General features: G+C 51.1%; 1 protein-coding gene across 3 annotated transcripts; it reads left to right on the forward strand.

Annotated features, from left to right (window-relative positions):
- Positions 1 to 689: 689 nt before the first annotated feature.
- Positions 690 to 49,335, forward strand: ST8SIA5 (ST8 alpha-N-acetyl-neuraminide alpha-2,8-sialyltransferase 5). 3 transcript variants are annotated; one of them, XM_066352777.1, is made up of 8 exons: positions 690 to 1,486; positions 11,517 to 11,624; positions 26,005 to 26,097; positions 38,340 to 38,426; positions 41,808 to 41,952; positions 46,020 to 46,132; positions 46,918 to 47,010; positions 48,133 to 49,335. In XM_066352777.1, exons 1-8 carry the CDS (start codon positions 1,356 to 1,358, stop codon positions 48,599 to 48,601), a joined length of 1,239 nt encoding a protein of 412 aa, XP_066208874.1. In that variant the 5' UTR covers positions 690 to 1,355; the 3' UTR covers positions 48,602 to 49,335. The 3 variants fall into 3 exon arrangements, with proteins under 3 accessions (XP_066208874.1, XP_066208876.1, XP_066208875.1); XM_066352778.1 differs by lacking the exon at positions 11,517 to 11,624 and having other exon boundaries at positions 692 to 1,486; XM_066352779.1 differs by lacking the exons at positions 11,517 to 11,624; positions 26,005 to 26,097.
- The last annotated feature ends 4,486 nt before the right edge of the window (positions 49,336 to 53,821 follow it).

The following is a 53,821-nucleotide window of genomic DNA, read 5'->3' on the forward strand; positions in this document are numbered from 1 at the left end:
CTAGAACCTCCCGCAGTGGCTGGAGGGCCCTGGGAAGGGCGCGCTAGAATCATCCAGCTAGGGCTCAGTGGTGAAAGCCCGGCCACGTGACTCCCCAGGCGAGGGGAGACTGCGGTGTCTGGGTGAGCTCGTGCGGGGCAGGGTGGGGAGGAAGGTGTGGGAGGAAAGGGAAGTGCATGTAGGGGGTTAGGATTTCTGAAGAGGCACCACTTGGCACTGCATTTCATGTTTATTTTCCTTGGTGTGCACTCTGGAAGCACACATCTTTCGAGACACAGTTACTTACTAAAGCTTAGGGGGACTGTGGTACTCGAAGGCGGCCAGCTGTCTGACCTAAGATTTACGAGTGGTTCCAGGGATGAGACAAGGTCCCAGTGTCTCGGTGACAACAAGGTCTTTGACGATCAGCCAAGAGCTGCAGCTGGGGAAGAAAAAGAGGCCTGTGGCAGGGGCAGCGAGCCCCTGAATTTCCTTCCCGCAGGAGTTTGGCGCCGTGGGCCATCAGCATGCGGGAGCGGCGCGCGCCGTCCTTGAAGGGGTGCCCGGCTGACCTTGCTCCGCATTCTCGGGAGAAATCTCCCGTAGAGCGCGAGGACACGGCCACCGTGGTGACTCAGTGCCCAGCACGGCGCATGCAAATATTCCCCTCCTGCAAGCCCAGCTCTGCAGCCACGGCTTCCCTTTCCTGCCCCCTTTTTAAATTCCACTATTCAAGCCCAGTGTTTTCCGCTCCACCCCTCCCCCTCTCCACTGCCTGCCAGTCATTAGCTAGACTGTCGGGGTGTTTGTACCCCACCTCCCAGCCACAGAACTGAAGGCCAACCTTCACGTTCCCTCGCTACAAACCCGGGGATCAGACGTGGCCGGCCGAGGCAGGGCACAGTGCAGGGCAACCGCGATCCCGAGTCGGACCAGAAGGGGCGGTGCGCTGCGCGCCGCCTGCTGCCCGCTGCCCGCTGCCCGCTGCCGGGCCCGGCTCCCCATTGGCCGCCACCTACGCGGGAGGGGCCGCCCGGCGCTTAGGACACCTGGCGTTGCCCCTCTGCGGGGAAATCGGCGGATGCCGGGCACTGGCGTCCTGGGGTGAAGGCATTCGGAGGGAGAGCGCCGGGCTGCACCGAGCTCGCCGCAGCCAGCCCTTCGCTGCCCGCCGCCGCCCCGGCGCTGGCGACGCTTGGGTGCCCTCTGTGCCGGCCGCGCCAGCCGGAAACTTTGCCTCAAGAAGTCCCTATCCGCCTGACCGCGCCAAGAGGCACCTAGTTGGTCGTGTGTCTGCTGGGACCCCAGAGCCTCTCGCGTGATTGCGGGGACCCCTGGCGCCTTCCGCGCCCCGCCGCGCACGAGCAGTCGCCAGGATGCGCTACGCGGATCCCTCGGCGAACAGGGATTTGTTGGGGAACCGAACTTTGCTCTTTATCTTCATCTGCGCCTTCGCCTTGGTGACTTTGCTGCAACAGATCTTGTATGGCCGAAACTACATCAAAAGGTGAGCAAGTCCAAGTGCGGGTGGGAGTGCGTGGACCCTGCGGACGAGCCCCATGTGGCGTCTGCAGCATCCGCCCGAGCGTCCCCGGGGTGAGTGACCATGGGGTCTGCACTTAGTCGTAGCACCACTGTGTTAGTTTTGGGTCACGGTGGTGGTCCAAAGTGCATCTCTCCTCCCAGCCAGAAGAGAGCGCCTGCCCAACGCAGGCAGGAGGGGCCCAACAACTTTGTTCTGTTGTTAAAAATTGGGGACAGGTTAGAATCGAGTGGCCAAGCTGACGATATATCATTTGACTGCCGTGAGAGGCCGCAAGGACCACATTGGTGTCCCCCAAATCTACAGTGGCGAGGAGGCTCCCGGGAGTGGGAGGCTCAAAACCAGAGTTGTTGGCCTTGCAAGTCCTGGACTTGTGGGGCCCTTAGGAGAAAAAGCGTATCTCTCCCTCTCCAGTCAGGTGGGAGTGATAGTGGGCGGAGACGATGCGACAGGGATAGTGAATTTATAAACCTCTGGATCTGTGAAACTCTCAACCTGATCCCTTCTGAAACAGCTGGTCCTTTCTCATCCTTCTGCAGGTCAGAGCTGCAGCCAAAGTTAACCCTTCCTTCGTTGGGCCCTGCTCCCACCCCACCCCATCACCCGCAACTCGGTTCAGAGAAACGGCAGTAGTAGGAGGTGGCGCTAGTAAACTTGGGCCCAGTCTCAGTCCCTTCTGCCCGCTTTGCTGGCTGAGGCGAAAACGCTTCGGGTTACTCCAGCTAGTTTCAGGGCCTGCGAAGAGCGCAGCCTTAGGATAGATCCGCATGCGCATCAGAACCTCTTTTGCAAAGAGCCCACCTTTCCTTTCAGCTGGAGGTTTTTTCTTTGCTGCCAGTGTCTCCCTCCTCTCACTTCCTCCTGCCCCCCACCCACCCAGGCTGATAGAAAACCAAATGCTTCTCCAGCTATGTAAACATCTCATCTTTAAACTTCCAAATAATAAAACAGTTGTTCTCTTTCCATCCTTTGGGCTCTACATTAAGTGATTTGTGCCTTCCAGTGTGGACAGTATGTGGGGGTGGGAGAGTGAGCATTGCTACTGGCTCTGGCGCCTACAGTAGGAAAACCATTGGCCATCTCCCTCTCCATGTTCCAGGGCTGGGGAACAGGTACTTCCAGATAGCCACTGCTCCTGACTTTCCCAGACAGTGTTTCTTCCTGGCGGAAGGCAGCTGATGAGCATGGTGCTGGTGGCTCGAATGGACATTTTCAGAGAATCTCTTGGCTTGCTGGAGTCCATTGGGTCCACTTCCTCTTTTGGTTATTGTCCCCTATCTCCCATGTCCCTATGCAAGGACAGCTGGGCTCAAATGGCCTGCTGTAACCCTCCCCTGCTACACTTGTTTTTCATCAACGTGGCTCTGGGTTCCTGCCCCCTCATGGCACCTACCCAGAACTGCAGGGATCATTGCTGCCCTGTCGAAAGCAGGAGAATATCTGTGATCATGGCAAAGGCCAGCTCCACGACCAACTGCTTGCTCCAGAGAGCCCTCCCTGGTCCCGGGTGGATGGGCTAACTGCCCGGAGTTCAACAGGCCTACCAGTTGCTTCCCAACCTCCCTCGCACAGATCCCCTGGACCCCTAAATCTCAGGTGCCACCTTGCCCAGGGATTTGGTTAACCCAAGCAAGCAAGCAAAGCTTGTGTATACCCGACTCTGGAAAGGTGCCAGAGTGATGTGGTCCTGGGATTCAGGGGAATTGCTTTCTGTCCGAGGAAACAAAATGGCCACACATGAGACAGTTATAAAGTAAGTATTAAAATATCAGAGGAGGGAGGCACCACTGGGCTGAAGTAGTTAGAGGAGGCTTCCTGGAGGAGGTGAAGTAAGGATATGATTTGGTTAGGTAGAGGGGAAGGGCACATCCTGAAGGCAGCTGCAAAGGTGCAGAGATGTGGCACCACCTCCTCTCACCTCTCCCATGTCTGACCCTCCCCACAGTCCAGCGTTGGCCTAACCATTGATTTGTTCTTCATGGAGCCACTCTGACCTGAACGAGGTTCTTTTTCTAACTTCCTAAGTTGGATGCTTATGTCTTTAATATTTTCTAATGTAAACTTTTAAGTTTATACAGTTTCCTCTAAGGACTTCTCTAGGTATATTCTTTAAGTTTTGGGATGATGATAACAAACTGAGAATTGTATTGCATAACTATGTGCCAGGTCCTGGTCCAAGTGCTTAGTATATTACCTTACTAAACTCTAACAAGTAATGGATGCTATTACTGTTCTCATTTTATAGATGAGGAAACTAAGATGCAGTGAAGTCAAGTAATTGTTCAAGGTCATATACAAAGTAACTACCGAAAGTACTTTCATTATTGTGAATTCCAAGTATTTTCTAATTTCTTTTTTTTTCCTTTCTCTCTCTGTCTCTTTCTTTCTTTCTTTCTTTCTTTCTTTCTTTCTTTCTTTCTTTCTTTCTTTCTTTCTTTATTTTTGTGATAGAGACAGAGAGAGACAAAGAGAGGGACAGATAGGGACAGACAGACAGGAAGAAAGAGAGATGAGAAGCATCAATTCTTTGTTCTGGCACCTTAGTTGTTCACTGATTCCTTTCTCATATGTGCCTTGACCAGGGGCTACAGCAGAACGAGTGATCCCTTGCTCAAGCCAGCGACCTTGGGCTCAAGCTGGTGAGCCTCGCTCAAACCAGATGAGTCTGCACTCCAGCTGGCGACCTCAGGGTTTTGAACCTGGGTCCTCCATATCCCAGTACGACGCTCTATCCACTGCGCCACCGCCTGGTCAGGCTTTAATTTCTATTATTTATTTTTTCTATTCATAAATTTAGAAACGTTCTATACTTTCCAAATACTTCCTTTTTACTTATCTTTTTGAATTTTGAACTCAAATACATTATGATACATTGTAATAGGACAGCAAGGTATTTATGATGCTTCTTCCTTGGGATCTGTTGCGAATTGCTTTGTGGCCTAGTACATGGTTGATTTTTTAAGTATTAGGTATGTAGTACTCTCTCATGATTGAAGGCAGAATTCTTACATGTCTGTTAATCACGTGGTTTTGTACTTTTCAATCTTCTATCTTATCAATGTTTTGTTGTTCTGCTTTATCTATTAATTTCCAGAAGATGTGTGATGAAATCTTTCTCTTTAATAGTGGATTTGTCAGTTTCTTCTTATCAACTTTACCCTTATGCATATTGAAATGACATTATTAGGTGCATCCTAGTTTAGATATATTGTCCTCCTAATGAACTGAACCTATTACAGTATAGTGACTGTCTTTGTTTCTAGTAATACTTTGAGCTTTAAAGTCCATTTTGTCTAACATAGTGAGACAGCTTCCATTTGGTTACTACTTGCTTGTTACAATCATATAATAGCCATTATACGGGAAGCATAAATTATGGGGATTGGCAGCTGCCCCTGAGGCAGCTGCTGGCTTTAGCACACATCTACTACTTCTTTCCTTGCCACATTATTCATCCATTTAAGAAGGCATTTTATATACATGTCAATCATTGTTTCAGTGTTTTTATGAGTCGGAGATGTTGCAGAGCGGGTTCCCTGGAAAGCAGACTCTAAGCCAGAGATGAGAGGGCATTATGTTTAGTAAGATGTGCTCTTGGGATCAACACATGAGGAAGGGAGAAACAGAGCTTCTGTCCTAGGGAAGGCCCTCGTCCCTGCCCATAGGGATCCCTCAGAGCTAGGTCCTCAGGGGGTGGGGAGGCCGGGCCTCTATACCTCTGTGTTGAGTTTTCGGTCATTGGATGTGGGCCATCTCTGGAAGAGGGCATAACCTTGGCCAAGTTGTCTCTCCTCACATGAGACAATTCCCAGAGGGGCTGGTGAGGTGGGGGCTGCCGCTCTCAGCACCCTTAGCAGGTCAGGAAGAAATCCTGCATTCCTGAGGGGGTGCCTGCCACAAGGGTTATTCTGTCTGCCATATTGCCAGAAATGGAAGTCCTTGAATGTCTCCATCCTCCATCCCCTCCCTTTTCCCCCTCTGCCCCCCCCAAAAGTCCCAGTCCCTTGGATGAGTCTGTACCTGAAGCCCCACTCTTAAAGGAGAGCATTGCTCCCGTCAGCCTGGGATCTCTTAGCCACATCACATCTGTCCTGCACTGTACCCTCACCCAGCCGGTGTCCCCACTGCTGTGCCTTCTGTTGTCTCTCTGCTGGGCCAAATCCCACTCCTCCCTGGGCTCCCAGCCCACTTCCCTGTCTCGGAACTGATAGTGCCGGTGCAGTCTAGACCCGCATGTCCCACCCGGCGCTGCCCTCTCAGTCTGGACCCGCATGTCCCACCCGGCGCTGCCCTCTCAGTCTGGACCCGCATGTCCCACCCGGCGCTGTCCTCTCAGTCTGGACCCGCATGTCCCACCCGGCGCTGTCCTCTCAGTCTGGACCCGCATGTCCCACCCGGCGCTGTCCTCTCAGTCTGGACCCGCATGTCCCACCCGGCGCTGCCCTCTCAGTCTGGACCCACATGTCCCACCCGGCGCTGCCCTCTCAGTCTGGACCCGCATGTCCCACCCGGCGCTGTCCTCTCAGTCTGGACCCGCATGTCCCACCCGGCGCTGCCCTCTCAGTCTGGACCCGCATGTCCCACCCAGCGCTGTCCTCTTGCTTTCTGTGACCACACAGGGACAGGCGCTGAGGCCAAGCCCACTTTGTCCTGCCTCGTGCAGGGAGGACTCCTGAACGCTGTCATCCCCAGCCTGCCTCTCACCTGAGCCTCGAGGGTGTCGATCTGGGCTGTCTGCATGTGGCTGGTGCAGACCTGCAACTTGAGGATAAGAACTGGGTCAAGGAAAAGTACAGGCTGACTTTGAGCTGTATTCGAAGTGTATATTTGAAGTGCTGTCATTGCTGAGCCATCTGTCCCCCCACCCAGGGACAAAGCCTTTGGTTCCACTGACCTGAGAAACAGGCACGGCCCCAGGAGATAGGGACCATGAGACAGAGGATCCACGTAAAGGGTGGGTTTGGAGGGGGAGGGTGCCTAGTGGGGACAGGGTGGTGGTGAGGCACCCTAGAGAGGAGGAAAGCGCTGCACTGACCGTCACCTGGAGTGTGTCCTGTGCTGGCTGAACATCTACATTTTGCTGGTCAGAGCAAGTTTCTACTGAGTACCTGCTGCAGGGCTGGGACGAGGGTGAGAAGAAGGTGCTAAAGGGGCAGAATTTAAGGAGGTCCTCTCTTGGGTGTCAACCCTGTATTTCACGGGTCTGAGAGGGGGGCTGCCCTCAGTGGTGTGCCCAAGGCGCCTTGCTCGTCACTGCAGCCCTGGCCCTGGCCTGCTGCACACTCCGCCTGCACTGGGTGGTAGACCCGAGCTGCCCGTCCCTTCCCCAGATGCCCCCAGGGCCACGGCAATGCCCTCTCACTCAGCCCCTTTGCCCATCTCTCTCTAGTCTTTTTCTTTTTGACATTTGTACTTTCTGGAAATTTTTACCTCTTAGAGGGTCTAGCTTCTCCTCTTTGACTTATCCAGGCCCATTCACTTCTCATCTAATAAACTCTCATCCAAAAATTCTCCGGTTTAGCTCTTAACCCTGCATAGGGATCCTTCCACAACATACACACATCGAGGTGATGGGCTCACCAAATATTAATGATTAACATTCACTAAGGGTTCATGAGCCAGGTTCTGACCTAAGCAGATAATCCTGAATGAGGATCATTTCATTCAAGCCTCACAATAGTCCTGTTGAACAGATATAATCATCCTTATTTAATACTTACTCAGAGAGGGTGAGTAACTTGTATAAGGTCACACAGCTTGTAAGATGATTGTAAGAGATGTTTTATTTCCTTCTGAATTCCCAGGACCTAGCACGGTACCTGACATTAATTGTTGAATGAATGGATGCATTCAAAGGGAGCCCCAAAGCTTTTTTCTAACCATTAGGGACCATCCCTTAAATACCCATTCAGCTTTGTGTTGTGGGAGAGAGGATGTTGTGAAAGAATTATTAGGTATGATTCATGTCCTTAGAAACTTCCGAACACTGAAAGAGACAAACAGGAAAAATATGTAAGGTTGTATAAAATGCATTCACGATTGTGTGGCATAGAGGACAGATCTTGTCGGTTTCAGAGGAGACGGTGCCCAGAGTGCAGTCAGGGGCCTGAGCGCAGAGGAGAGCTGAAGGCTACCGTGCTCCTCCTGGAAATCGGGCTTGGCCAAATATTTAACAAGGGAGCTGGGAGGGGCCTGATGTTGTTGGATGACGTAGGGTGCCCACTTGAGTGGCTCTGTCCCCGAGGGGAGGTTGGGCAGGCAGTGGAGGTCTGGAACGTCAGGCCAGGGAATAGGACTGTTTGGAAGTTGGCCTGGGTGGCAGGCTTCTCTGTGGTGCAGAGGCTGGAGGTGACGAGGGGGTCCCATAGCTGTGCCTGGAGCTCGTCCAGTTTCTCTCTCTGGGTCCCTTCCATGGCTGGGCGCCCCGTGTTCACCTGCCCTGCCCTGCCGTGACATTGCCAGCACTTGGACTTCCCCGGTTCTGGCCCAGCCACTTCCTAGCCAGAGGCCTCTGCTCCATCTGCTCACCAGCATCCTGGGTCCGGGGCCTGGGGCCTCTCACGAGGCCAGCCCTCTGCTGCCCGCAGATCCCCTATCCACCCCAGAGCCTGGTTGCTCTGCCAGTCTCCTCCGTTCCCCTGGGGCGGGTGGCGAGCACGGAGGACCAGCCTGAGGAGTGCCCCCCACCCACTCCTCCCTCAGGACTCTCCCACCTGCAGCAGCCTTTCTGTTGCCCCAAATGAGGGGCCCCAGAGGCAAGCCCCAGGGATGAACTTACCTCCCTTTCCCTCTGAGCTGCTTCTGGGGGGAATGTTAGCATCTGCTGCTTCACAGGGAAGTAATGTGAGTCACTGGTGATTCAGGAGTGAGGACAGGCAAGGGGGACATGAAACTGATAATTATGCCCATTAGTCGGCTGAAAAGGCTTCCCAGCTGACAGGCACTTCCGCTTTGATCTGGGGGGAAGGTCTCAGCACCTCCTCTGAGAGTCTCTCTGACCCCCTGCCCAGCTCCTGATGTGGATCTGGGGAGGGCAGAAGACTGGGAGGTGTGGGAGAGCAATCTGGCGCCCCAGGAAGGGCACCACACTCTCAGGCTCCCAGGTGCCCCAGCTGAGTTCTTTGCTCCTCAGAAGATGGGGCCCCCTCCATCTTGGATGGCTTTGAGGGGCCACAGGAAGGTGGCACTGCTTCTCTGAACTGAGGCTATATCACCTGCCAGCTGTCTGTCCCTGAGCCACAGCCGCATGGACCACCTTGCCAGCCCCAGAATAAGTGGGCGCCCTGTCACCCCAGGGCCATCACGGGTGCTAGTCCTCTTCCTGGCATTCTTTACCAGGATTTGTCTGCTCCCTCCTCACTCACTTCGTGTCCTGCTCCGTGTCACCCTCTCGGGAAGAAGACTGCCCTGAGGGGAATAGCACCCTCACCCACCCCAAACTCCCACCCCCCTGCCTCCCTTTCCTTTTCTCGGCATCATTCTTCATCATCTGACCCCCCACGGGTTGCGTTGGCTGCTGGGCTACTGCTGGTGCATCTGTCCCCCTCTGGTAGAAATTCAATGTCACGGGGGCGAGGCTTTTGTTGATTTGTTCCCTGTGGAATCTCAGCACCCGGCCTGGCACAGCTGTGCAATAAGTGTAGACTAATACAATAAACTAAACATGTGATATATATACATATATACTAGAATAAAAATAGCACGAATAGATAAAGGAAAACTATCTTCAGTCAGCTGTGAGGTACGATGCAAGAGATTTGCTCATTAATAATAGAAAACTGTTTATGCATTTTATTTCACAAGCTTGGTGTGAAAGAAATGGCTCATTGCCTCCTTTTCTTTTGATTAAGACAAAAACTAAACCTTACCCACTAGCTGGTGGGGAATTCAGTCTATCTTTAGTGAGGGGCCTTCCCTCCCAGGGTCATATGAAGGCCGTGGAGGCTCTTGTGGAACAAAGATTGGATGGGGGGGGGGGTCCTGGGGCCATCCTAGCCTTAGCCAATCTGCTCACTGCTTTCTGGAGGCTTCTAGATCCCTTTTAGAGCCCTGGTCCGGCCTCCTGAGGTCCCTAAGCATCAATCTCTCTGGGTCCTGCTGTCCATTTAAAGGGAGGCCCAGGGAAGGAACCCCACCATAGCAGAGGGGCTTCCTGGGCCCAAGTACTTTTCTGCTCAGCTGTGGTCTCCCCACATCCACCCAGCCCTCCTGGGCCTGAAGGCCCCCCCTGCGTCCCTCTGCAATGGCCAAACACAACTTTGTTCCCCCCCCCCACACACACACATACCCTATGTGGCCCTAAAGTAAGGGAGGGAAAAAAAGCCAAACTACCCTCTTAGAAATGGAGGAGAGAAAATACAAATGAATAATGCAATAGATTATCCTCCCAGGAAAGTTAAGTACTGATGTTTTGTGAATGATTTTCTTCTTTTTTATTTATTTTTCTCAAATAGAGCCAACTCAAGGTTATTCTTATAATAATAGCAGCTCAGGCATTTGCATTTCTTTTATGTGCTTTGTGGAGTGGGAGGGAGAAGGGTGGTTACAGGCAGAGCCCTTGAAGTCACTCACCTGGGCTTCCTCTGTGGGTGCCTTTTGCAACGGTGAGTGTATCTGTCGTGCAGGAGACAGAAGGCTGCGGTTGGGTCGCTGACCCCCTCAAGCTGGAAGACCCCAGGGTATGCTGTGGGCAGCTGACTCCCGTGACAGGAGCCAGGACTTTGGTAGCCAAAGAATGGAACTGGGAGTGGGGACTTCTGGGTTCCAGGCCTCGAGCAGCCTGAGAGGCCACTTCCCACTGTCTGCCTCAGTTTCCTTAGCTGTGACGGAGAGGCCCACTCTGTCTCCCTCTTCAGACTACGGCCAGGATCAAGCAAGATGATATAAGAAGGGGCAACAGTGGGTTCCCAAGCTGCAAGAAGTGTTTAGTCTGCATTGTGTTTCAAGTTTGAATTAACGATCAGCATTTAAAATTTGGGATATCAAAAGCCTGGATTTCTAGCCTCTCTTGGAAAACTGAGCAAAGTGGCATTTTGTTGTAGGGGCCTGCCTTCCCGTGTGACAACAGTGGCTGGAGCTCAGGGCACCTACACTGGCAGGGAGGCATGCAGGCAGAACACACACCCTCATTCTTCCACTTCGCTCCTTCTCTGTCTGGCCCCAGAGGCTGGCCGACCCTCTCCCTGGCGGAAGTGAAGTGGTGCTTTGTGGGAACATGAGGTATTAATGTATGGTTGGATTTTTATTGGATGTTTTAGCCAGGGTGTGTGACAATCTAAATGGTCCATGGAGAGCAAAGATGATGAGTTATTAAGGGAAAGTGAGGGCATTTTGGGACCATCCCTAACTTCCTGAGTTGTGCACAGTAAATAGATTTATTTGCTTCTTAAGGACAGTCAAGATTTCGCTCTAGTCTAAAGCAGTTACTCACCTGCTTTTCATCTTCCCAAATGTTGTCACCAGCCCCCTTCTATCTCTCCAAGCTACATGCCCTTATTTATTCCTTTGCTGTCATCTCAGCCAGGTTTGGGGAGGGAGCAGAGCTTACCATGTGCTTTGAGTCCACTGTCTTGAACCAGAAGTGGCCTTCTGCGATGGGAAACTGGATTTCATTAAAAGCTTTGCAGTCTGTCCGGCAGCCTCTGGGGCCAGTGCTGGCAAGCGAGAGCCCTTCTGGTGTAAGTCTCTAAAGGTGGGAACTGAGAGACACAACGTGTGCGAGTTAGGCGAGCACTGTGACCTTGATCTGGCTAAGCCTCAGTTTCCCTGTGTGCACAGTGTGTAACCTCGGCTCTGCCAGGAAAGGTGCAGTGAGGGGATAGATGTAGCTGAGCCGAGAATCCTGTAAACGTTTATTACCATCATCCTCATGGTTGGGCATCACCCTCGTCTCCACGAAGTGTGTCACTTGGCACAGGACAGTATGTGGCTCTCTGGTAGACAGGCTTAACTCAGCACGTGAACGTGAGTACCGACTGCCTCGTTCTCTTGCCAGAGGCCTCCAGTTTGGTTGGCAGAGTGGCGACCAGCTGGCCAATTGGACGGGGCTCTTTAATATCACGGACATCCCAGAGTCACCCAGCGGCAGTGACTCCAGCTCCAGGTACAGACCCGGGCACATAACCAGGGGGGGGGAAGCCTTTCCTGGGGTGACCCTGCAGCCCCCACCCCATGGCCCATCCTCATAGCTGCCCTTAGGGAAGAAGACAGCTCAGCTCACTCATTTTGGGATCCTGACTTGTCTCCTTTGACATGAGGGGTGAGGGCTAGGACCCAATTACGACAAAGTAGGGACTCACTGTCTCCCCTCTGTTGGGAGGTGGGCTGAGGGGTCTCAAGTCTCCATTTGAGGTATGGCATCAGCTCCATACCTGCTGCAGGATTTTGGATATCAGCCTGCAAGGTGTATAGGTGTGTGTTGGGGGGTGGCAGCAGGGGTGGGTGGCAGCCCTGGGTTCCCAGCTCCTCTGAAATCCCACTGCAAAGGCGGCTCCTACTTTGCCCACCTCTGAGGCCGACTTGGGTTGGGGAAGAACTGTTTTGTCAAGATGGCCCTGAGATTTGACATTCATAACGTCATGTGGTTATTTCTTCTTGATCTGTTGTAGTGTTTGAGCTAAAATCAGCGATTAAGGGCACTCTGCCCACTCAGCAGTGGGAGACCCGTAATTATTTGTTGACTGAACGAAAATGGAATATTCTCAGGCGGGATGTTCTCGGGCGGGATGCACTCTTTGCAGGGAAGCATTGTGAGGAGTTTTTCCGGGCAAGGCAGGTTGCTCTCTCTGTTGGAGCAGGTGTGGCCAGAACCCGCCAGCTAAGGGCTTCCAGGGGCTGATTAATTGGTTTTGCTTCCTCATTTTTGCATTTCGAAGAACAGACTAATTCTCAATCTGTTTCCCCGGGAAAGGAGTCTAAGTGTTTGTTGCTGTTTATACTGACACCAAAACATTCAGCTGACCCTGCAGAGAAGTAGTATGGTTTTCAGGGACCCCCAATACATGTTATTTTGTTCACTGCTTTGGAAAAGATATGGCTCCCATGTCATAAATCAGCTGGGGAGGTGTCGGCACAGGTGTGTGCTGGAAGCCCTGACCAGCCTCTTGACCCCTGGGATGTCACCCAGGAAGAGTGAGGAGTCCAGAGTTGCCCCTTCCAAATGTTGAGCCTCCAATGTTGGCCTTTCTGCTGTGTGACCCCCTCTGTAGGGGGTGATCTAGATAAGTCAGCAAGCGCCTGTCTCCCCGGGAAGGGCTCTGGGAAGAGCTCAGGTCTTCATAAAGAAAACGCTAATCAGTGAGTAAGACCGGACAGGCTCCTGGAGGACCGTCGGGCAGCCATGCTGGGCAGTGGCCGAGGCCGCTGCACAAGCACCACCTCTAACTTCTCCGACCGCCAGCAGCTTTCCCCCTCCTTCCTCTTTCTGCAGTGTTGTTTCTGATTTCTCTGCCTCTCTCGGCCGTTGATGCCTTTCTTTCTTTCTGCCCCCTTTCCTGGTCCACTTTTTTTCCTCCTTCCTTGTTTCCTGCCTTTCTCCTCCATTTCCTTTCTTTCTACAACCTGTCTCACATCCTTCTCTTTTTTCCTCTTCCTCTCTCAGTGACTGAGCCAGCCTCCCCTTTCCATCTGCAGGGACCCTCAGGGTCAGAGATCATCACTGGGGATCCCACAGGGTCAGAGGTCATCTGCGGGGACTCCTCAGGGTCAGAGATCATCATTGGGGATCCCCAGGGTCAGAGGTCATCTGCGGGGACCCTCAGGGTCAGAGATCATCACTGGGGATCCCACAGAGTCAGAGGTCATCTGTGGGGACCCTCAGGGTCAGAGATCATCATTGGGGATCCCACAGGGTCAGAGGTCATCTGCAGGGACCCTCAGGGTCAGAGATCATCACTGGGGATCCCACAGGGTCAGAGGTCATCTGCAAGGACTCCTCAGGGTCAGAGATCATCATTGGGGATCCCCAGGGTCAGAGGTCATCTGCGGGGACCCTCAGGGTCAGAGATCATCACTGGGGATCCCACAGAGTCAGAGGTCATCTGTGGGGACCCTCAGGGTCAGAGATCATCATTGGGGATCCCCCAGGGTCAGAGGTCATCTGCAGGGACCCTCAGGGTCAGAGATCATCATTGGGGATCCCCCAGGGTCAGAGGTCATCTGCAGGGACCCTCAGGGTCAGAGATCATCATTGGGGATCCCCCAGGGTCAGAGGTCATCTGCAGGGACCCTCAGGGTCAGAGATCATCATTGGGGATCCCACAGGGTCAGAGGTCATCTGCGAGGACTCCTCAGGGTCAGAGATCATCATTGGGGATCCCTCAGGGTCAGAGGTCATCTGCAAGGGTCCCTCAGGGTCAGAGATCGCTGGCAATATCAGTTTGGTTTTGGAATCCAGGCGTCCTTTATTCAATGTTGTCACCAGCTGAGTTGATCTTCTGCAGAGCTGCCATTTGACCAAGGACTTCCTTAGAAATGTGAGGACCACATGTCCCAAGTCTTTTCTGGAACAGTTCCAATTTCAGTTTCCAGTTTTTAGTTGACCCCAACAGTACCCACATCTGTGAAAAACCACAATATGTGGGAAATAATGATGAATGTGATTAGAACTGATCCATATGTCAGGGTTTAAAACATTTTATTTTTACCTCAGAGAAAGAGCAGCTTCCACCTTCTTCAAAATGGGCAGGTCAGCTCCTGGCGGCAGATTTGCAGGGCGTGGGGGAGGACGTAACTGGAACGCCATGGACAGTGCCCTCCAGAGTGAAGTCTGCCATTCCAGTGCGCCCCCTCCATGCCTGGAGTGTGTGATAAGAGGGGTTATACCATTCACCTGCTGAATAATTAACACACGCCAGGTTTTTCTCTGTATAGGTGTGTGGCGTGTTGAAGTGGGGTGCAGCCTGTTATCATTCATTATTAGCAGAGTTCAAGGGAAGTCAGGAGGTACCATACATTTAACCAGAGGACAAAGAGGGGCAAGAAAGCACATGACTCATAACCCGGATAGTCAACCAGGAGCCACAAGGAGACGGAGCGGATCCAAACCGTCTGTTTGGAAAACTCCAAACAGGACCACAAAGAAAGTGCAGGCCAGACAGTGGTGGTGAAGGCTGTGGTCAGGTAATCTCATTGGGGGACATGAGCTGGGGGACGTCCAGGCCGTACTGGAAAGTGAGTGAGTTATAAAATATACATTGAAATGTAGCTTTGTTAATTTCAATTCTAGGTCTGAAAGCGTTGTCCAATAAGCATCTTAGGGGAACTGCTTTAATGAGCAGATAGGAATGATTTTTAATCAGCACATGCTTCTATTTCAGTGGGTGCTTTGAGGAAGCAGGAAGCTCTTTGACAGTTTTCATCTTGTTCAAATTATGTGTTAGTGTTTCCATCTCCCCACCAGACAGCGACTGTGCCTTTCCATTTTTGAGTTTCTAGCACCTGGTATGGCACCTGCCATGCAGTGGGCACTCAATAAATGTTACTTGAATAAAAGAAGGAATTAAGCAGGGACATAGGAAAGGCTATTGGTGCTTGACCAGGTGGTGGTGCAGTGGATAGAGTGTTGACCTGGTACACTGAGGACCCAGGTTCTAAACCCTGAGGTTGCCAGCTTGAGTGCGGGCTCACCAGCTTGAAGGCAGGGTTGCTGGCTTGAGTGTGAGATCATAGACATGACCCCATGGTCGCTGGCTTGAGCCCAAAGGTTGCTGGCTTGAGCCCAAGGTCGCTGGTTTGAGCAAGGGGTCAATGGCTCAGCTGGAGCCCCCAGGTCAAGGCACGTATGAGAAAGCAATCGGTGAACAACTAAAGTGCCGCAACTACAAATTGATGCTTCTCATCCCTCTCTCTTCCTGTCTGTCTGTCTGTCCCTGACACACACACACACACACTCTCTCTCTGTCTCCTCTCTCTCTCAAAACAAAAAAACAAAAAACAAGGAAAAGCTATTGGTCAGAAAGCAGACTTCAATGTCATTGTGCCTGAATTCTCCCTTAGAGGTTTATTCCTTTGGATTAAACCTTCTCCTTGTCCTCTCGTCTCTGTTTTTGAAAATGATACCCCAGTGATGGAATACACTGTGAGGTCATAAAACCATTCACCATTTAGAATGATAGAGAACTTTCTCTTGAGAAGAGCAGGTAGCAGGGTGGTCTGAGAGTTCTCATGGCAGGGTGGGAAAAGGGAGACTGAGGTGGGAGGTTATAGACGAAGGAGAGAGAAGGCATGAAGGCGGACTGTACACTTCTGTAATAACAAACTGAGATACCTCCCATACACTCCCCACAGAGCTTCACCAGTCTGGGAGCAGGGAAGAGGGAACAGGGGGTGGGGAGGGGGATGGTTTGCTGGCCTGGCTGGTCGCCTGCCTGCCCAGTGACTACTGCGAGGGTGGCCAAAGGCAGCAATGCCCTTGGTGGTCTTGATCCTGCAGGGTGGGCAGCATCACACCCCCTGCCTCAGGACATCCCGGGAAAGGATCCCCTGTCACAGGGGCTGAGGTAGCTGAGGCAGGAGTCCCCAGGCAGTGACCCTCAGCCTGGCCCGTAGCCACAGCACAAAGGGCTCCCCTCAGCTTCTGCCATCGGCAACCTGCTCCACATCCGAATCCTAGTCTCCCACCAGTATCCACCTCCCATTCCACCTCCTGCCTGAAGCCTTCCCGGATGGCCCCTTCAACTCTGCGTTCTGTAAGATGTGTCTGCACAAAGGGTTATTCCTGTCATTACACACAGAACACTCTTCAGCCAGGGCACAGAAACCCTCCGTGTTTGCTCAAGTAGTCATCAAATCCCGAGGAGCCTCCCGCCCTGGAGATCTGGGCCAGACCCCTGTGCCCGCAGGATCGTGTGGGCCCTCTAACTTCAGACATGACACACAGATGGCTTAGCTAGCTGGCTGGCCTCATCAGTCCCTCCTCCCGGACTCTGCGCAGCCTTGGCCCCCAGGTTTGGGATAGGATGGCAGAGATGGTATACAGAGACAACTCAAGGGATACTTCTGCATTCTGGAGTGGAGCTGGCCAAGCCGCCCCCCACCCAAGCTGCCTGCTCCTCGGACAGTATTCTTCCTGTGCAGCTGGGCTTCCAGTGGGGTGTAGGCTTCCTAGAAGGAGGGTAGCAGAAACCATAGGAGGAAAAAAACCAATCCTAAACTGAGTGCCGGGCCTGGGCCATAGCCCTCCTCTCTGGGGTGAGGTCTGTGTGTGTCTAGTGCGCACAGCACGATTGTCCTACTTAGAGCAGGAGGGAACCTGGTGGAATTCCGTTCAGCACTTTATCATGCTGGATTGAATTGTTCCCTAATTGTTTCAAGACAGTATATAATCAGGTAATAAATTGTGTGGGCCAGATAGCGAGTGCTCCCGGAGCTCCGTGTAGAAGTCAGAGGCGCTCCTGTGGAGGGTGAGTCTTGGCTTGGCCCTCCGCAGTTGGTGCCCATGGCCACGCGCTGTAGGGAGCTGTGGGCCAGGGGTCTTACTGCATTGCATCCTTAACCTCAGACCTTTGGGGTGGCTACTGTCATTGCCCCCATTTACAGATGGGGAAACTGAGTCACCATCCAGTATGACTCTGGGGTCCTAGCACTAATGGGTCATGCTGGACGAAGGGATTCTTCTGTCCGGGCTGCGGCCAGGCCATCCAGGGCTGGGTTGCGTCTCCTTAGCTTTCCTTCCCCAGCCCTCTCATCCTGTCTAGTCCTGCCCTCTGCCCCTGGCTGTTAAATGGAATGGCCATGTTGATTCAAGTAGATAATTGTGCACATTCCCTTCCCACAATGCACTATTGTCACTAGCGCTCCATGCAAGAGGATCTGTAGGGTCTTTCATCTCCGCTCCCCCTCCCAGTTTTCATCTTCTGTGTGTCAGTCCCAACCCCAGCCCCTGTGCTTAGTATTTCCTGGTTATTACCCCTAAAAATGCTTCCTCCCACCTGCTCCTGGGAAGTCTGCCTTTCAAAGAGGAGCCCTCAGTGGCGAGGTTACCCCCCAGGAAACAATTTTCCATGGTGGCCTTCCAGATGTGGTGACAGCTGTTGGAGGCCAGGCAGCAGTGGTTTTGCACACCTGCATGTGGGTGCAGGCTAGCTTTGCATATGCCTTTCTGGTCAATTTTCAGTTCTGCAGAAAAGGACAAAAATAAATGCATAAATAAAGGGACAGAGTTCTTGGGCTCCATCCAGCTGGGAAGAATTTGAAGGATCAAAGTGTTCTGGGCTGGGTGCTGGAGGAACCAAACAAAGATGGCACAACTCCCGTTCTTCCCAAGCACCTGCCACGGGCCTGTGGGGCCACACGGAGGAGGCCGCCTGCAGACAGGTGCTCTGCCGGTCATGCCGTTCCATGAGCTCCCTTGTCCCCTGAGCACAAGATCCCCCATTGAATCTGGATTGAGTCTCCTGGACAAATAACCACTTTCACGAACCTTTCTGAGCCTCAATTTTCTTATCTCTAAAACCGCCAATTTGTTCAGTCCCTGGTGGGGCCCCTTGAGTGGACCTCTCGGGGAGAGTCTGACCGAGGCTTTGCCCCTGACTCACTGGGTAGGAGGTGCTCCCTTCTCAGGGGCTGCGTTTCCAAATCAGATGATTACAGGTGCCTGTTGGGACCTCACCCCCTCCTCACCCCACATCAGCCCCCTCAATCGCCCGGTTCTCCTTCAGCGGACATCACCTACTCTCCCTCCTCTCCTCCATGGCTCCTGTGCTCCTGGCCTCCTAGAACTAGAACGTGTTTATGAATTTTACTTTTATTTTTCTTTTTTCTCTTCTGAGGTTGGAAACGGGGAGGCAGTCAGACAGACTCCCACATGCGCCTGACCGGGATCCACCCGGCATGCCCACCAGGGGGCGATGCTCTGCCCATCCAGGGCCTCGCTCTGCCGCAATCAGAGCGTTCTAGAGCCTGAGGCAGAGGCCACAGAGCCATCCTCAGCGCCCAGGCAAACTTTGCTCCAATGGAGCCTTGGCTGCAAGAGGGGAAGAGAGAGAGAGACAGAGAGGAAGGAGAGAGGGAGGGGTGGAGAAGCAGATGGGTGCTTCTCCTGTGTGCCCTGGCTGGGAATCGAACCAGGGAATCCCACACGCCAGGCTGACACTCTACCACTGAGCCAACCGGTCAGGGCAAGACAGTGTTTATGAATTTTATACCAGTCACTTAGCAAGGGCAGGAGGCCACAGGACAGAGTGAGAATGGGAAGGAAAAGGGTCTGGGTTGCGCTGGGGGCCCAAGCATCCACCCACTACCCAAGTTAGAGAGTGCTTATAAGGGAAGTGCCTGAGGCTGTCCCAGTTTTCCACTCCGTGTAGCCACGCGTAACCTGCACCCCCTTCATCAATGGCCATGATAGAGGGCGGGAAGGCTGCCAAGGGAAGCCGACCCCTAGGATGTGATGTTCCAGATGGAGACTAATCCAGGGAGAATGAAGGCTGGGCCATGTCCCTGGCCCTGGATGGAGAAGAGGCCTGCTAAGGGAGGTGAAGTGACAAGACTGGGTGACTAGAACTGGGAAGAGGCCACTCGGATGCAGCTCTTGGCTTGGGCGCCTGGGGGTGCAATGGTGAAGTCCCCTAGCAGCAGTAGTGTGATGTGTATGAGGAAGGTTGGCCAGAGCAAGTTTAGACACCTGGAGGCTTCTGGCTGGTGAGCTGAATCTTACAAGGGGAACTCTTCAGGGCTCCCTGGTCTGGCCCCCCAAATAAGGCCTTCAAATATGTGCTCTTGCAGGCATATGCTAGACATGTGACCTGGGCCCCTGCAGAACCACTGGCTGGGGGAAGGAGGAATGTCACATTAGGCTTTGCCCCTGACCCCCAATTCCTAACCCATGCCAGGAATGACACTTCAGTGAGGCTCACACCAGAAGCAGATTGGCACAAGACTACAAAGGGTGGCACTCAGAACATCGGGCTCTTTAGCTTTCAGTTTTGATTTTTGAAGCTCCGGGATTTCTGTGAACGGATGAGGAAACCATGGTTCAGAGAGGGCCATGGTCCAGGCAGGGGTCTGAGATAGGTCTCTCCACCAGCAGGAGGGCCAGTGTCTCCTGCTGGCAGCTGTGACCCTCAGTGGTTAACAGCCGAGCCCCTCTTGCCGCTCTCTGTCCCTGTTTGGGAAGACACTCCAGTGCTCTGAGTTGTCAGGCTGCGATCGTTAGGCTCTGATTTCTGTGTGTTTGCTCTGACAGAATGCGCTGTCTCGAGACAGCAGCTGTTCTGGCTCTAGAAATAGCACTGAGCTTGCTGAGGGGGCTGTGTGCCTTGTGAGAGGGAGGGGGCTGCTCACTGTGAAAACCCCAGTGACTGGCTGTCGCTTGTCAGAGTCAGAACTTGGGTTTTGGGCTCTTGGAGGGCTGAAGTTCCCTTTCTAATGCCACCATTTACTAGCCGAAGGACTGTAGGCAAGTTACTTTACCTCTTGGAGTTGGAGTCTTGGATATAAAATGGGGACATAAATCCTGCCTCATAGGGCAGTTGAGAGGATTAAATGAGACAAAATTAGAGTCTGGCATCAAGCTGCACACACAGCTAGCTGAGCAGGGTGGGCACTGCACAGAAGTACCCAGCGAGGGGCCAGGTGGGGCTGAAATCCAGTGCGCTCTCACTTGACAAGCCGTGTGCCTGGCGCGTGGCTTAATTCATCTGGAGGAAAAGGTGCTTTTTCCTAATTTGTACTGAGGTGTCATACCCACAGGGTTTCCTACTCAGTGTGGAATAAATAAACTACTTTGTAGTTCTTGGAGACTGTGCGTCAGGCTTGACAGGAGCCCAGGGGTTTAGATTGCTGAGCTGGGGCCGCTGTCTGCTCCTGGGGCTGGTGGAGGCCTAACGGGCAGGCGCGTTTTCTCATAACACAGCGACCTCCCTGGGCTTTGTTTCCATGACCACCGTCAGCGTCTGGAGAGGAAGGGCAGTCTTAGACAGAAAGGTGAATGCAGGGGCCTCATCCTGAACCGGCCTGTAGTTGCTGGGGCTCAAAGTACTGAGGCTGCCAAGGAAGACCCCATGGTCCTAGAGAAGCTCTGGAGGGGATCAGGTCAACCTGTCCGTGGGACAGGCTCGTGGGGAAGGGCCGGCAGAATGACAGAGCCAGCCTGTCTGCACACCAGCCCCTGTGCTGAAAGGAGGCCTCCTTAACCGCTAAAACTGGGGCCCACGTCTGGGTGGGAGGGGGGGAAGTTCATCCAGGACCATCCAGACTGCCTCCACCTTGGGCCTTCTCACTCAGTGGAGGCCATCACCTGACGATCGGCAGCCAGGGCTGTCTAGCCTTTCCACCCACCTTGAGGGCACAGAGTCAGGGCAGGGTGCAGGCAGCCTGGCACCAGCATCGGGCTTGGCTGCCGGAAGCCAAGTGGCATCTGAGATGAGTTGGGTTCCTGATCTGACCGCTGGGGACTATTTATATCAGTGAGGTGTCTGAATGTGCTGCCAGGGTCCCCTCCCCTTTGAGCTGCATCTACAGCAGATCATCTTTCCAGAACTGAAAGAAGAGACAGTGACTAACTCACCTTGGGAGGCTAATGGAGTTAAGAAGGTTGGAGAAACTGCTCCTTGCAAACTTGTAGCAGGTTGAGGGGAAGCTAGAACTATTTCGAAGGAGATCTAAGATTTAAACTAAAAGGGCATTTGCTAGGGATTCTCAGTAATAAAAGAGGTGTAACCCATTACAGAAAAATATTTTTAAAATCACTTTAAAACCCACTGTTCATATTTTGTTACAATCCTTTTCTCTTCCCATGCATTCACGTACGTATATATAATTCTTTTTGGAATCACACTTTCCACTTAATATTATCATGTGAGCCTCTTCCTGTGTCATTATAAAAAACAGTGTAAGCCTTATGTTTGATGTCTGCATAAAAGTCTATAGATTTGCTTGGCTTCCTCCAGAATGCGTGCAGCCCTTGGGCATCAGGTCAGAAGCAGCTCTAGAGGTGGTCTAGTGTGGCAGTGCTTCTCGCAACTTGATTCCCTCAAGTCAGTCATCTTTAGAGGCTGATGGGGCAGTACAGCTTCTCTCTGCCCTCCACCCCCCAAGTAAAGCCCAGGTAGGGTGGAGAAGGAAGCAAGGGCTACTAGCTCCATTTTCTGGATGGGAAAACTGAGGCTTTAGACCCAAGCATAGATCAGTTTTGATGACTTTGACTTAGGTACCACCTGGAGTGTTTTCAGGGCACCTGGCCCAGTAGCCCTGAGTGTGAGAGGAGTTGGTGGGAGTGAGGTAGGAGCTCTGAATTGCTTGGTTTGCATGTGAAAGGCATGTTCCCAGGCCCTGGAGTGAGTTAGTCCTTTATTGTCTCAAGGAACCCTACGCTAGCCCCGGGAGGGACAGCCCCTCAAGTGTCAGAGCCTCAGAAACAGAGTTAGCCCAGCGAGCCTGCAGCAGAGATGGGTGACCAAGGACATCCGTCCTCCATGCAGAGCTCATCGTGGGCTTGATTTGCCGGGTGGCAGGAGAGGGGTTTACTGATTGCAGCAGAAGGAGGATCCAGACGGTGGAGAAACTTCCTGAGTTATTCATCCCTGACTCAGCTCCGCCATGAACTGAGGGAGTGTAAGCAAGTGTCTGACTCCCTGGGCACCCACTCTCAGCTCTCGCCCTTTAGTAGCAAGAAAAAGGGGGGTGGAAGGGAATGAACATTTCTGGGGTCCTTCCTGTGTGCCTGGCACTATGCTACTGTTTTCCCTGAAACTGTCATCAGTATTTTATCTTAACCCTGTTACACATGCACTGCATTTTTTTTAATGCCAATTTTACAGATGGGGAAACTATGGCTCAGAAAAGTGACCCAGGGTGGCTAGTGAGGGGCAGAGAAGGGATGTGAACCCAGTTCTGAAAGCATCTCCACTCACCAGCCACTAAGCAATGGCACAAGAGCAGTTGGGATTATTGTACTGCCTCGTTCCTGATATGAGTGATGTGGGGATTCAGGAGAAAGGGGTGCCGAGGGGAGGCTGGTGGAGGTAAGGCAGAGTTGGGGTCATGGAGGGCCTAGCTGATCAAACGGGGGATGCTGATCAGTTTTTAACTTCTTCCTGCTTGTGGACCATTAATGCATAGTATCGACCTGCCTTGGTTAGTGAGTGGGAGATCCTGAGGGGACCTTGGTATCAAACCTACACAGCTGGTTTAGAGGCACATCCAAGATGTATCCACAAGTCTCCCAACTCCCTGAACGCCCTAGGATAGGTCTCCTCCTGGTCTCTGGCATTATTTGAATCTGGAGCTTTTCTGGTCGCAGCTGGAGATCATGGCTTCACATGACTCACTGGATCCAAAGGGCTGGGTGACACGGGCTCTGGTTACGAAGGGATGATCTTTGTGATAAGACACCAGACCTCATTTGCTGTTGTGTGACTGAAAAACGGCAGGAGTTAGAGCCAAGATCATGGACTTTTCTTGTGGCCCCAGGCTGACACCATGTTCTTAGTTACAGGTAACAGAATTTATTTTAACTAATTCGAGCAGAAGGGGATTTGTCAAGGGTACAGCTAGCTCAGAATCACTGGAAAAAGCTGAAGAAAGACACCAGGTAGAGTTTCCAGAAATGCCTCCCCAAATTACATTTGTGAATTGAGGCCACCATGAAAGCTGCCGCCTTCGATATAATCATGAAGGCGTTGCCACCACTACAGTTTCCAAGAGCCATGCCACCTCTACCACATTCTGCACCAGCAAAACAATGCCCTGAGCCTTGTCATATTCTCCAATAACAGTCTCATGCAAGTGCTTCTGATTGCTTGAACCTAAATGTCATTCAGAACCCTTGCTGCAAGGGAGTCTAGGAAATGTAGTTCTTAGCCTTCCTGACTCTGTAGTACTGAAGCTACAGAAATAACAGAGTTCCGTGCTCACAGTTTGGAAGGGGAAACAGATGTAAAAACAGACTGTTTGAATACAATATTATTTGTTCTAATTAAAAGACAGTGTACAGAAGTACCTTAAGAGGTGAAGGTTGAAAAGCCTTCCCAGAAGTGGGAGCATTTGAACTTTGTACTGAAGGATCAATATAAGTTTGCTGGGTAAGAACAACAGAGAAAGTTCAGGAAACAGAGAATAAAGTGAGTGTCATATCCTGGGGACCCCCAATGCCTAATTCTTATTAACTCTGCCTCAATTCTTTTATGACAGGAGAGCAAGGAGCTGACTTATTTTATAAATAGGAGCCAATTTGTTGTATGAAATGTTTAAAAATTTTAAAGTATTGTTTTAAATTACTTAAGTATATAATTATAATACCTTAAGATTAGCTATCAAGTTATATTAAAATTATTAAGAACACACATAAATATATTTAAAGTATGAAATTATACTTAAAAATTATTTAAAACAAGGCCCTGGCCGGTTGGCTCAGCTGTGGAGCGTTGGCCTGGCGTGCGGGGGACCTGGGTTCGATTCCCGGCCAGGGCACATGGGAGAAGCGCCCATTTGCTTCTCCACACCCCCCCCTTCTTCCTCTCTGTCTCTCTCTTCCCCTCCCGCAGCCAAGGCTCCATTGGAGCTAAGATGGCCTGGGCGCTGGGGATGGCTCCTTGGCCTCTGCCCCAGGCACTAGAGTGGCTCTGGTTGCGGCAGAGCGACACCCCGGAGGGGCAGAGCATCGCCCCCTGATGGGCAGAGCTTCGCCCCTGGTGGCGTGTTGGGTGGATCCCGGCCGGGCGCATGCGGGAGTCTGTCTGACTGTCTCTCCCCTTTTCCAGCTTCAGAAAAGTACAAAAAAAAAGTAAAAAAAAAAAAATTATTTAAAACAAATATTTTGTTCTAATATTTTAAAATATTTTAAATTACTTAAATATATAGTTATACTTTAAAATTAACTTAAATTTTATTAAAATTAAAAATAACAAATATTTATAAATAGAATATTTTAATAAGTATTAAATATGAAGTTCATAGTCGTTTAGCATGCAAATATTTATACATGTAGCTGATTTCTTAGGTAAAATGATTTGGTAGTTCTGAAGCAGCCCATACGGAAGTTTGCACATGTAAGTTGGACATGTGAGAACACATGACCTGATGCAGGTTGGGAAAGTTTCTGGGAAGTGCCCGAGGAATGCCTGTATCGTAAATCCTTGCTCATGGATTGCAGGGCCCAGAAGCAGGCCTGGGGCATCTCTCTAGGGCTATGATGAGGTCCCTGACCCCACATTTGGAGTGGCTGGACCCTGCCGACTTCCTGGTTCCATGGTGTCGAGGCTGCCATTGGGTCGGTCCGCCAGCTTCCTCTGCCCAACCTCTTCTGAACACCCTCCAGACAGAGGCCTCCAGGGGAAGGTGCACCTGGCTTCTGCCCTGGGTAGCCCCACCCTGCCTCCTTGGCCGAGAGCAGCAGTTCTACTGCATTTTATCTTTTATCCTTGAGAGAACGTCCCCTCCAGCTCATCACCACCCTCCCCCCCCAGGTCAGGTGGTGCTCTTCCTTCCTGGGTGTGAAAAGGGAGGCCTGAAAGATCTCCTCACCCAGTGGCTGTGCGAGGCCAGAGGCCCCTTTCCAGGGACACCAGCTGTCCTTGTAAGTGAGGGGACAAGAGCAGCCTTGAGTCAACACCCAGGTTCCTGTTGCTACTCTGCCACCTTCTGTCTCCATAACTCCGGGCACGTCAGTCACTCCCAGAGCCTGTTCCGATGCTTAGAACGATCAGTCTTCTTGTAGGCTAGTTGTAAAGATCAAAGTGGATGCCTCCATGTCAAGTGCTGGCCCAGCTCTCAGCCCGGGGCGTGGGCTCGGCCAGCACTGGCTGAAATTGGATTTGTTGCTCTGCAGGAAGCTGAGGTGGCCTGACATGCCGAGACCAGCTGGTCTTGCAGGGGCCTGGATTCCTCTGCAGTGGGATCTAGACCAAGCCCGGCTGTGCCCCACACTGATAGTGGGACCGGGAGCTCCATCTGTTTAGCTTCAGTTTTCCCAGCTGCTGAATGGGGAGAAAGACATGTCAGTGTCACCTTGTCACAGCGTGAGCGTGAGAATCGAGTGAGCTAACGGAAATGGAAATGCTTGTACAGTAGGAAAAGCAGTAGATCTCAGCTCCGCTGGTGGCTGTCATTGTGTAACACTTTCCCAAGAGGACGATAAAGGGGCAAGGAAGGGCAGGGCTGGCTGGAGGCAGCAGCCTCTGCCTCCTTCAGTGACTGATCACAGGAAAGCCAGGGCAGAACGTGCCCAGAGCACCCTCCTCCTCCTCTTCCCCTTTGCAGCCACCAGCCTGGAACCAACCTGCTTCTGCATGGCACGATTTGCTGTAACAGGGCCATGCTCCATAACTGCTTACACTCCCAGGGGCTGGGGTGCTGTGAGCAATCAGCCACCCACTAATCAACCTGGAGACCCCAGTGGCCCTGGAGCCGTCCACCAGCTCAGCTGCTGGGTGGGGCTGGTTTGCTCTATTTATCTGACCAGGCCAGACCCCTCCCCGCCCCCCAACAAGGCCCCCAAGTCAGGCCAGCTTCTCTGCATAGTAACCTCTGTCCCCGTTGGTTCGCAGGTACTTTGAATTTTATGAGGGCCCTTTAGAATATAACTCCACAAGATGTCTGGAGCTGAGGAACGAGATCTTGGAGGTGAAGGTGCTGTCCATGTGAGTGTGGCCGGGGTGGGTGGTGGGGGCATGCTGCATGTGCAGGTGGGGCAACGCCGGGGGCAGGCTGGGGACTTGGGTGGAAAGAAATAGGAACCACAGTGGATCCCGACAGAGCAAGAATGTGGTCTGCTTCCCCGGGCCCTGGCATGTGGAGAGCCCCGGGGCTACACGCGGGGATGATTGTGTTTTATGAAAAAACCCCAAGTTCGCATGGTCACCTCTGGTGACTCTGGCCTTCCAGCCCCCGGCTCAGTTACCAGTCTCCGAGCTTATCATCCCTGGCTCCTCATGTCTAGAAATTGAAGAGGGCTCGAGAGCATCTCACCTGAAATTTAGTCCTTTGTGCTGAGGGTTTAGCATCACCTTCTTGCTAGGATTTTTAAAAAATTTTATATTCATTACATTAAAATTTTTTTATTTAAATGACACAACACTTAAGAAGTACAAAGAAGACATAGAGTGAGAAGTCCCCTGCCCACAGCCCCCCCAGTCCACCTCAGAGGCAACCACTGTGTCCTTCTACATCCTTCCGGACGGTCTGTGTAAAACCTAGCACTTGTTATGCATATTTTTCACTTTTTCCTTCTTGCTTTTCTCCTTCCTTCCTTCCTTCCTTCCTTCCTTCCTTCCTTCCTTCCTTCCTTCCTTCCTTCCTTCCTTCCTTCCTTCCTTCCTTCCTTCCTCCCCCCCTTTTTTTTGTATTTTTCTGAAGTGAGAAGCGGGGAGGCAGAGAGACAGACTCCTGCATGCGCCTAACCAGGATCCACCCAGCATGCCCACTAGGGGGCGATGCTCTGCCCATCCGAGGCGTTGCTCTGTGGCAACCAGAGCCATTCTAGCGCCTGAGGCAGAGGCCATGGAGCCATCCTCAGCGCCTGGGCCAACTTTGTTCTAATGGAGTCTTGGCGGCGGGAGGAGAAGAGAGAGACAGAGAGGAAGGAGAGGGGGAGGGGTGGAGAAACAGATGGGCACTTCTCCTGTGTGCCCTGGCCGAGAATTGAACCCAAGACTTCCACATGCTGGGCTAACTCTCTACTGTTGAGCCAACTGGCCAGGGCCTTACTTTTCTTTTTGTTTTTCACATAAATGTCAAAATAACTGTACTCTCCCCTTCCCACTCAACAATACATCAACCATGACTCTTTTACTACCTGTGTGTGGAAAAGTGCATCGCGTGCTGAACATTGTAGTGTGGGAGCCTCCCCAGCTTTCCTGCCCTCCTGGGGCTGCCGGGAACTCGGTAATCCCATTTAGAGGAGTTTCTGTTGTGTTATACATGGCAGGATGTGTATTTATTCGAGAACAGTTATGTCCGGCTATGGAAGAAATGTGGTTTGTTCTGAGTCAGGCAGTGTTGGGGGCTCCTGGGGACACATGGGCCCATGGCGTGACCTCTGGACTGTTGTCTGTGGCCCACAGGCAGGAGCCATTGCTCCATTAGCCATTTGACATGGCTTCCAGGTAGCGTGGGCCATGGAAAGAATGTGGGCCTTGGGGTTAGGCAGGCCTGGGATCCAAAGCCGATGCTGGGTTTCCCCAGCTCCTCATCTTTATACTCTGAGCCTTCTCTTACCTACAAAAATGGGAACACTTCTTCCTCGCATTTTAGGGTTGTCATAGAGACTAACTGAAATAACACGAGGAAGCCCAGCGGTCACCTCGTAGTAGCACATAGCAGGTGTTCAGTAAGTGTTTGTGTGCCTCTTCCATCCCCTTCCCTTCCCTCCCTTTCTTTCCTCTCTGGAACCACTGTCAGCAGCAGCAATGGCTATTTTGGGTTGCCATTCAGACTCCATTAAGCTTAGTAGCTGCAGGAAATTTCCAGAAGACTGACCGTCCAGCTGGGATTAGCTGCATTGTTCATGGTGTCTGTGCTAACAAAGGGGCTGTATACCCTCTCTGAGGTAAACACACATGGCAGCTCCCCCTCTGAGCATACCCTGTGGTATCTGTCCTCATGGAGCTCACAGCCCAGTGGGGGATGCGGATATTAATAACTGATTACCATAGGGAGACAAGGGGGTGACAGGGAACTTGACCTGGGCTGGGGGGGAGGGGTTGTCAGGCAAGGCTTCTCTGAGGAAGCAATGCTGGTGCTCTGGTCTGAAGGGTGGTAGGAATTAAATAGGCCAGAAGAATTCCTGACCAAGGGAATAGTTTGTGCAAAGGCCCTGTGCCAGGCAGGAGCCTGCTGTGCCCCAGGCTATGCAGGGTCAGGGCAGCTTGAATGCCAGCAGGAGAGGGGGAAACGGAAGCCATGCTGCTAGAGGGCAGGCAGGGGCCGGGCCTTGTGGGGCGGATTTAGGTGTACTCTTTCTGTGAGGGCACTGGGAAGGGTTTGAAGTGAGCGTTGGGGAAGTGCGACATGATCAGTGTCGGATACACTCCCTGGAGAAGCTGGGATTTAGTAGCAAAGGTGGGTGTTCGATCTTCAGTTAGGCACCCAATCTGAAAGCTCATAAGCAGAGAGATTTTATTTTTTCTCAGAATTCAGAGATCGCAGGCCCTTAAATGTTGCATGTGCAGTGCCAGAGCACTGCCACTGAGAATACATCATAGGGTTTTCGAAGATAAATCATTAATTAAATTTTTTAAAAAATTTATTGATTTTAGAGAGAAAGGAAGGGAGGGAGAGAGAGAGTAACAGATTTATTGTTCCACTTGTTTATGCAAGCATTGATTGACTCTTGTGTGTGCCCTGACCTGGTAATCAAACCCACATCCTTGGCATATCGGATGACACTCTAATAAACTGAGCTAACTGACCAGGGTTATAATTTTTAAATTATAAAATGCAGATAGTATCTTATACATGGTTACTTCAAGGTCTGCATAGGAAGACTTGAGAGACCCCATATATTGGGCTTCCTTTTATGTTGCTTCCCATTTCTCTACCTGTATATATATATATTTTTTAATTTTATTTATTTATTTTTAGAGAGGAGAGAGAGACAGAGAGGGAGAGAGAGGAGAGAGAGAGAGAGAGAGAGAGAGAGAGAGAGAAGGGGGGAGGAGCAGGAAGCATCAACTCCCATATGTGCCTTGACCAGGCAAGCCCAGGGTTTCGAACCGGCGACCTCAGCATTTCCAGGTCGACGCTTTATCCACTGCGCCACCACAGGTCAGGCCTCTACCTGTATATTTTTTATATGTTGGCATTATTTCCTATATTGCTTTGGTTGGGCTCCCATCACAAGGTACCACAGACTGGGTGACTTAAACACCAGAACTTTACTTTCTCGTGGTTCTGTAGGCTAGAAATCTGAGATCCGGGTGTCAGCCGTGCTGGTGTTTGCTGAGTATCTTCTTGGCTTTTAGATGGCTGCCTTCCCTTTTGATTTTCACACGGTCACCCCTCTGTGTGACTGTGTCCTAATTTCCTCTTATAAGGACAGCAGTCACAGTGGATAGGGCACACCCTAGTGATGTCATTTTAACTTCACTGCCTCTTTAAAGATCCCATCTCCAAATACAGTCACATTCTGTGATGCCGGGGGTTAGAGCTTCAAAATATGAGCTTTGGGGGAGACACTACTCAGCTTATAATAGTTCTTATCAAACCTTCCATATAAGGTTCAAATTAGAAATTACCGGGGTCCTGTTTCAAGCCTGAATGACAATGCTGTGGGGTGTGGTGGGGGGGTCTAGTATCCCCCCAGGACCTATGCCCACTCTTTGGCCCTTGTCATGACTCATGTTGGTGGTGTTTGGTCTTTTGCATGTTTGACTCTAGTTCTCACCTCTGCTTTTGGGATACCTGCTCTGGTCCCCTGAACTGAGCAACTATCCAAGCTGGTCCTCTGGGCCTTGCACAGACCTGTGTCTCCGTGGAAGTTGCCCTCTTTGTGGTCCCAGACCCTGGGAGTGTGGACACTGGAGGAACTAGGGATCTGAGAGGAGAGGAGGGGCTGGGGCCGTTTATGGGGCACCACCACGGGAGCCTGCAGGACATCGGGGAGCAGTGAGCCCACTGCCTCCTTTCCTGAGTCCTCAAGCTGAGGACTGGCACTCCAGGGCAGAGATCGGACAGCTCAGAGCCCAGCCTCAGACCTGACACCACCTGGGCACCTGTGAGCTTCACTGTGCTCCAGCCCAGAGCCAGGAGCCTTGCTTATGCTGGGGACGGTGAGTCATCGGGAAAAGGTCAAATCCTCATCCATGAATAGAGGGGTTTGGACAGATGCTCTCTGAGGCCCTTTGGGCACACAGATGTCAGCTGGAGTTCTGTCGGAGGAGACAGGGACATGTGTGATTCATCTGGAAATGATTCTCATCTGACATTGCTCCTATCGATGGTAAGAGTCAGTCAGCCAGAAAATTCCCACATGGACAAGGCCTTGTTCCCTGACCATGTAAGATCCATGAGGAATTACGCTATGATGACTCGTTATGAAAATACATTGTCCCTATACTTGTAAAATTTACTGACATTTGAATTTAGTCATTCTAGATCCTCTCTATTTTTAAGTCAGCTGCTGCCTGTACTCACACCTAGGTGGTCCAACCTCACCTGCTGGCTTTTCCTGCCTCCTCTTCCCTATCTTTCCAGGTGTGGAGAGGTCACTGAGACTGGAGAGAGGCTGGGGGCCAGGGCTGGGCAGGGTTCTCCAGGAGTCTCTGAGTCCGGGAGTCCGACCCTGCATGGGCTCAGGACTCGTTTGTTCAGTGAACGAATGGATGGGAAAGTGGATGAGCCCAGGTAGAAACGGAGGAGGCCATGGAGGAAAGGGGGAGAGAAAAGAAGGGTAATGAGATGACCATTATCATCTTATTATTATTACCATTTCTAGCACATAGCTAGAAAAATTATGTAGAACACGAATACTTATTTTTTAAATTTAATTTATTTATTTTAGATTTTATTTACTCATTTTAGAGAGAGGGGATAGGGAGAGAGAGAGAGACAGACAGACAGACAGAGAGAGAGAGACAGAGAGAGGGAGGAGGGGCAGAAAGCATCAACTCCCATATGTGCCTTGACCAGGCAAGCCCGGAGTTTCAAACTGGCAACCTCAGCATTCCAGGGCGACGCTTTACCCACTGCGCCACCACAGGTCAGGCATGAACACCTATAATAAAACCCCACAGCCCCTGCTCCACACCCTCTCCCCCAGCCCTGCTCCTTCCATGTCTTAGCTGTTTCTGCTGGTGAGTACCTCCATGCTTCTCAGTTCATGCTGCCGTTGGCACAGTATTCACTGACGTCCTGCTTCAGCAGGTGAGGAGTCAGCTCCCTTACCTCACACCCAACCCCCTCCCCACTTTTCTGGGTTGAGGACTATTGCTATTTTTAGTTCTTCTATCTATAGATCGCCTAAGTAACCTATTTCTTATTCTACTAAATATTGGCAGTTCTCTCTTGATCCTGTACTCGGTGAGACGAGGCTGTTAACATTACCCCTACTTTTTAGTTCCAGCCTCTGGCTCTAGTCATCCATGAGCTTACCTTTAAAATGTCAACGCTGTTAACATGGACATTCTATTTGTAACTGTAGCAAGCCATTTGGGGGGGTTTTCTCTGTAGTTTGATTCTAAAATTTGAAGATCAGACAATTGTGATTCCATCTCTTTTCTTGTACATTTGCTCCCGTTTTTTTCTGATGCTTCTAGTCATCGTTTCTCCTTGAACTCTTGTCTCTTACTATGCCCTGTGCTGGGCACCCCACCCCGCCTCTCCATCACCCAGGCATTCCCCCAGAGGTTCCTGTCAGCCTCTTGCTCCGACCTGCAGGGGCGGCCCTCCTGATAGGTCATGCATCCTTTTCCCAGGACTTGCGTCTCTGCCTCCCTAGGTCGGATTCACGTTGGCTTAGAACCAACAGCTGCTTCTTTCTTGGTTTACTCCTTCATTTTGTTTCACTCCTTTTCAAGCAAAGTCCCTCAAATGATGGGTGGGTGGTAAACCTTTCAGTCCTTCTGTGTGTAGATGACTTTGATTCCTCCCTTATACTTGATAGTTTGGTGGGGTTGGTATTTTAGGTGAAAGCCATTTCCCCCCAGAACACCGAACACCTTCTGTGTCGTCGTCCATCATCCAGGGTCATATGAGCACGATACTAGTTGTTGCTGTGAAGGTGACCTGTCTTCAGATCATGCCAGTTCTGAAGTGTCCCGATGGTGTGCTCTGGTTGCACGCCCATTAGACCCTCTTAAGCTGGAGCTCGAGTCTGAACTCTTGAACTTTCTCTTAGATTTCTTTATGTTTCCTCCTCTTTATTTCTCTCTGTTTCCTATGTTTTGTACATCTCAGAGTTGTCTACTGCCTTTCTTGGTAGCCCCTCTAGTGCCGTATGTTTTCACCTCAGCTTAGCTGTCTCTTTGCCCTTTGCTTCTACTTTCTGAGAAAATTTCTTGACTTTATCTTCTAGCTCATCTAATAAACTTGTTTCCCAAGAGCTCTTTCTTTGTTCTCAGAGCAGTCTGTTCTTATTTCAAGGATGTCATACTTCTTGAGTATCTCTGGGGACACTAAGTAGAATATTTTTAAGTTCATTTATTCCTCCGGTAGTTCTGTGGTCATTTTTTTTTACTAGTATTTTTATTTTATTTTTTTGTGTGGGCACAAATAGTGATTAATATGAAATGATTTAATTAGATATACAGGCTTATATTTTGAAGAAATTTATGGCAAAAAGCAGTATAAGAAAAATAATGGCAAAAAGTAGAAACAATAATATCCATAATTATAACATACCAAAAAAGTAAAATATTTTCTTTTTTAAAATTTATTTTTCAATTACAGTTGACATATAGTATTGTATTAGTTTTAGGTGTACAACATAGTGATTACACATTTACACACCTTATGAAGCGATCACCCCAATCAGTCTAGTATCCATCTGGCATAATTATGACACCTTCCATAGTTATTTCAGTGTTACTGATGATGTTCCCTAAGCTGTACTTTACATCCCCACGACTATTTTAATAACTAGCAATCTGTACTTCTTAATCCCTTTCACCTTTTCACCCCTTCTCCCAACCCCCTCCCATCTGTGGACCGCCAGTTTGTTCTCTGGATCTATGAGGTTGTTTCTGTATTGTTTGTTCATTTATTTCGGTTTTTTTAGAGTCCACATATAAGTGGAATCAGATGGTGTTTGTCTTTCTCTGTCTGACTTATTTCACTGAGCATAATACCCTCTAGGTCTATCCATGTTGTCACAAAGATTTCATTGTTTTTTATGGCTGAGTAAGATCCCATTGTATACATGCATCATGTCTGCTTATGCATTTGTTTATGGGTAGACACTTAGGTTGCTTCTGTATCTCGGCTATTATAAATAATGCTGCAGTGAACATAGGGCTGTGTATGTCTTTTTTTTTTTTTTTTTTTTTTTCATTTTTCTGAAGCTGGAAACAGGGAGAGACAGTCAGACAGACTCCCGCATGCGCCCGACCGGGATCCACCCGGCACGCCCACCAGGGGCGACGCTCTGCCCACCAGGGGGCGATGCTCTGCCCATCCTGGGCGTCGCCATGTTGCGACCAGAGCCACTCTAGCGCCTGAGGCAGAGGCCACAGAGCCATCCCCAGCGCCCGGGCCATCTTTGCTCCAATGGAGCCTTGGCTGCGGGAGGGGAAGAGAGAGAGAGAGAGGAAAGCGCGGCGGAGGGGTGGAGAAGCAAATGGGTGCTTCTCCTGTGTGCCCTGGCCGGGAATCAAACCCGGGTCCTCTGCACGCTAGGCCGATGCTCTACCGCTGAGCCAACCGACCAGGGCTGTGTATGTCTTTTAATGTTAGTTTTGGATTTCTTCAAAATAAATTCTCTGTGGTCATTTTATCTGATGGTCTGTCTGCTTCAGGTTGACCAGGTGACCCTTTGTTATCTATTTATATTTAAATAATACAAAGCTGACAGGACCTCTGAGTCTGCGAACAGGCTTTGCATTGAGGGTAGGTGTTCAAGATTGCGGCTGGCCCTTTTGCTGTTAGAACATCCAGATCTTTTCACTGAGAATGAAAAAAAAACTTTTTTAAAGCAAGAACTGACAGTCTGATTCAATCCCTTTTCCTCCCTCTGCTGGACGTTATATATTTGTCTGCTGTTGGGGTGAGCTTGATAGTTCTGGATATACAGTGTGTCTGTAAAGTCATGGTGCACTTTTGACCGGTCACAGGAAAGCAACAAAAGACGATAGAAATGTGAAATCTGCACCAAATAAAAGGAAAACTCTCCCAGTTTCATACCTATTCAATGCAGTTCGATGTGGGCTCACGCACAGATTTTTTAGGGCTCCTTAGGTAGCTGTCCCGTATAGCCTCTACAGACTCGTCACTGACTGATGGCCTACCAGAACGGGGTTTCTCCACCAAACTGCCGGTTTCCTTCAACTGCTTATCCCACCAAGTAATGTTATTCCTATGTGGTGGCGCTTCATTAAAAATGTGCCAATATTCACGTTGTACTTGAATTTAGCAAGCCATAGAACACACTGAACTTTCCTCTGTACCATAAATTTAAATAATAAATTTATTCTTTTTTTTTTTTTAAGAATGTTATTCTTTTTTTTTTTATTTTTTTTTATTTTATTTATTTTAGAGGATACAGAGAGAGAGAGAGAGAGAGAGAGAGAGAGAGAGAGAGAAGGGGGGAGGAGCAGGAAGCATCAACTCCCATATGTGCCTTGACCAGGCAAGCCCAGGGTTTTGAACCGGCAACCTCAGCGTTTCCAGGTTGACGCTTTATCAATAAATTTATTCTGACATTAAAAAACATTTTTATGTTATATTTTTTGAGTTATCTCGACTGGCATGACCGTGGACTGCTCCGCTGTATACACGGTGTTACATCATCATCTGCACATGCGCACATGCTGCCACATCATCCTACAGAAAGTGGGAGGGTTTTCCTTTTATTTGGTGCAGATTTCACATTTCTATTGTCTTTTGTTGCTTTCCTGTGACTAGTCAAAGTGCACCATGACTTTACAGACACACTGTAGACTCACAGCTGGTCCCCAGGTCAACACCATGTCCCTTCCCCAACCTCTACCCCCTTTTAACATTTCCTGTGCAAATAAGCTTTGTCTTTGGGCTGTGCTGTTCCTCCTTATATCACCCCTTCTCCTTCTACACACTTGCTGAAACCTCTCTTCCTCTGTGACCCCCTCCACTCCTCTTATTCTATTCATCTGGTGGGCTTATCTCTTTTTTATTCTGGAAGGTTAGTGGTATCTTGGGAGAAAGGAGAGAAGTGCCTGGGACCAGCCCTTCATCTTGAAAGATGATCTGTGCATCTCAAAAGCAGTTTATAAAATATTTTTACAACTATTATCTCATTGGATCTTTCTGACAATCTGTGAGATGGGCGAGGGTGGGGTGGGGAGTCATGTAGTCATGTATCCCTCTTACAGATAATGCAGCTGAGTCCCAGAGGGATTAAATGACTTATCAGAGGTCTCATTGCAAGTTGGAGATGAAGCCAGGATTCAGAGCTGGGTGCTCAGGCCCCAGTCTTGGTCCCGTGTGTGACAAGGGCGTTGGAGGCAGAGAGAATGGCACTTAGACACTGATAATAGTCAAACTGGGGACCTTGTCCTGCAGTGTGGCCACGCTGTTTCTGGGAGGGGTCTGAGGCATTGGGCGCACAGGGGGCTGCTCTGGGGCCGGCGGGGTGCAGGAAGTGCGGGAGGGAAGCAGCGCTTGAGCCAGGGTGCCGCCGTGTAAAGGCACCTCTCCTCTGATGTCATGTGAGCTTGAGAACCGAGAGCAGTGTGGGAAGGCCAGAGGAAGGGCCAGGCTGAGAGGAAGGCCTCCTCACAGCTCTTTATTACTATCCTTAAAATTTGCTTATGGACACCAAGGATGTCCCATAGTTAGGAGGTGTCTGAACTGGGTCTGAGGCCCAGGTCATCCTCTACTTGCCAAGTGACCCTGAACAGCTACAGGACACAGGCCCAGGGGTGGGGACTGTGGTCAGGACAAAGAAGACATGGCTCTGCTTTAAAGAACTTACGATCCATGCAGCATTCCTCAGAGTTTCTGAGGTAGGCTGATGCACTGCTCAGTGGAGAAAGGGTTCTATCATCTAATGCTTTCTGCTGGATTCGGTCAAAGGGAGAGAACCCCACGTGGTTCAGACATTGCCTTTCCAGAGCGCGCCTTAGGATATCACAAGCTGAGATATTTAAGAGCCGATGAGCGCAAAGCCTTGCAGGTGGTTGTTCAGACAAAAAGAAACACATCTCGGGTTACTCATCTCCTCTTTTGTGTCATCTGGAAATTGTGATCTGCCTTTGGGAAGGAGAAGGAGAATGACATACCTGTTATGAGCCCTACTGTGTGCTAAGCACAGTGTGAGTGCAGTACAAACATTCTCTTAGGGAAGCAGTCTCTTGCCCTTTATGGACAGATGTTCCTGGGACTTCTGAGCATGTGCTTGGGGGTGGGCCTGTGAGGAATAATGTTTTAAAATGCTCCCTGGATTTGTTTTAGTCAGATATGGGGAGCCACACAGACATGGAAATGATATCGTGAAGGAAGAAGTTTTATACTCCCATGTCCCTAAAGCAGTAGTTCTCAAACTTTTTGAAGTCGGGGCGCACTTAAAATCCTACAAAAAATTGTAGGTGCACTATATACAAATTTCTGAAAAATATGTTATAATAATTAAGTCAAACATTAAAGAAAAAAATATAAGGTCCAAGCGTGCTTTTATGGTAATTAAACAAAATAAATATGACAAAATTAAATTTATTCTGACATTAAAAAACATTTTTATGTTATATTTTTTGAGTTATGCTTTGTAGAATTCATAAAAAGGAGGGGTTAAAAAATTTAAAAACGGCCCTGGCCGGTTGGCTCAGTGGTAGAGCGTCGGCCTGGCGTGCAGGAGTCCCAGGTTCGATTCCCGGCCAGGGCACACAGGAGAAGCGCCCATCTGCTTCTTTACCCCTCCCCCTCTCCTTCCTCTCTGTCTCTCTCTTCCCTTCCTGCAGCCGAGGCTCCATTGGAGCAAAGTTTGCCCGGGCGCTGAGGATGGCTCTGTGGCCTCTGCCTTAGGCGCTAGAATGGCTCTGATTGCCACAGAGCGATGCCCCAAGATGGGCAGAGCATCGCCCCCTGGTGGGCATGCCGGGTGGATCCGTCTGACTGCCTCCCCATTTCCAACTTCGGAAAAAATAAAAAAAATAAAAAAAATAATTAAAAAATGACAAAAAAGTTATCTTTTTATATATATATAGATACATTCTTAGTAAGATTTAGTAAATTAGGCAGGTCCTGGCATGAATGTGTTAAGTTTTTTCATTCTTTTGTTTATGAGAAACATGAGCCTGATGTATCCTAGCGATTTCTTCAATGTTTGGGCATATATTTGAAAGGCAAACTCTCATTTTCTTATCAATACATCAAAGAATTCCTCTCTTTTTATTCTTAATTGTGTTGAGTGCAGAAAACTCCCACCATACATATCAACTTAACTTTACATCAAACAAAGGATAGAAGAAACTTGCCTCCAGTCTTTCCGGGGATCATGGGGGTAGTGTAAACAATCCAGCACCACAGCTTAACAGCCTTTTGCAACCTAATCAGGCAAGTGAGGTGGGGGGTTGGGCAGACTGTCAGCTACAGCCAATTCCACACACCTCTGTCTCCCAAAAATCTAAACTCCATAAACCCTATTAGTTTTTTGGTCCCTAACAGGCACATATTTCTCTGGAATACCATAGGATGCACCTGGAAATCTCTAGGGTATACCAGTGCACCCTGGCGCACACTTTGAGAACCACTGCTCTAGAGACAGGAGGCATAGCAGGCCATGCAGGGCCACGTGGGGAAGCGCTGGGGTTGGTAGGAAGCAGAACAGCTGAGGGGAAACCTGGTTAGAGCCTTCACTGTGGTTCTCAGGGGGAGAAATGGGCAAGCTGGTTTAGACAGGTGTAGGACTGGCTAGTCTGAATAATTTCAGTGCGCTCTGCATCATAGGGACGGCCCCTAGTGGTCTGACACCTGGTCCTGGATGATGGAGCGGAGAGCTGGTGAGTGGGCTGATAAAGGTTGCGGGTATGGGCTCTGGATTGGTTGGTGTGCATAGGAAAGGTGTGCTTGCAGGAAAGCTTTTGCCATCTCTAGGATTAGCAAGGCCCCGAGTGTCAGAGCATCAAGAATATTGAAAATAAGAAAATACAGTTAATACAAAGGACCAGCTGGGGGAGCAGGAAGGGAGCATGTTTGGGAACGACGAGGCTTTGTCCAGCCTGGCCCTCTGACAGACCTCTGTCCCCCACTCCCTCAGGGTGAAGCAGTCGGAGCTGTTCGACAGGTGGAGGAGCCTGCAGATGTGCAAATGGGCGATGAACATCTCCGAAGCCAACCAGTTCAAGTACCTATGACTCGTCTGTCCTGCCCCGGGGGTTTTCTGCCTGACATCTCTTCAGATCCTCTTTGTGCTGCAGGGCCCAGCCTCGGGGACAAGTCCCCAGGGCTGGCCCTGACTGGGCTTTGGAGTCTGGGTAGTGGGGAGGTGCTGACTCAGCAGCGGGCCGAGGCAGGCACCTGCGGGGTGCCATCCTCCACTCTCTGGCCCCTGCAGCATCCCTGCAAGGTCAGTGGTGTCGTCTCCAGTGAAGCTGAGGTTAGCTGACACTCACAAAGGTGACGCGATTGGCCAGAGCACTCCGGCCGGCCTATGCATTAAGGCTCAGTAAGCACCTTCCATGACCTCGCCCCATTTTCCTCTTCATCCGGGGACACCTGCTCCAACTCAGCAGCCTCTCCTTCTCCGAGCTTTGACAGCTAGACATTTGAGTGCAGCTGTAGATTAGTTTCCCATTGCTCTCTAACTAAGATCAACAGATCCTAAGCTCCCAGAGAGGCACAGGGCTGTGTCTTAAAGTTCTCCTGTCTTTGAGAGCTGGCACCTAGCAAAATCCAAACACTCTTTGATTAATAGTTAATTATAGGGATCCTTTCCACCTCTAAAATCTGTCAGTTAACGGTATTATTAGCGCGGGTAGAACTTATTACATAGAATTGATAGGATTGTGGAGATGTGTGTACAGGCTGGATTTTGGCAACTGTACTTTAAATGTCCTGAGGAGCCAGCAGCATGGAGAAACCCTACACGGGAGGCTGGGAAAACCCAGTAACACTAAATATTTTGTAGATTTTCTTTATAAGAAATTTGCTCCTGTTTGCTGCAATTCCAGGCCATCTAGAGACCACGTAGTCATTTTAGGGGGCACGCTTTTTGAATGTGGATGTTTAAAGCGATCACCCTGGAAGAGCAGGTGCCTGCAGCCCTGAACCGGAGGCGCCTGTGAGACTGGAGCCCAGCCAGGGCCTGACAGCCGTTTACAGAGACCCGCCTGTCGGAGGAGTAGAACGTGAACTTGAGCCAAGTACAGGATGAGGGGAGAGCAGGTCCAAGGTCCGGGATGCAAATGCTGTCCCAAATCCACCCCTTAGAAAGCAGTGTCACTGTGGGGACTGTGCAGGCAGATGGCACTCCCTCGGGGTGGGTGAGGCCTGAGAGCACTGGGCAAGTGGCAGGCCATGGTCAGTGAGATGCAAAAGGGCGTTGTCCAGGCCAAGAGTGGACAGAGCCTCATTGGTGGGATTCACAAACCTAAGGAAATAAGCAGCACCAAGATGACGTGGCAGCAGGAAAACGGACAAGCATGGGGCCCTTTGGCAGGGATCAGCCAGGAGTCTCCAGAGGTGGGGCTGTGGGGGAGCGGAGAGTCTTCTGGGTGTGGGAAAAGCAGGTGACCTCATGTCTGGCCACGCTCTAAAAGGAAAAACCTTCCAGGCCAGTCATCATTTTCCTTTGCTCTTATTACAAGCTCATGGAACAATAATGAGGTTCTTAGTGCAGGCTGGCAGGCACCTGGTGCAGTGAGGTCAGGCGGGCGAGGAGGGTGTGCAGAAGACAGGCGTAAGCAGTGCCGTGGCAGGAAACGAATCCTGCCGAAGCAGAGACACCAGCATGTGGGTTACAGGTCAGTCGCTGGGAGTGTGGTTAGTAGGAGTCAGCCTCCTGCAGTGGTGTGCTCTCCAGTGGGCCAACAAGATTGAGTTTCTGGACCAGCAAAGATAACCAGGCTGGATGCTGGTTTGTCCTGCTGACCTGTGGCTCCTGCCTGGCCAGGCCCCTGGCCTTCTCTTGGGGAAGCCTCCATCACATTCTGAAACGCAACCCTCCATAGGAGAGAATGCTCACCAAACCAGTAGGCAGGTGAGCTCCCCAGCGAAGTCCGCGCACGAGATAAAGTCATAAAAAAGTATTGTATAACCCTCCTGGCATTGACGACTTGGAGTCACAGAATTACAGAGGATCAGAAGAGCCAGCCCTGCATTCTGCAGACGAGGAAAGAGCCCGGAGAGGGAAGAGACCCGCCGAGGCCCCACAGCTGCTGGGGGCAGAGCAGAAACTAGAACCCAGGTTTCTTGACACCAGGTTCACAAGCCAAGTTTCCGTCCAGGACCTTGGGTGTGAACTTTCCAGAAAGCTCCTCCCCAGTTTTAGTTAACGTTCATCATCCAGGCTCCGTGAGAAAGTGTTCCATTCCTCCCGTGGCCGCCCGGACCCTGGATGTGACAGTGCCCGGAGCCAGTGTCCGGGAAAGAAGGCCGGGAGTACTCAGCCCGCTGCTGCTGTTTTAGGAGAAGGTGTGTCCTCGTTGGCCCAGAGTCCCCAGTGTGAGTGGCCCGCAGTTTGCACCCTTTGTCAAGCCCAGCCCCTCTGCAGCTGGGGGCAGGGGGAGCATGATGTGCCCAGGATCCGACCCCTCACCATGCCTCACCAGCTGGCCTGGGAGAACACACTGCGGGTGGAATGTCAGCCACACAGAAGAGAAAAACCAGGTTCCCTGGCTGGCTGACTCCCTTGCTGGCCTCACGGCCGCAGTCTCCCGGGAGGGCTTGTTTTAAGCCTGCTTAGATCATCTCAGCTTTAACCCTTCTGGGAGCTCACATTTGAGTGTGTTTGTGAGTGAAAACACAGGGTTCTTTTTCAAATTATTATTTTTTTAATTAATTTATAATGAACTCCTGAGAACACATTTTGGCAGCCAGGTTCCATTTTCTGCAGGAAGTCATCCAGTATGAACCCACCATCCCACATTTCTGACCCTCCCCGATTCCCAAAACAACTTCTAAATGATTGAAACAGCACATTTCTGTTAACCGTGTGTGTCTTGGCTTTCTGACTCCATCTTACAGAATATGTGCCTTGTCTAGAGTCTGACGTGGGGGCCAAGAACCCAAGGAAGAGCTCTGCATCCCAGGGTCTCCGTTAGGGCGCATCACCCTCTCCGTTGGCATGAGTCCGGGAAGTAGTAGAAGCTTAGCGGATCTTGATAAAGCTCAGACGGGGAGTGATTTGTCCCGCAGGTGACAAGCACCTGGTTGTCAGAGACCTGTGTGACTGATATGACACAGAATCTGGAGAGACAGAGTCCCTGCCATCAAGGGGCTCTCATGCACGCAGGGAGGGAGTTGGCAGGTGATGAAGCGGGTGGGACCCTTTGGAGGTCAGTGTGGTCAGGACAACAGAGAGAAACCTGAAAGGCCCAGGCATTGGGACGAGTGTCGGAAGGGGAGAGGACAGCATGAAGAGGTGTTGGGTAGGAAGGGGTAAGTAGGAGAAAAGAGTGCTCGCTGCTCTCCCCGAGGGGCCTCCATTTCATGACCCCTCTGCTCTTCGAGAGGCTCTGCCTTGTCCAGTGTCATCAGTCTGTCCTGTCTGTCTGCTGCCCGGCAGGTCTACTCTGTCCAGGTGCTGCAACGCCCCCTCCTTCCTCTTCACCACGCAGAAGAACACTCCCCTGGGGACAAAGCTCAAGTACGAGGTGGACACCAGCGGCATCTACCACATCAACCAGGAGATCTTCCGCATGTTTCCCAAGGTGCTGGCTGGGTGGGGCGACCGGGTGGGGCAGGGGAGCCGCCAGCCTGGCCCTCTGTGGCCTGGTCTGTGGGGCTGGCACTGCTCTGCCGACCCTCTGCTCCCAGGTGTCCTGGCCCTGGCGGGCCATTCTCTGAGGCTCAGTAGAATGTCTTCTAGGTTCCTGGGGGTTCCATCTGGCACAATGGATGCCAACTGGCTTATCTGGGTAAGTTTTGGCAAGAACATGGTTGTGAAATTTTGGCTGCTGCATTGCTTGTAGAGAACACCCTGAAGATACCTGGAAGAATGAAAAGCATTTGTCCCCCACCAAGGGGAGGCACGAGAGCAAAACACCATGTAAAAGTTGTGTGTAGCCTGACCTGTGGTGGCGCAGTGGATAAAGTGTCAACCTGGAAATGCTGAGGTCGCCGGTTCGAAACCCTGGGCTTGCCTGGTCAAGGCACATATGGGAGTTGATGCTTCCAGCTCCTCCCCCCCTTCTCTCTCTCTGTCTCTTTCTCTCCCTTTCTCCCTCCTCTCTAAAATGAATTAAAAAAAAAAGTTGTGTGTACACAGATCACCAATGAATGCAAAGCAGAGCACTGAAAGATTGGCCCAGTATTGGATGAGCTCAGGTGTTTGTTTGCTTTTTAAATTTTTACTTATTTGTTTGTTTGTTTTTTAGATAGCAAAAAAGGGAGAGAAACACATACAGAGAGAAAGAAACATCAATTTGTTGTTCCACTTATTTATGCATTCATTGGCTGATTTTTGTATGTGCCTTGACCAGGGATTGAACTCACAACCGTGGCTTATTGGGATGACACTCTAACCAACTGAGCTATCCAGCCAGGGCCACGTTGTTTTTCAAAGCTTCAGTCTTCCCATCTGTAACACTGGGTTTTGGACTAGGAAGTAGGTATAGCTGCTTATAACAGACAATCTAAGACATCAAAGACTTAAAGAAGATAGGAATTTATGTTTTCATTTCTCATTCAAGAAATCTGGTTGTGGCTGTTTGTCCAGGGCCGGCACAGTGGCTCCCTGGTCACGGGGACCACAGAACAAGTGACCCATGCGAGCAAACTGCTCAGATCACTGCTGCTTAGGAACCTGCCCTCACTTCTGGCCTGATTTCTGCATCCGACTGTCAGAGAAGGGGCCCAAGCTGGCATTTTCAGCTGATTCTGGTGGTTACCATCAAAAGAGGAAGAAGCTTTCCATGGGATATGTGCCTCTCCACCTCCTGGAGAGCCCTGGGCTCAGGGCCAGACTTCATGAGTCCAGTTTGTAGAAAGGGGTATGTTCCGGTTGTCCGGAATGAGATCTGAGGGCCCAGGCTGCCTGTTCTCAGGGGAGTGCTAACGAAACAAAGCCCAGAGCTACTCTGCATTCTATTACTCGCAGCAGTGTCCTGGTAAGAGTGGGCATTGTGGGGGCACCGGGAGGCACTAAAAGTGTCAGACGTACTCCCCCACATCACAGTGCTGGAGGACGATGGGGTGTGAGTCATCCTGATGAGCTGGGTCTTGCAAGGCCTGGAGCATGAGGTTGACAGCAGGTGAACTTGCCTCTTACACAGGCAATGCCAGTGGGTGACACAGCTCAGTTATGGCATTTGGCTCCAGGAGGGCCATGGGTATGGACCTCTGAGGCCCAGGGAGTTAGACAGAGTTTGCCAAATGTTCTTTGGAAAGGGCCAGAAAGTAAATATTTTAGGCTCTGCAGGCCATATGGTCTCTGTCACAACGACTCACCTTTACTGTTTGTGCACAAAGCAGCCGTAGACATGAGTGGTCAAATGCGTGGGGCTGTGCTCCAATAACACTTCAGTTCCTCTTTGACACTGAAATTTGTTTATATAATTTTTACATACCACAAAATATTTTCCTTGAGATTTCCCCCCAACTATTACAAAACATAAAATCCATTCTTAGCTTGCCGGCTAGGCAGAAGTAGATGATAGGTCAGATGTGGTCTGTAGGGTTATTATTTGAGACCCCCCTGAACTAGCTAGGCTGTGCAACACAGGAGTGTTTCCCAACCTTCCCTCGAAGTGTATATCCCTTTGAGTTTGTGAAAAATTGAGCTTCTCCTCCTCCTCCTCCTCCCACCCCGATGATTCCGACTCCGTGGTTCTGGGATGCAGCCCAGGAAGTCACATTTTCAGAAAGTCCCCCCAGCTAGTTTTTGATTTACAGAAGTTTGGGAAACACAGAGATAGAACATAAAACCTCTGATGGTCTCTCCAAAGATGACTTTGTTTTTTCCATTTCTCTGATAAAAATCAAACAGTGTGATTTACCCCCTGGTTATGAGACACCCTTGTTTCCTTATCTTGGCTCCCTGGGCCTGTCCCTCTAGGGAAAATGGGCCACGAGGAAGGACCATCTGTCTCATGGACACTGCCGCATCTCTCTAGCGTCAGCCTCATTCCCTGTGATCCTGTTGTAGTGGGATTTTCCATGACGCCTGCCTGGAACTTGATCCCATCGGAAGCCCGTTGTGCTGACGGGGCCGCTCTCCTGCAGGGCTGGCCAGCTGGTTGTGCTGGGAGGACAGCTTCCCAGAGGCCTCCTGGGGTCAGAGATGGAATGGACCTTTAGGGCCATCCAATAATAACAGCCTGTTCCCCTTGTTGATACCCCTCTGGGCTGAATCCTGCACTGGGTGGGCTTTTCATTCTCAATGGGGGGACGGTTTGGGGACAATTGGCAATGGCTGGAGGTATTTTTGGATGTCATGACTGGGATGCTCTTGGCATCTAGTGGGAGAGGCCAGGGATGGCAGTGCATGGGTCATCCCCAACAACATGAGTGTCAGTAGTGCCACGTGAGAAACTATGCTTTATGTCATCTCATTGAGGCGCATGAAGTACACATCATCCTAATTTCACAAACTACAACGTTTTCATTTGTAATACATTGTATAAAATTTATAAAACTGAGTTGCTGAGAGCTCAAAACACTTGTCCATGTTTTCCTCACCTCATTATAGGGCAAAATCCAGATTGAACTTGGGGCTAATGTCTAGGGTGCCCAATCCTGGTTTGCCTATAGACTTTCCTGGTTTGACTAAAAATGTAGGTCCTGCATTCTGGGCTAAGTCTGCCAGTGCTGGGATGTTTGGTCACCCTGCCCTTGACTCCAGGTCTGTGCTCCCTCCCTGTGTCTGCCCAGTGACACCTGCTTCAGGTGGCCCACGAGGAAATGATGGCCTTGAGTGGGGATGTGACAGAGGCAGGTCACCTAAGTCTCAGGCTAGTATTTGCCTTTTTCTGCCATTTGCCTGTGGTCCCCTGGAAAGTGTGCCCAGGGAGTCTTTGTGGGCAGCCAGTACCCAGACCAAGGTAACCCCAGCAGTTGCAGTGTGACAAGGTCAGAGCGCTGTGAGATGCTCACTGCCAGTGGTCCTGTGAATGTTATCATTACTCAGGGCATATCCTAGGCGCCCCTGTGCTCAGAGCTCTTTGCAGAAACCTGGGATGTCCCAGGCTTTTACTCTTCCCCTGATGTGGCTTTCCTTGCATACCCCTAGTTCTTGTCCCTGCTGCTGCCAAGTTTTGGCATCTGTCCCAATCTGTATGACCTTTCTGTCCCAGGCCTGTGTCCTCCTCACGGAGCAGAGGGAGGATCTGCACTTTTCCCTGAGCCGAAAGGGTGAGGTTTAGGGCTCTGGTCCCAGGGAAGCCCTGCCTTCATTTTTGCGCCGTCATCCCCAGAACATCTGCATTCATCATGAAAATATGTACGCTAGCCGTCATAAAGAAGCTGAGCTTCCAAACATGGGGAGAACCAGAGGCAAGCAGGGCTAGCCAGATGCTGTCTTCTCTTTGCTCCGAAAACCTAGAGCATCCCAGGGCTTATTGAAAAAGGCTGTGGAGACCTGGTTTCTGGTCCCAGCTCATTTGTAATTGCCTGTGGAAGTGAGAACAAGTCTTTTGACCACTTTTCTCATCTGCACAGTGGAATAACCACTTTTTTCCAACATTCCCTACAAGGCTGACGCATGGGGCCACGAGGAGTAGAGGCGGACATGGGTGTGGAGGTGAGAGCACCCAGTGAAGGCTATGCCCTGTCTCCCCAGGACATGCCCTACTACCGGTCCCAGTTTAAGAAGTGCGCAGTGGTGGGCAACGGAGGCATCCTGAAGAACAGCCGCTGCGGGAGGGAGATCAACAGCGCCGACTTCGTCTTCAGGTAGAAGACTCACCCCGGCCTGTACCCGCCACTTCTACCCTCGCAGTCCTCCCCCTTTACGCCCTCCCCTTGGGGTGCCTACCCCCACCGATGCTGCTCTTTACGTGACCAATCCCCCAGTGCCCACCCCGGCAAACCCTCGTGCTCTGGTTGTCCCTTCTCTCCGCACTGCCTCTTTGGGGACATGATCAAACCTCCCAGGTCCTCAGTCTCCACATCTGCAGAATGGGGGCCCATGGCAAAGTGGATGTAAAGACACTGAGGACTCACTGGGGCCCCATGCAGAGCTGTGGGGGAGCCCACCGGGCAGCCACCTTCCGGGTTGGGCTCTGCTCTTCCAGAAGCAGTGCGTGGAACCGGGGGAGCCCTGTGGCTGGCACCCATTTGAACTTCACCCTGACTTTTCCTAAGCTACAGACTGATCCATGTTATTTCTTCTTCCTTATGTGGAACCCCCTTTATCTCTGGGGATCCTCACTTATATCTCGAGTCTGGATAAAGAAGGTGGCTTGAAAATAGGAGCTTAAAGCAAAGAGACTTGGGCTGAGGCTGCAGTGGGCTTTCTTGTAGACTCAGTTATTGGGCTGTTCAGGGTTTTTGGGAGAAGGGGTTGAATTGGCTCCTCCATGCCCAGGCCACAAAGATTCCACCCAGCTGGCTCCTGCTTCCCTTTCACATGTTGTGATCATCATCCCTTCCTCCCCCTTGCCCTTGCCCTTGCCCGTCCCCAGCTCCGTCTGGAACGACTGACCACATGCCCTTGGGCTGCCTTGTCTCTCCTACAGGTGCAACCTACCCCCCATCTCAGAGAAGTACACCATGGATGTGGGGGTGAAGACAGACGTGGTCACTGTGAACCCTAGCATCATCACAGAGAGGTCAGTGGCCCTCTTTCTAGACCTGTGTTGTCCATCCAATATGGTAGCCATTAGTCACATGGAGCAACTGGGCACTGAAATGTAGCTAGACTAGACTGAGATGTGCTGTCTGCAAAGCACACACCGATTTCCAAGATGTAATATGAAAAAGAGGATGGACCGTAGCTCATGAAATTTTTATATTGATTATAGGTTGAAATGATAGCATTTTAAGTATATCAGGTTAAATAAAATATAAAAATTAATTGCCCTTATTTTTTACTTATTTAAATGTACTTACTAGAACATTTAAAAATGGTATATGTAGCCTGCATTATATTTCTTTTGGGCAGCACTGGTCTAGACTGTCTTGACCTAGCGATGGGTCAGATAGCTTCCAGGGTGATGTGGGAGGGTAGCTCCCTACGGTGTGTCGGGGAAACAGGGTGGAGAAGCTTCATGCAAAGATCTCAGTCCCCCACCTGGCTCCCTCCTGGGATCTTTCTGTTTGGGAGGACTTGGGGGAGGGGGTTAATGTGTTAAAACTCCAACCCGGCATAACCACACCATCCAGGGCTGATGAAGGATAAGAGGAGTGGGCATTGCTGAATTGGGTCAGAGGCCCAGGAACAGGGGCAGGCAGCCGCGTGAAGGAGCCTTGGCCAGGTGTGAGAGAGCCAACCTGGAGGGCTGTTTCATGTAATGAAAGGTGGGTGGGGCTGGGAGAGGAAAGCCAGAGGACAGGCAGCAACTGGGTGTCCACTGGGGACCGTGGGGGAGACAGTACCGGGGAAGGCCCCAGGGCTCTAGGGGAAGCCTCCACTCCACGTCCCGGCGGAGCCCACCCAGGCTAGCCTCATCCACTGAGGTAAGCACTGCTGCCCCCTCTCACACTCGATATTGTCCCTTTGGGTCCAGACTGTCCAGTCTTGAACCAACTTATAAAAATATAACCGTCCCCAAGAAAGGCTAGACATTCATCTGCTGAGGTGACCGAGATGAAAGGCGGCAAGCCTGGCCTGTGAATCGCCTCCGTCCTTTGAAGAGGTCCCAGGGCGCACGCAGGGGTGGGGAAGCAGGGGCTCAGGGCTCCAGGGAGCTGGAGCGGGTGGCCGACCCTCTCCCTCTGTGCCCCCCACCCAGGTTTCACAAGCTGGAGAAGTGGCGGCTGCCCTTCTACCGCGTGCTGCAGGTGTACGAGAACGCGTCTGTGCTGCTGCCTGCCTTCTACAACACACGCAACACCGACGTGTCCATCCGCGTCAAGTACGTGCTGGACGACTTCCAGTCTCCGCAGGCCGTCTACTACTTCCACCCGCAGTACCTGATCAACGTGTCGCGCTACTGGCTCACTCTGGGCGTGCGAGCCAAGCGCATCAGCACCGGCCTCATCCTGGTCACCGCGGCGCTGGAGCTCTGCGAGGAGGTGCACCTGTTCGGTTTCTGGGCCTTCCCCATGAACCCTTCGGGCCTCTACATCACTCACCACTATTATGACAACGTCAAGCCCCGTCCAGGCTTTCATGCTATGCCCTCCGAGATCTTCAACTTCCTGCACCTGCATAGCCGTGGCATCCTCCGCGTCCACACGGGCACCTGCAGCTGCTGCTGAGGGCACGCTGGCTGCCCGGTTCCACCTGGCCCCCAGAACCTTGTTTCTCTCCCTTCTGCACCGGGCAGGGCAGTGCGAAGGCCGGCTGAAAGGCTCTCACTCCTTTGGTAGTGCTTAGGACCTGTGCGCCCTGAGGCAGGGGTGGGGTTCCAGGCAGAGGCAGCTCTGTGCTGGGTTTCCTGGGCCTCAGTCTGGGCCCTGTGTCTGCCCTGTTGATGGTAGCTGCTGCTGGGCCACACCTCAGGATCCGGGCCCTGGGGACTGCAGGTGAATCAAGCATCCAGGAAAGAGAGCACGAACTATAGTGGCCTTGTCACAGCTAAAACAAGGTCCTGTAGAAAAAGGAAAAGAAGGAGATCGGAGACAGGACATGTGGGCAAGGGCAAGATTTATTTCAGACTTGGATTCCTGAGTTTTGTTCCGAAGCCTCAGCCCCGATTTGGTGTCTAGAATCGCAGAGCTTAGAGGCCAACCTAGCCACTCATCCTTCCTGTGAAGACAGAGTGGCTCAGAGAGGTCCAGAGATGTATCAGCCAAGGTTACACCCACTGACTGAGTCCATTAAGTGACCCTGTGAGAGCTAATGCAGGGCCTGTGTTAGGATTTTCAGAGACCCTGCTGAGCCACACCGTTTCAAACATCTTCACACATACACAGACAGTCTTGGTGCCTCCAGGTTCAATCCTGCATTTGATCTCTTGATGAGAAGGAAATAAACCAGACCAGCCATTTGCTTTAAGGTTTTCAAGCTAATGTTACCAACTCATAAGTGCTCAGTGATTTGCTTCCTATTCTGCCTCTTATTTTCAGCTCTGTTTTAACCAGGAGTTATTTATAAGATTTGTTCTTCTTTATGTTCCTGAATACTGCGGAATACTGCTACATCGCGTTCCTGAACAGGAACTGTAAGGCTCTGGGTTGAACCAAGTAACTGGTGAGCTTAGTGGTCGAAAGTGTGTCCTGGCCTCTGACCCCAGCGTCACTGAGGGATCTACTGTCCAGGCAGGACCTCCCACAGGGCCCCGCCTGTCAGCCTTCACACACACATTGCCGAGGCCTGTGCTTTGGGACGTTGGCTATGTCTAGGCTGAAAGGGGTTACCATGCCATTTCCCATCAGAGGTTCACTCCCTTTGCTCCCCTGTGATGTTTCCACCACTAATGCGGCTGTGCCTAACAGACACTGTTGGTAAATTGCCTTAAAAGTTAGCTTTGTGGAATCATAGGATGTTCGTCCTGGGAGGACTTCAACCCCCTCCTTCCCTCCTTCCCTCTTCTCTTCCCTCCTGTAAACATTCCCATAGCCTGTTCTGCTTTGATCTGGGCTTGGACATGATGACACTATGGGAACCCTTTGTTTTGTTGCACTTCACAGATGTTGCATTTTTTTTTACAACTTGAAGGCAAGACTCTCTCCCAGCAAAAAAAAATGATATGACTCACTTGACTGTGATACACACTTTATTGCCGTGGTCTGGAACTGAGCCTGCAGTATCTGCGAGTGTTGCCTTTATAGGCGGTATCTCTGTCTTCTACGGCTAGAGGGCAGACCGTAAGCACATTCCAGCCCCACATGCTGTGTGCTCTGGGAGAGAGGAGGAGGAACTGTGGGAGCACAACAGGGAGCAGGACCTTTCCTCTGATCACCCCATTTTACAGGCCCAGCAGCAGGCCCAGCCAGCGTGAGACAGAGCAGAGTGCAGGCGCTGTCCTGGGCCCCCAGGAGTGCGATCCAGGCGCTCTTTATCTTGGTCCTCGTTGGTGGGTTATAGAGCGTGTGCTCGTGCACAATGCTGCTGTAGGTGCCAGCCTTCCACCTTCGTTCTGAGCTCTGGTCCCAACTGGGAAAATGCAGGCTGCTCTGAGCCTCAGTCTGCTTTTCTGCACAGCAGGGAAGCAGCCAAGGAGGCGAGGTAGGCCTGAGTTCTTAGTAAACAGGGAACAGTGCACAAGACAGTGCCGTCTTACGTCCTGTCTATGTCTCCCGAGGGTGGAGCTTCTGGGAAAGGGTCTGGTTAACTGACGTGTCCAGCCACTTGTTTGTGGTTAATTGAATCCATTTCTTTTTCTCTTTTTTTTCCAGGGACAAAGAGAGGGATAGATATAGATAGTCAGACAGGAACGAAGAGAGATGAGAAGCATCAATTATCAGTTTTTCGTTGTGACACCCTAGTTGTTCATTGATTGCTTTCTCATATGTGGCCTTGACCGTGAGCCTTCATCAGACCGAGTAACCCCTTGCTTGAGCCAGCGACCTTGAGTCCAAGCTGGTGAACTTTTTGCTCAAGCCAGATGAGCCTGCGCTCAAGCTGGCGACCACGAGGTCTTGAACCTGGGTCCTCTGCATCCCAGTCCTACACTCTATCCACTGCGCCACCACCTGGTCAGGCTGAATTCATTTCTTAAAACCATGGAATGTCAGAACTAGAAGTTTCTTAAAGACTATTTTGTCTCACTGGAGGAAACAGGCCCAGAACTGGGAGGTGATCTGGGTCAAGTCATGCTTGGGGCTCTCCCGAGTGCCTGCTGTGGGCAAACCCTTGACCAAAAGCAGGTTCCAGTTCGGGCGGTGTTTGGGAGCTGGAGCCCAGAGAGTCACAGCGAGGGGGTGGTGGACTGTTATCAGCTCTCTCGTGGCCGTGGTAGGAGCTGAGTGTTGAGCGTGAGTACCACCCATGTGGGGCTGGGTTTCATGATTCAGGGTCCCACTTCTGCCCGTAGGTCTTAGGACAGGTCTCTCTGTCCCATAGGGCCTCAGTTTCCTCATCTACAACTAGAGCCTTAGCTCTCTATGGTCTCTATAATCTCTTAATTTTTTTTACGCACTCATGATGTATGGGTCTAAGCCATAACTATTTAAGGTTGTGCAATAGCTAAGATTTACTGTGCTCTCTTTCTGTCTCAGGCCCAAGACTGAGCACTTTGTTTGCTTTCTCTGCTGTAGCCATCACAGTCCCTCCCAAGGTAAGAAGGTGGGGAGACAGGCTCAGAGTGACCCAGTGACTTGCCCATGGTCAGGCACCCAGTGGAAGAAACTGTACCCAGGTCCATAGAACCCAATGCCCATGCCCCAAACCTCTGTCTCAGACACTTCCCAGCCAGTGTCACCAGGGCTGGACCCAGAGAGATCCTGATCAGATTGCCACTGGACTGGGCCCTGCTCTAGGGTCAGTGCTCTGAGAGGCTGTCATGGGTCCAGAGAACAGGCTCTGCTTGTAGCTGCGCCCTCATCCAGCCTTCTCCCCAGAACGGAGGGGGAGGCCATCTCCACACCTTGCAGGTGAGAGATACCAGGAAGGGTACACAGTAAATGTCAACATGTTGAGTGACTTGCCCAAGGCCACATGGCCAGCTAGTGCCTCAACTGGAATTCACCAAGTCTCCTGACTTCCAGGCCAGGGTTTGTAGGAAAAACATTTTTCAAAGGCTGAGAGAGACCTGGACATTGACTTAGGGACCCTTACCATCTTCCTGCAGCCCCTGCAGTGTAAACAGCCAGTTAAATTGTTTTTTAATACTTCCTTTTTAGAAAGGTTTTATTTATTCATTTTATTTATTTATTTATTTATTTTTTTTTTTTTCATTTTTCTGAAGCTGGAAACCGGGAGAGACAGTCAGACAGACTCCCGCATGCGCCCGACCGGGATCCACCCGGCACGCCCACCAGGGGCGGTGCTCTGCCCCCCAGGGGGCGATGCTCTGCCCATCCTGGGCGTCGCCATATTGCGACCAGAGCCACTCTAGCGCCTGAGGCAGAGGCCACAGAGCCATGCCCAGCGCCCGGGCCATCTTTGCTCCAATGGAGCCTTGGCTGCGGGAGGGGAAGAGAGAGACAGAGAGGAAAGCGCGGCGGAGGGGTGGAGAAGCAAATGGGCGCTTCTCCTATGTGCCCTGGCCGGGAATCGAACCCGGGTCCTCCGCACGCTAGGCCGACGCTCTACCGCTGAGCCAACCGGCCAGGGCCCTATTTATTCATTTTAGAGAGGAGAGAGAGACAGAGAAAAAGTGAGAGAGAGAGAGAGAAGGGGGGGGGGAGAAAGGAGGCATCAACTCCCACATGTGCCTTGACCAGGCAAGCCCAGGGTTTGGAATCCGTGACCTCAGCGTTCCAGGTCGTTGCTTTATCCACTGCGCCACCACAGGTCAGGCCAGTTAAATTCCTATTTAGGGGAAATTGATGCTCCACAAACAAAACAAAAATCACATCTTCCTTTGTGCTAAACCCCAGTGCTCCGGAGTTGAAAGGCAGCAAAAACAAGTTAATGGCTTGGTTCTCAGCCAAGCAAAGAGGAAAGTGAATCAAGGTCAGAGGAGACTACTTAAGACCGTCCAGCGATGCAGCCACGGCAACTCGGCCCACTTTTCACCCGGGGCTGCGGAGAGCCCATTGCCCTTGACTTTGCTGAGCAAGAGGCAGGGACAGTGCTTTCTGACAATTGAGTGGGGCCTGGCTTCCGTCAGGTGTTTGACCAATATTTACTGCACGCTCATTTTGTGCCGGGCACTGCCCTAGGTGCTGGGGAGCTATAGTAGTGAAGAGCAAGACGAAGTCGCTTGTCCTTGGGGAGGTGATGGTCAGGTGGGCGTGTCCAGCCACTGAACCAGGAGTCCTTCAGGCACATAAAAGAGTGCTGAGTGCTGGCATATCCTGGCTTGGGGACAGTTATCAAGAGGAGAACAAGGACGTGCCTGAATTCTGAAGATTGGCGGGAGAAAGGTGGTAATTGCCAAAGCAGTGGCTACTTCTCAGACCGCAACATCCATGTGACATGTGGCAGGGGTGGCATCTGATCTTTGAGTTTCTCTTCCTGTGTTTCCTAATGACCCCCACCCCCCAGCTTTCCTCCTGTCTCTCTAAATGCTCTGTCTGACTCTGGCCCTTCTGCTGATTCGCCTCCTGTGAAGCTGCCTCAGGGTTCTCGTCTTTTCGGGAACTCTTTCAGAAATCCCATCTACACACAGTCTCAAGTCCCTTCTGTCTTTGCACCTTAAACCCCCTCCCTGCAGGCCAGTCCTCTCAGAGCACCAGAAACATGCTCATGCGGCCCTTTGGACATCTGTACCTGCATGGCATCTCAAACCTCAAAATGTCCCCAACTGGTCTAGTTAAGAGGATGATCTGGACTCCACGTCATCTCCTGCCACTGACTAGCTGGTGACTTCGGAGGAGCTGTGGAAGCCCCTGAAAGCTCAGAAGAATGAGACGTGGTTGCCAGCCTCA

The sequence above is a fragment of the Saccopteryx leptura genome, chromosome 11 (genome assembly GCF_036850995.1).
Source record: "Saccopteryx leptura isolate mSacLep1 chromosome 11, mSacLep1_pri_phased_curated, whole genome shotgun sequence".
Lineage (NCBI taxonomy): Eukaryota > Metazoa > Chordata > Mammalia > Chiroptera > Emballonuridae > Saccopteryx > Saccopteryx leptura.

Bases quoted from the DNA above. Each gene is read 5' to 3' on its own strand.
- ST8SIA5 (XM_066352777.1), top strand. From the start codon at position 1,356: ATGCGCTACGCGGATCCCTCGGCGAACAGGGATTTGTTGGGGAACCGA. The intron at 26,098-38,339 runs GTGAGTGTGGCC...CCACTCCCTCAG, and splicing joins GAGGTGAAGGTGCTGTCCAT to GGTGAAGCAGTCGGAGCTGT. The intron at 38,427-41,807 runs GTACCTATGACT...GCTGCCCGGCAG, and splicing joins TCCGAAGCCAACCAGTTCAA to GTCTACTCTGTCCAGGTGCT.